Raw genomic sequence first — 71,836 nt, forward strand, 5'->3', positions numbered from 1 at the left:
TTAGGGTGCTTAGTGTCTGGTGGAAGACGAGCGCCTCTGAAGGTGTGTTATTTTAGGCGTTTCTACCATAGCTCCCCTCTATCATGCCCGTGTCCCTCCTCGAGGGCGCACACAACCTCGTCGCCGTGCCGCAAAACCCTAGCCGCCGCATGCCTAGGTTCTTCGGCCACCATGCTACCTCACCTACGCCACCGCGACCTTGCCAGTACGCATGGAGCTTTCCTAGCGTCTCCACCCGCCTGTGTGTGCCACGCTGTTGGGGTCCTTCTCGCCCATATGACATCATGGGACTATGCTTGTTGCCGTCACCGCTGGTCACATTGCTTGAGCCTGTGCATCCACTTTTGCTTCTCTAGCGACTGTGGCTATGCTCCTTGTGCTATGTGCTCACCATTTTGACGCTTCTCTTGGCCGACAACAGTTTCTCCTTGGTGAGCACCTTCCCTGCCCTATAGGTGTTCGATAAAATGCCCCAAAGCCAAATCCTAGCTGTTTTGTGCTCATTCTCTTCTATCTTGTTTCGGCAGTTGACGTGTGGTGCCCCATGACTCCTTTCCTACTGCTTGAAGGCTAGATCATCGCGATTGTCAGGTAGCAAAGCCTCTTAGTTCAGCTTCTTACCTCAATTGCTTTGCTTCTGATAGGGCACACTTATCTCTAGGATATAAATGCTTATATATATTTCTATCTATCCTACATGCAACAGTGTCAGTTGCTTGAGATGGTGGTTAGTGTTCAGTGGTAGTGAACTCAAGGCCAAGCCCACGAGTATGGAACAGAGGCCATGCCTCTTGAGTGTCAGAAGGACAGTGTGACTTGAGTTAGGAGGAGTTTCAGTGATAGCTACAATTTGTCTTGTGGTAGTTGACTCTTGGCAGTTTGACTTACCGTGATTGTTTCAGAGAGAGAGAGAGAGTCTTTTAGTGGTAGTTGATCTTGTAGCTCAGTGGTTCTCTTGATAGTGGCTGCTATGGCGCACTCCTAGTGCACTGGTCCTATAGCCCCTGCTGGTGGGGGTGGGGGCGGTTAGGACCCTTGTCGTCCGCTAGGGGATAAGGGCAAGGCCAAGGTGATCAAGCAGAGCAAGAAGCATAAGAGGAGGCACCAAGAATTCAAGCAGGCACTAGCAGCAATAGTAGCCTATGATAGAGGTGTGAGAGGTGGCAGTAGTGGAGCTTTGCATATTGGACTTTTAGCTATAGAGACTCAGTCTTCAGAGCCTCAGCAGATAGTGCGCCTTAGCTTTGTCGATCGTCTTGTGCACGCACCACTATGCACCTAACACCGAGTCAGTGTTAGTAGGAGCCAGAGCAGCCTGAGGACCTAGAGGAGGATCTACCTCCTATTCCACCTAGATGTCGCTTCAGAGAGTAGGATGAGCAGGGGATTAAGCAGGTGTAGGATGACCCCTACTTGATAGAGCTTTGTATAGCTACAGCTGGATGTGTTCATCATTTTAGGAACGTCCCGCTTGAGGAGTGGTTACCTGAGTAGAGAGAGGAGCTAGCTTCAGAGCCATTCAACATGACTATTCAAGAGTCATTCTAGAGAGCATAGATACTTGAAGGAGTTGGTTTAAGGCCCCCATAGAGTTTTGGACTTGGCATATCTAAGGAGAGCAGTAGGCACTCATGAGATTTCATAGTGCACCACCTACTTGCTAGGACTAGAGGAGCTGATGTGCATATTAGGATTATACATGGATGAGTGGGTCAAAATGTTCTATGCCATAGTTTGGGTTGACCTGAGCCACGAGTTCATTTAGTTCAGGTTTGAGGGTGAGACCCATAGGATCTTCACTAGTGAGATCCATTAGCTATATGGGTTTCTAGATACACCAGTTAGACTGCATAGTTTATGCTATGGTACATCTAACCCTCCTCGATGTCCTCACAATGGGACACAACCACCGGCAGCCCATGTGACCGCTATCTTTTGTCCGTCGTTTGACGAGGGTTCTAGATAGAGTCTGAGGGACATGACTCATCTTGCTAAAGTGCTTGAGACAATGATGAGGAATACCTTGCTACCATGAGTTGGTTTCAAAGAGGCCTTGACACACCTACATCAATGGCTTCTTAAGGTACTAGTCTCACACATAGTATTCGATGTTGTAGACTTCTTGCTTTGTGAGATTGAGGATACAGTGATGGATGGATGCAAAGCTCATTGTCAGCTTCCCTATGCTCACTACCTATCACATATTTTTGAGATTCTGATCCACCATCCTCAGTATGTCATGACTCATGACACTCACGCCAGAGCCTTTGGGACTTATAGTCCAGTTGCCCTTGGGATAGATGAGTGACATAGAGAGATTGAGCCTGTTGAGCAGCTAGGGACAGAGGACCCTTAGGTCAAGTCAGTTAGAGACATTGAGCAGCAGTTTGGTGGAGATTATGATGATGACTTTGACGGTGATGAGGATGAGCCACCAGAGCTAACACGAGCACCTTCGCCTCCTTGACCCCATGACTGTGAGGCTAGTGGTTCCCGCTCTGCTCCGCCTATAGTTCCTCTAGCGATAGACCCTACCTTGGCAGCTCTACTTTAGTAGATGATCACTAAGCAGCAGAGATAGGCCATCAAGATATAGCGGATAGCAGCCAAGCAGCCACGCCATGAGGTAGAGGCCCGTATCGAGTGGGCCAAGCTAGGCCAATAGATGCTTACCTTGTTTGAGAACATCCAGTCTCGGTAGGATTCTTTCTAGGACCGAATGCTTGCTAGTGAGGCACCCACTTTCACTACTTTGACCACATTTTGCAGTAGATGGGTATCTCTCCTCCACTGCCTCCAGTCTAGATAGCAACCGCTGCACCAGTTCAGCAGGTTTCTCTAGCCCTAGCTATATAGTATAGCATACCTCAGGGTCAGAGCTTTCCTTAGGTGTCTCCGATCCACCCTATGACCCTTGACTTCTCCTCTCCAGCAGTTTAGGGTGTACATCCAAGGATTACCAGCATGTCTCAGCCTCTCCCGCTTATAGCTACTCAGACACAATTGGTGATCATGGCAACTACAGTAGCTCAAACTTCTTAGATAGTCTCTGCCACACATAGCTAGTTCATAGGAGAGTCTTCACAGGCAGTGTCATCTACTCTAGCTCCTATGTTACCTACAGCTCCACCTCATACAGGCATCGGCGACACTCTTCCTTCCTCAGTTGCATTGTCTGACCCGCAGCAGCAACAGCCAGTCCCAGAGAGTTAGCCTCCTCCACCTGCTACTTCAGAGGCTCCAGTGACAGTGCTAGTGATAGTTGTAGCTACAATGCCCATCCGTTAGCTAGAGATATAGAGTTTTGACTCAGACATAGACTACGACCAGTTCAAGATTTCACCACGCACCATGGCATCTGGCACTACTGTGACTACCCCCCTCAGGACCCTTAGTTTTTGGTGCTTAACGTCAAAGGGGGAAAGGGAGTGAGTATGTGAGATAGGGGGGAGCTTGTGAGAGGGATTTGATATCTTTGTGTGCTACTCCCATATTTTGTTGCATGCATGTTTACTTTTCCGCTATGCATTGTATTATATGTGTGCTTGCATTTGTGATGACTTGTGAGACATGTTGACTTCATGCTATATTTATATATCTTGTCTTAGTTGTGTTGCTTGTTTACTATGCTTCGGCCATACTCCGATTTTAAACGAGCATTTACTTTCTTGTACTCACGCTTATTTCTTATATATTGAGTACATGTTGTGGACTTGGTATGCATGGACTTGCTCTAACCCTTGTGATCTTATTGCCACAAGTTCATGCAACCCAAGCGATTGAAAACCTCAAATCTCTCTTATGCACATACTTGAGGTTGTGTTGTCATCAATCACCAAAAAGGGGGAGATTGAAACCATCTAGGCCCCTAGTTGGGTTTCAGTGATTAATGACTACACATGATTAGGGTAGAAACTAGCTTGATGAATGAATTGAATCAAAACAAAGATTCATTAGTTGAGCCTCATCTATACCCACAGCAGTTCCGCATGTTGGGTGCGGTAGTGTCGTACCCAACAGAATGAATATGTAAATACAGATGTTGTTCTATTGATGACTCTCTGGTTTGGTTGGATTTGTGCACTAGATGTATTTCTATCTTAAACATGTAGCTACTTTACCTACATGTAGACAACTCCATGTATTTGTTTAGGTCTACTCATTCTGAGATTATCTAGTGGTTTAGGAGAATGGTTGAGAAATAGTCTGAATAGTTGAGAAGAAATGAATCATGGGAGAGGTGAAGCTCTAGGTGCGGCAGTGCCGGACCCTCTGACCAGATTGGTTTAGGGTGCTTTCCTAACCCAAGATTTGAATCCTCTCATCTATCCTGAGTGTTTTACAAGTGTTCTTCTATACCCCTTATGTACAGTTTCTTATTTGGACCTATATTTATTTGCATAGATGGCCTCTAGAGGTGATGATGACCGGAGGGGGAAGAGGAAGATGATGATGACCGGAGGGGGAAGAGGAAGATGACTGAGCCTCAGGATAAGCAGATGCCTCATCGTGGTTGTGGTAGGACCATAGGGGGCAGTAGCAGTGCAGCAGGTAGAGATGTTGCCAGAGATAGGGGAGGAGAGATCAGATGATCTAGGATGAGGAGAACCTGGAGAGGGCTAGCCACACCATTCCTCTAGGTGCTTGCCTAGATACTCTACCTCATCTTGAGGAGTTTGACATGAGCTACATCAGAGAGTATTCTAAGGATGTAGTTATGAGGTGTCCTGTTGACACACGTCCTCATCCCATACTCAATTATGCGGGAAAGCTAAAGATGGTGGAAGAAGCATGGGAAAACAATCCATATAAGCAGCCAAAGGATTTGGGAATTGACTACAGGTTTTGGAATGAGTTTCATTTCAACTTCTATGCATCTGTGAACTTCAACTCTAAGAAATCCAAGGTTGTCAAGATGCAATACGTTGATTGAGAGGAGATGAAGGGAAAGAATGAGCCTGAGTTCAATAAGGTGATCAAGGCTTGTGAGTTGTTTGGCCTCACTGATATTATGAGCTTCATATATAATTGGAATGAAGAAGTGCTAGCCCAGTTCCATGCCACTTTCTTTTATAGCATCTACACTGATGAGATTCACTAGATGACTGAGGAACAACATTATAGAGTTGATTTTGTGACTTTCAGCCGAATCCTTGGTTTTGGAGAGGAGGAGCGGGGTTTCACTTAATTCATGATGATGCTAGAGCTAAGATCTATGATATTGCCTATATGTGGATTAACAAGAGAAGTGTAGATGGGAAGGTCAGTGGCCTAAAGAGCTGTTATTACATTCTAAACAATTTGATCAGGCATACTATCAATCCCAAGGATGGAGCAGCTTTTGATCTTAATGGATATGTGAGGAATGTGCTTGCTAGATTTGCTCCTAGAGGTGATAGGTTTAATGTCCCTCGCTTCATGTGGCATGAGCTGAGGAACGCCATGGAGGATGGAAGAAAGGGGATACCCTATGCCCCCTATCTCATGTTTATAATTGAGAGGGTCACTGCTATAGATTTGAGAAAGATGGTCTTCACACCATCTATAAGATTGAGAAGACCCGAGGAGCAGGTGCTAGCAGGGCAGTGAGATGCTCTCCATCAGTTGTGGACGTGCCTGAGTCATCCCACTCTAGGCCTCGCAAGGAAAAGAAGATGGAGAGGTTTGGGAAGTGGATCAAGGCTATTTTCACCACATGCACCTATGCAGTGAGGACCGCATATCAGGACTGGTTGGAGAACTGTGAAGCCAACCGGGAGGCTAGAGAGCGTGCAGGGCTGCCACCTCTTTCTCTAGTTCATTCACCATCAAGGTTTGATGACCTCCCTAGTCTTTCTGAGACAGATTCAAAGGACGAGGAGGAGGAGGAGCAGGAGCAGCCAGAGCTTGATCCTCACATGAGTTTGAGGTCCACCTTATAGTCCATAAGGAGGAGCACCAGGCATGAGCACCACACTTCGACCACTCATCACCAAGGGAGGGCGGTGGTGTCTTCTTCTTTTTCCGATGACGATGACGACGACGATGATGATGGTGGAGAGGAGGACATTGTAGGTGCTAGTGGAGCTGCTGGTGGGGATGATGTTGATTGGGACACCATCCAAGAGGATGAGGAGTGAGTGTTGGTCTTTTCTTCTTTTCTTCTCTTTTTGGTGCTTTATGCCAAAGGGGGAGAAAATTAGAGGGGTCAACAACTTTTTCGACTCTATGGAGAGGAGGTTGCTGCAGCTAGAGTCATGTTTGTATTCGTTTAGATTAGTCTTCGTTAGGTGAGAGTTTGAGAGTCCATTAGAAACTCTATTTATGTAATAATGCTACTTAAGTACTTTATATATGTGTAGGATATGGACATATATAAATCTATGATGTCGCTTGTGATACAATTATGCTAGAATGTATATCTTTATATGTATCACATGCTGTGTGGTGTCCATTCTGATCTGTGTTGTTACAGCAAGTGCGGCAGTGCTGCACCCAGCTATAACAACAAAATATGTTGTGCATAAACTGTCAATCGCATCATGTTTTACATACCTAACACAGTATGCAGCACCCCACAGGAGCATGGATGTAGGGGAGCCCCATCACTTTTACTAAAATGTTAATCTTGGCTTCTTATGCTAATTTGAGAATTCAATTATCTATTCACACATTTAGGTGGAGGCTCTACACCCATGGCTCAAAAAATCTTAGTATTTATTTTATATCTTTTGTAAGCTCTAATTGGATTGTCATCAATCACCAAAAAGGAGGAGATTAAAAGTGCAATCAAGCCCTAATTGTGGGTTTTGGTGATAATGACCACGCAATTAGAGAACTAATGAGATTTATCGAGATGACAAGCAGGGAATTGATATTTAAGGATGCTACACGAAACGGAGGAGCCCCCAATACAAATGTTGATGGCTTCAAACTCAAAGGAGGTTTAAATTCTTTTATATTTTAAATTTGAGTATAGGAAAAGTCGTACTATAAAGAGGGACACAATGCTTAAGCTAACATGTGCTACCAAGTGCTCAAACATACACATGCAAACTTAGATTCATAGCCAAGATAGCCTAAACTTTACTCTTACCCTTGCTGTCTTGACTGGTGCGGCACTACCACACTTGAAGAGAGGCACTGCGGCAGTGCGGTACTGCCGCGACTTAAGTGGCCGTTGTGGCTGAGGGGGTATTTATACCCATCCTCTTCCTCCCCAATGGCCATCTTCTTCTAGCTGCTCATTCTAGCTCATCCAAAATAGCAAAGGAGCTCTCTCTCTCTCCCTCCATTAGTGACTTTGAGCCCTCAAGCAAATCCATTGATTTTCCCATCAATCCTTGAGAGAAAAGGGTCCAAAACTCGATTAGAGAGCAGCTCCATTGATTCCTCAACTCAAAAGAGCACTTGATTCACGTTTTGGCCAGCGGTTGTGTTTGTTACTCTTGGAGTTTGGCTCCTAGCTAGCTAGAGCATCACCTGTGGAGCTTGCCAACTTGTGTGGTAGCCCTAGAAGGTTTGTAACCATCTCTTGAAGCTAGTAAACTCACCCCTCATCTCAAGAGTTAAGTCTCTTGACTTGAGAATGAGAAAGGGATGGAAAGCCCTAAGCCTTAGTGGCTAACCTCAACAACATGGACGTAGGCAAGCCTTGGTGGCGAGCCAAACCATAGGATAAATCATTGTGTCTCTTGTGCTTGATTTACATTACTTGCATGTCATATTGTTGTTGAGGTGATTTCTAGGGTTTCTAGTCAATCTACTTGTGTGTGGTGTTCCTACTACTTCTAACTCTTGATCTGTGACTATCATACCTGCAGTAAGCTGAGAAATTTCTCCGATCTAAGTTTTCATTCACTGATTTTGAACTATGACTCGAAGTTATCTACAGGTGCGGCAGTGCCGCTGTTCTGGCCCGGTAGTGCCGCATTCTGGCAGTGCCGCCCGTCAAAGAGGCAGTGCCACAGGGTGAAATTGATAAAAGTTTGAGTGTTAGTTTTGACAGGCTTATTCACCCCCCTCTAGGCCAACCAGAGATCCTACAATGGACGACAAGGTTAAGGACGGACTAGTTCTAAGTGTTGTTTGGCGTGGAGAGACACTTAGATTAATTTTAGGACTTTCTTTTTCCTTTGGTCATACTATAAAGGGGGGCATGGATGGGTCGCTTGACCTAGGCATGTCTAGTGAGAAGAATATGGTGCGTATTTGTTAAATCCAGCGCTAGGTAGCTTAGAGGAAGCCCAAGATCATCGGAAGTTGGAAACCGTTTTGAATCAGGAATTGAAACAGAGCACTGCACTACTAGTGGTAGCGAACAGGGTAGTGTGCACCACCCTGGTCACTGCCATCGGGGTGGCGGTGCCATCACCCCTTTTATCTAGAGGTTGGGTATTCTAGGGTGGCACCAGATAGGGCACTGCCCGGTGGTGGTGCCACCACCACTATTTTCCAGGGAGCACCCCCAGGCCATGGTGGCACCGGGCAGGGCATCGTCCAAGGGTGGCGGTGCCACCGCCATTTTTATCCAGAGAGGGGTGTTTCAGGGACTTGGTCACCACCCCTGGGGTGGTGGTACCACCACCATTTTTATCTAGAGAGGGGTGTTTCGGGGACTTGGTCACCGCATCTGGGGTGGCGGTGCCAGCCTAGTAACGGCTAGTTCAAAACTAGATGTTGGGGTGGCACCGGACAGGGGGTGCCGGTGCGCGACCTTGCTGTCCGGTGACCCTGACTTTGCTGAATTAGAGGGTAACGGCTAGTTCCTTGGCTTGGGGCTATTTATACCCCTTCATCCCATGCATTTAGGCTCTCTTGCCCATTTGTTCAGCTATGGAAACCATTTGGAGTGAAAGGGGCAAGAGCCTAGTGGGGTGATTGAGATTTGTTAATCCAAGATTAAGGACCTCATTAGTGTATAGAGAGTAGCAAGTGTGCATCCACTCTTCTCATTAGGCTTGGTTAGGTCAAGTGAGAGTTTGTGCTTTTTACTCTTGGTGATCTCCATCACCTAGACGGCTCGGTGGTGATTGGAAGCTTGGTGATCATCCAGCGGAGCTTGTGGATGACCCAAGTCATGGTGTGAGCAGTTGTGGGTGATTCACCACGATGGAGTGTCGAAGAATCAGCCCGTAGAGAGCACTTGATCCTTGCACGGATCAAGGAAGAGCTACACCCTTGCGTGGGTGCTCCAACAAGGACTAGTGGGGAGTGGCGACTCTCTGATACCTTAGAAAAACATCAACGCGCTCCTCTTTCTCTCTTTACTTTGAGCATTTACTTTTGAGCAATTCAATTCATGTCTTTATATTCTTAGAATTGTCATGCTAGAGTAGGATTAGAACCTAGGGTGCAAAACTTTTGTGTGGTAGATCAATAGAGAACACATTTAGGCACTAGGGGTGAAATGGGCTAAGTGTAGGGCTTAATTATTGCAAGAGATTTTTTATTAGCCCTATTCACCTCCTCTTGGTCATCTTGATCCTTTCACATTGTCCATTTTGCCCAAGCTTCGTGTATGCCCACACCCATAGGGGCGGACCCAATACACAAGGAGCGGGGGCACGTGCCCCCACTCAAATTCTAGGTTTCTAAAAAGTATATCTTCTTCAATGTAGCCATAGAGGTCCATCAGTAATAGACAACCACTCAAATTTGGTGCTAGTTCTGCTCCTGCACACCCAACATGATCTAGTCCGGTTCAACCATGCCAGGTTGAACTAGGTTAGTTTGGCTTAACTAGGACCCTATATCCATTTTGCCTTCATCTCTCTGTTTCTCATCCCCTTCTCCTAGCTCACAGTGGCAGTGACAATTAGGTGGGCGAAATGACAACCATGGTAGTGATCTAGTGGGAGACAGATAGGGCTACCAGAGGCAACTAGAGATATTGAGGCTAGGCTATGGTGTCTAACTCAGGCTCTAGGCCGTCTTCCTCTAGTGGGGTAGCGCGATCTCAAGGAGGGACAAATCTCAAATTCTCAATCCTAGGTGCCTATTCTAGAACACGAGGACCGTAGTTGAGCGGTTGTTGATGATGAAGCCAAGACATTCAAGAACTTCTGCATGAATCATGATTAATTAGATAATTAAATTTAGTTGTTTGGATTTACTATTTTGGGGATTCAAATGCATAATATAGGGTTCCTTGATGTGCACAAATGTGTAGCCCTTCATGTGGTGTAAGGGACCGTGACGCCTAAGAGGGGGGTGAATTAGGCAACTTAAAACTCTAACTCTAAACTATGGCCACTTTTCTATCCTTAGCAAAAACCTATGCAAAAGATAAACTATCTAGATGTGCAACTACGGTTTAGCTAGTGTGTTGCTATCTCTATCGCAAAAAGGAGTTATGCAATCTAGGTTCCAAACCTATCAACTAGCCTATCACTAAGCTAGAAAAGTAAAGCACAAACCAAGATTGCAATGTAAATGCGGAAGCTAAAGAGTAAGGTAGAGATATGCAAACTCTCGTCGATGACTCCGGTATTTTTACCAAGGTATTGAGAAGCGCGCAAGCTTCCCCCTAGTCCTCGTTGGAGCTCCTTGTAAGGAATCCCTCGCAAGGGCCAAGCTCCCGGTCGGGTAACTCCGTAGATAGCTTCGGGCCTTCCCCACACGCAAGTGGGTCTCTGGTGTGCCTTCCGGCAAGCCTCTCCCGGACTGCTCCCCACTGTCTTCACTATCAAGCTTCCGGTCAAACCGCTGCGGGCCTTGTTCCCTTCGGTACATGGTGGCGACCACACCACAAACGCAGTTGGTGTGATGTCATAAGACTACAAGCCTCTCCGATGTACAACAATGGTGTGCGCAAGCACCGAGTGGTAAGAGGTGTGCAAACCTCACTAAACACTAGGCCTAAACCTAGAGCAAGCGCATAAGCAGTGGTCTAATCAACTTAAGCACTTCGCAAAGCATCTACGCTAATCACCTAATTAATCACTAAGCACTATGCAAGTGGAGATCATTAAAATGGTGTATCAACACCCTTGGTATGTTTCCTCAACTCTCCACTCCTCAAATGGCTGGTTGGGGGGTCTATTTATAGCTCCACATGTGAGAACTAGCCGTTGGACCCGAGGCCCAACTTTCTGCTAGTGATCGGACGCTGATGACTTCCCGATTGGACGTGTTTTGTCCTGCCGACTATTGGAGCGCGCGCGTTGATCAGACCCTGGGCCGAGTCCGATCTCACTCGATCGGACGCGACCGGTCACGCTAGCGCTGCTCTGGAGCCTTTCTGACATGATCGGACACTACTTCTTGGTGCGTCTGGTCATCCTACTATCGCATCCGATCATGCTGAGAACATTGCTGTTGATGATGAGTAGTGAAGTCCGTGCGTCCAGTCACTGCCTTGCTCAGTGTCCAGTCGCTGCTGCCGACGCCTGCTGTTGCCGAGCAATTGATCGGATGCGTCCGGTCCTCGTAGGGCCACGTCCAGACACCTCTGCCGAGCTCATTTCTTCGCGATCTTGCATCTGGCTTGGTTTCCATCTTTGTGCTTGGACTTTGCTTGATATCTTGGATCCTCTCTTGTGCTTCTAGGGTCTTGCTTAAGGTGTTGATCATCGGATCATCATGTCGCCTTCGTCCAAGTCACGTTTGCACTCTATTAAACTACAAAACAATTACTTGTAAATTCATTAGTCCAATTTGGTTCTGTTGGTCATCAAATACCAAAATCCAAAGTAAATGGGCCTAGGTCCATTTTCCTTACATGTCGAAGTCGGCAAGCACAAAAGATTCCATGGAAACTGCCACACTAAAGATGTTGACTGCAGCTGATGAACTCAAAGGTGCTACGAAGGAGTATGTGTGCATGTTGACTACTGCAATGGTTGCTTAAAGAGTTGAGTACCCACTACAGCTAAAAAGAAGACAAGCTCATATAGCCCATGCTAACAAGATGATGCGAGGTCCTATTTTTGTACATCAACTAATACATTACAGTTGGTTTGCTTCACCACGCAGTTTTCTGGAACTGGCCATACCAATATGTGCAGCTATCTTGCGTAGAAAGCTTTTACCTAATGCTTTCGTAGGATAGTTATTATGCATCTTATTGCCTCTGCGCACCTTGATTGCCAATAGGTCCTGAAATTTGTTGATCAAGTATGTGCCAATTGCTAATCTTCATTCTTGATTATCAGTCCACTTTGTAGTAACAGTGCATGGATTCAGAAAGGCTAACAGAAAAATTAGGGAGTAGGCCAGGCATTCATGGTTGTATAAGTGGTTTAACAATTTCCGTTTCCTATTTCCATTTCCTGATGAAGAAAATGCAATGCATCTCCTAAATTAAAATATGAGCTATTTGTTCATGCAGCACATAAAAAAATATTTTTTCCTCCAAACTATCCTGGAGCAGACTCCAACTTTGGAGGAACTATGGAATAACAGTCAACTTGAACTGTTCTTTCATGAACAAACAAAGTTACCTATTTTTAACTTAGTTTACCTTTATGTTGAGTTCGATCTTCATGTGTTGATGTGTCTAGATCATCTCCAACATATTACTTATCTTGCCACCCTAGAGTCCACAATTGTCATCCCCTATTATTACTAATATGGTTATACAATATCAGTCAATTTTAATTTTGTTCTCTGTCACGGTTCCTCTATGGTCTGAATGTCTACCCAGAACATGAGATTATTTTACTTCGGGAATATAAAAAATAGTACTGTCTCATTTCTCGAGCTCGGCTTTAGGAGGTACTGAGGCCCTGTTTTGGTTTATTGCGGTTATATATTGATTACATATTAGGAAATTTCATTTTTCAGCCACTAGAAAATAGACACCAAACCTATCACAGGTATCACTTGGTTACCGCCAGTGCTTAAAAGACATTTACCAATTTGCTCACCTATTCATTCTTGAGATAGGTAACATGTGCCAGTACGTGAAGTGCATATTTATGCCAAACTAAGATTCTATTGGAATTTCAGCGTTAGTTGCCTTTGTAGTTCTAGAAATATTTGCTCACCTCTTTGTTCTATTGCATTCATGCCCCATTATGCTTCATGCGTTAGGCAGCCATTTTATTTAGTATATACTCCGTAGTATATTAACGTGGTAAGCTGTCAGCTCAATTTTATATTGTGCAACTTGTCTACACTAAAGGTTTGTCATGATACTCTTCAGAATTTTGCCTCGATGGGCTATTCATGTTTTGCTATGTTTCCTGCTTATATGCCCTTTCTCTATTCATGCAGTTTCCTGCGAGACAATTTAGTCACATATATTTAATTATGGATTCGTGCGTTGGCTGCCTTGTGCATAGACTGAAGCCACAAATTAGTCTCTTTTCCTATTTCCTATTCTGGGCATGCAAGGATGCTTGCAGAATAGTTCTGTAATGGATATCTGTTTGCAGGTTCCTATCTGACATGCAACTAAACTGATAATACAATAGTTCCTTTGCTTCTTTCAATATTTAATTTATTTAGTTATTTTTGAGTTCTGCGTCTGATTTTCATACCATGTTGTATACTGAATTGATCATATATTATTACCATAGGTGGCCATTTCAGGTAAAACAAGTTTTGTTTGTGATCCAGGTAATTGGTTTCTTTTTGGAGGTCCATGCATCTAATTATGCCCCTTTTGGTCTACCGTCACGTGTGGCTATTTTTTGCACACCACACATCTACCAAATGCATCCCAGGTGATTTTATTTCCTTCCAGCCTTGTGATTTAGGTTTCTTTATTTTCTTCAGTTGAAGACTTTTAAACTTCCATATTTATGAACATCACCCTAGGTTAGGCAGAGTCATTATGGTTATACTCTGTTGGAGGCCACCTGCACCATCAATGTTATATTATGATTGCATTACACTGTACAAAGATATCGATTGTCCTATCGTCCTGACTGCATATAATAGTTAAAAAGACTCTTTAAGTGAGATACCCCACTACCCTTGGTCATTGCCACTACTACATATGATGCTTTTGCACTGATATGCCTGGCACTAGCATGAATGACTATGACGCTTAGCATCTGGTTTAGTGTGCTATTCTGTTGACTCTAATATGATTCATGCTATATTCAGTTCAAACTCATTGCCTCATGTTTTTCTCTATATGCATGATGATATCTTTTCCCCTTTTCAGACATGGACACGAGTACCAGTTTATACAACTCATCGCCTCATTAGGTATTAAGGTTCCTGAGTTGATTTTTGTATACATTGTTTGTCCAGTTTGCAAGAAAAAAAAACCCGTAAATTAATCCTTATTAATGCTACTCCTCTGTAATCCTTCATGAATTTTTGCATTTATTTGTTTTGCACTTATTTTAGCTCATGTTTTTATCCTTATTAATTCTGTTCTACGAGGTGGTTTAAAGTTCCCTCTCCAGTTCTGCCCCAAACTTGCAAGAGTATGCATGCAAACTGTAAACAAGTCTGCTGTATAATGTTACCCTCTATGGCTTAGCCTATGTAGTCGTTGTTATCTCCAAATTTGTTTGTATCCTACAAGTCTGCTAACATGATGTGGTTTCTGAGCGACAAAACCTATATAGTTCCTATTATCTCCAAATTTACTTTGCATCCTAAAAGTCTATTAACATGATGTGCTTTATGAACCACAAATGGCACAAATTTTTTTATACACCACCAGTTGCATGATCTATGCTCCCGTCATGTTCCCAGACACCAAACGCGTATGTGTGCGCCGCCCTACGGGCGCAGCGAAGCACGCCACCTGACCTATTAACTTATTATTTGTCATGCACAACTATCAACTTTCTTGAGGACATAGGCCCCGTTCGCTGGTCTGAAACTTGGCTGAAACTAGCTGAAAAATACTGTTCCGGCTGAATTGTTGTGAGAGAAAAACACTGTTTCGGCTGAAAAAAGAAGCCGAACAAGCCATTTTTAAGACAAGCGAACAGGGCCATAATTCTTGGTGGACATTTGAAGAGCCATGCAAATGAATGTGGAGACAATATCATAGAGAACTTCAAGACCTACTTAAGGTCTTAAGCAGATTGTAAATTAGGGAGTGTTTGGTTTGAGCTACTAAACTTTAGTAGCTACTAAACGGTTTAGTCACTTTTAGTAACTCCAGAGTTACTAGTAACTTCAGAGTTACTAGAGAGGACTAAAGCCCTTTTAGTAATTTTTAGTCATAGCGTTTGGTTAAAAAGTTACTAAAGTGACTAAAAGCTACTAAATTTAGGAGCTACTAGACGAACCAAACAGGCCCTTAGATGGTTGAGGCGAGACATAACTTTATTATGGCTTGCTATGCATAAGTGTTTTTCGGATTATATATATTGTCATATACAATTGTGTGAAACTTGTTTCCCTCAAACAAAAAAATTGTGTGAAACTTGAACTATGAAAAATATCGTCGTTTGGTTGTTTTTATGTGCATTTAATGATAATCAAAAGTATCTTTATTAAACAGTATTGTTATTTTATCGTACGATCCGTATGTTTTTATTACAAAAGTTTTACGGTTGCGTATCCAAGGTTCTAGGTTCGTAACCCCTTCTCCCATTCCAAATCTACGTCCAAACGGCACCAGAGCGTCAAGAAACCCAAGGCCCAAATACGGTGCTCTCAAAGGGCACGTACACAGGCCCAGTGAAAATGACAGAAAAGTCCATTTAGTTGTGTTTCCAGAAAAGAAAAAGAAAAAAAAACAAATCAACGAGACAGCTGCGGCTGCGGCGCCTCGTCGGCGGAGCCGCCGTCAGCTGCTTCACAACGGCGGAGGGTAGATGTAGCTCAGTGGAGCCGGAGAGCGTGGTGTACGTGTACCCAGGGGACTGGGTGTACCGCATCCGCATGTCAATGCTGCGGTGTCTTTCTTCCATCAGGAAGAATGGGCTCACCTGGAACTTTTGGTTGCCTCATCGGTGGCCTCGTCACAGGGCGTACACCTTCCTCTCCGTCACCCCCTCGTCGCCCGCGCCTTCTTCGTCTTCGAGCTCGTCCTACTTAACGTTGAGTCCCTCGCTCCCGGTTCCCCAGCCAATCCTCAATAATCCTCATGTTATTTCCTCCCCCGCTTGCTGCAGAGGTTGTTTTCTCGTCTCTTAGAAATTGGGTGGATTCTCACGTGGATTTCCGATTTTGCTTTGCAATATGTTGTTCCCGTATTCGATAAAAGACGTCAGGTTCGATTGCGTGCTCTGGCGCAAGTAGGAAGATCCAGATATGGTTTAATCACTATGTAGAGTCAATATGCTTCGATTAAAACATTAATCCCTTCCTTTTGTCCTGGTGGAATAGAAGAAATAAGTTAATTACATATTTTTATATTGTGTATAAAACTTGGTTGCTTAAGCCCTATTAGAAACAAAGGGCATACAAGCACAAGACAATTGAGAACAGTTCTACCAAAATCAGTAGGAACTTTCTGTGATGCCATTTACTCCATTCTGGTAAGCGGTAACAACCTGGTTGACTGGTTCAGTGGAGCGAATCGGCGTGTTCGCGGGTTGGTTTCTGGGCTGATAAGCACGGCGGGTACTGATTTGTTGTGAGAGGAAAACACTGTTGGCTGACTGATAAACCATGGCTGAAACCACCAAGCGAACAGGCTGATTTAGCTGAAGGTCTGCCATGTTGGTATAAAGTAACTTGGTGCATCGTGAATAGCTTGGGGCATTTTGCACCAAACAAAGTCGAAGTCATACTTCCAAATTGTTATGCAGCCAAGTTTGGAAGCCTTATGTTTGACTAAGGCTAATAAATCTTCTCATCCTTAGTGCAAAAATCAACTTGTATTGATTATTTTAAAAATTGGCTTTAATGGAATGCTATGAATGTTACTGAGCAAAAGTGTTGGGCTACCTTGAAATAAGAAAAGCCAATCTACCATTCAAATACAGAATGCATCCATCAGGCAAAGAAAGCACTATTTGCCAGAAAACAGATTGTAAGAAGCAACTCATTTTCGTGACACCTAGGAACAAATCAGGAGCACTTGCTCCACACACTATTCACACCACGGTGAACAACTAACGCGTGCAGGGCGTCCACATGCCATGCGCATGTGATGTGACTCAACTAAAAGAAACGGAGTCAGGTAAGTGGTAACTAACTAACTGACTACAGATCAATGTGCATGCTTTGGCTAACACATTTCAATAGGGGCGGGGAACTTCAGAGTGTAGTTTAAACTTCAAACTAGATAACAGGGCATCTACGAACTTACTTGAGCACTTCATAATACATTCTTTTGTACTCTAAAATAGTGAGCTGGGCAAACTAACAAAATATATAATACAATCATAACTATGTTTTACATCTTGTCCACACAGTCAAAGATTGCCATCCTCCAAGGCTTACAGAAACCTAGAACTCCAAGCCAAAGCCATATTCCGAAGATAAACCCAGCAGCTACCCAATAGTGTAACCATAATTCGCCAAGATCTTTGTGATATCCCTTCTCATCAAACGATGGTACTGAGCTTGAATCACTTGGACAAGCTATGCTCAAAGGAAAGCCACACAGCCCAGAATTATTAACATAAATAGAAGGGTCATCGAGTGTCTGGAGTTGATTTCCTTCGGGAATCTCACCCGATAGATGGTTGCTGGAGAGATTCAAAGAACTAAGAGACATCAAGTTTACGATGCTTGATGGGATAGTGCCTGTTAGTTGATTCCATGAAAAGTCGAGAGATTCTAGGAACTTCAAGTCACCAATATCTTTTGGAATACTGCCAGATAGATGATTCCTTGGTTTCCGCGATCGGAGGGGCTGAGTTGACGACACTTGCCTCGATGGCTCGAGTGTCGCGCTCAATGAGCTCACTAACGGGTATGTTCGTGTGGAATCTGGATCCATCATTCGCTGACGAGGTCGGCAGAGCCCTCATATGGCATTCCACTACTTCTTAACCCGCCTCCCGACAGATGCCCGAGCCATTTGCTGGGCTCAGGTGGCCCGTTGGCCTCTCCTCGATGGAGATTCTGTGGGTCTAGCTCGAGGTTAGAATCGAACGAGAAAGGTCGAGATGTCCCTGTCCGCTTCTGAACGGGGTTGGGCGAGGCCGCTGGGGCTCATTTCAGTTTTTCTCCCCTGGCTCTGTTTGACACGAGGCGGCCTCGAGCCCTTCGCGGGCCGGCCTTCGAACCCCGGTCAAGCGTCGCTCATATTGAATGAGGCTGCTGCCGCTTCATGACGCGACACGAAGCGTTGAGATGCAAAGATTTGCATATGCAACGTTTGGATGTATGGATTTAGCATATAGTTTAATCGAAATGAAAGCGGGGGTCGGTAACGTTACCTTGGTGGTATGAGCCGTGGGAAGCTCCTACCAGACATGTCCATGCCAGGTTCGGGTCCGACGTTTGCGACGAGGCTGGCGTAACCTGCATAAGTATCGCTATTTTCATTTTCGTCTCTTAGCGGCGATCCAAGCCGCTCGATTGATTTTTAAGCGATCTGTCAGCTTCCCCCCTAAAAGGGGGCTCTACAGGTGGACCCCTCCAAACTCCTTTCGGGAAGGCGGGAGCTAAGGCTAGTAATGTGAGGAACTATGAATGCGATTATGCTGGTGAACAAAAAACACCGTAGCCGTCGGGGCGTAGGGTCTGGTGGTTCGTCTAGTTATATTCATCGTTTTATTCCCACACACCGTGCTTCCGGTTTCTCAAACGTAAGGAGGGGTCGGGCTAAGAAGGTGTTTGAAAAAACAGGCGCCCTTGGCAGCCCCCGAGCGATGTCCGTGCCCCTACCATTGCTGGAGTCGAAGGCTCGGTAAAGAATTTAATACTCAAAGTAAGTAAACATGGGTGCTTATCTTTCAATTTGGTCGTTCGTTCGTTGTTTTGCCTGGGCGCCCGATCGACCCAGGAGGCCCGTTGGGCTCCCCCTGGAGGGAGGTTCTGTCGTTGGGTCGTTCCATGGTCCCGCCTGGGGAAGCGGAGAGTTGCCTGCAGGTGAGCGTGCCCCGATTCTCGCGCCCGAGGCGCATTAGTGGCGGGGCATGCTCGGGTGACGTTCTGACTTACCAGGCGGCGTCCCATTGACTAGAGCGTGTCCCATCGTTTTCGGCGCGTCCCCTCATATTTCTGTCAGCATTGATTTCGCATTTGTATTGAATAGGGGAAGGCAGAGAGTTTTTCGTCCGAACCTTTCGCCTTTCCTTAGCTGCTAAGCGCCCTCTTTAAATAGGGGGGGAAGAGTTCTCATCCCTCCTCCCCGCCAGCCTCTGAGCCACCACCTCTTCTCCTTCCTTTTCATCAAATGCATCGGGTCCTAAGTAAGAGAGGGTAATGCCAAGGAGAGAAGAACTCATAGATCCGCTCGTGAATCTAGAGCACGATGTCGAGCTAGAGGTCATCCAACGTAGATGAGATGGCGCGGTTCGCCTAAGCTGAGGAGGGGTCGCCGCTGCCGAATGAGGAAGGGTGTTGGAGGGTGCTGAGTGTTGTCGATTTTGCCGTCGTTGGTTGCGGCCTTCCTTCAGTGGGAGGCACTTCTTGCCCCGACGCCGTTGTCAGGGTTGCGACCGATGATGATGGCGTAGTCCCTGGGCATCCTGGCAGAGGCGCCATTGTTGGGGTCGCGGCTGATGACGATGGCGTAGTCCCTGGGCGTCCCAGCGGAGGCGCCGTCGTCAGGGTTGCGGCCGATGACGATGGCGTAGTCCCTAGGTGTCCCGGTGGAGGCGCCGTTGTCAGGGTTGCGGCCAATGACGATGGTGTAGTCCCTGGGCGCCCTAGCGGAGGGACACTACAGTTGCCAGCATGGTGCTCGTCGTTGCAGATGACGGCACCTTCGAGGATCCCACAAAGCGATAGGACATCGCCGATGGGGAGCAGTGCGCGACGGCCATAGTAGACAAACTAGGTCATGTACGTGCCTGGACGCCGCCGATGGAGAGTGTGGGGTGTACGACCTTGGATACCCATGGCAGACCACATGGGCTGCACCCCTAGGGGTGGCTTAGCCCACAAGAAGAAGCCTTGCGGGGCACGACTCTGCTCGGCGCCTTCCGCAAGACATCGGGAAGATATCCTGAAGATACTACGAGATCTGTTAGGATATGTATGATCCCAAGATTCCTGTAATCAGTTATTACTTTCTGATTATCTCTCAGATCTAACTGACTTGTAACCCTGCCTCCCGGACTATATAAGGCGGGCAGGGACCCCCTCTAAAATCACGACATATCATATGATAGCTAATACAAACCAACAGACCACATGAGTAGGGTATTACATCATACTGACGGCCTGAACCTGTCTAACTTGTGTGTCTCTGTTGCCTTCTTGTTCTTGATTTCGTGCTCCTCTACCGATCAATCTACCTTCATGGGATACCCCTCGGAGGACTACCGACGATATTCTGTCGATAGTTGGAGCGCCAGGTAGGGGTGTGCGTGTTGTTTCCTTGTCGAACAAGATGACTTTTTCTGCAGGCTCTTCGTCCCTTCCACAGCCCGACCAGATCTTCACGGTTAGATCTATCTCATGGGTCATCAATGCTGACGGAGTCGGAGAGCTCCTCGAGGCGGGGCAGATCGTTTCTGCGTCGGCCACCCCTGCACCTGCAACTGCAGATCCGATCTCGAAGGCAATTCTGAGGTCTCTTTTGGCAACAACTCATCGTCTGCTTCCTCGCTACCAGAGGAGGCCGATCAACAATGACGATCTGATCAAATCCATCGATCGGGTCGGACTGAAGCTCGCCGATTGTCTCTTCGTCGTCGAATCGGCACTGGACACTCTGGTTCAGTGCCGACCACCCTCCGATCTAGATCTATCAGAGGGTGCTCAGGAAACTACAAGGGCTATGGCCCTACCCTTCAGATTCTCCAACACCACCGCCGCTTACCAGCACGCCCTAAGGGGCAAACTCGCCGACCAGATCGCCGTCTAGCTCCCACCGGCTGTCAACACGCTACACTTAGGCCGGAGCCCTGGGGCGCACCTCCAAACCATCCCGGAAGAAACTCTAGGCTCTTAGTCTCAGGGCCCTACGGAGACCCTCGCCGAAACCTTCTCCGATCAATTTCTCCTTCCACCCTTCTGGGGTGGTGCAATCTTCAACGTCAGCATCGACAGCCCTCCCTGGAACGGTGAAACCGAGGAGGAGCGCACTGCTCGGGAGAACCGAAACATCAACCGCGCATAGCGGCGAGAAAACGAGGCAGCCATCGCAAGGGCTGAGGCTGCTCGGAATAATCGGCTTGACTCTCAAGAAAGACCGCTCCCGCTCTACCGTGACCTCGACGAAGAATTTCTCCGCGTCGATGGCCACGACGTCTTCAAGACTCCAAGCGCCAATTTGGCAGTAGCCGCCAACGAGCTCGCTCGTTTCCCTCAAACGCCCGAGCTCACCAAGATCGCCGCCATGCTTAAAGTGGCTCACTGTTAGGTCAATGAGATCCACGAGGATCAGAGACCTACGTGCTCTACGAGCATGATTCACCGATCAGCTACACCGAGGTCCAATCGCTGCCCAAGTCAAAGCCGTTTCATCGACCAATCATTACCTCTCCAAGGGGGACCCGGGGGCATCATGCCAAACACCATCACCAACATGACCAGGAGGTCGAACAGGATGCTAGAATACATCTTAGCAACCTCCGGGATGCACGGCGACGTATCGAGCACCGTCGCTTTGGTCGCCACGAAGATGAAGTACGTCGCCGCCCGGATTACGAAAGGGAGTACGGCAACCCAGATCAGCCCTTGAGCCTATCCCCGACCACAACGCCGCAGATTACAGTGTCGATAATCCAGAGGGTCCTCCAGCTTTCACAAGGGCACTCCAAATGCTTCGATGGCCCTGTGGTTCTAAGATCACCGGGGTCGAGCCCTATGAAGGAAGAATGAACCCAACTCAGTGGCTGCAGGCTTATGCCACTGCCGTTCGTGCCGCGGGAGCAGACACTAGCATTATGGAAAATTATCTCCCCATCATGCTCACGCCACCCGCCATGAGCTAGTTCACTAGCCTTGCGCCAGACTCCATCGGCTCGTGGGAAGAGTTGAAGAAAGTCTTCACCAACAACTATATGGCCACGTGTACTCGACCTGGCACGAAGCATGATCTCAGCCGCATCAACCAGAAGCCATCCGAGCTCCTTCGCAGCTACATCTGGCGTTACTCTGAGATGAGGAACTCTATCCCCAACATCACGGAAGCTGAAGTCATCACCGCCTTTATCCGAGGAGTCCACCATCGTGAGCTTCACTCCAAATTCAACCATAAGCCGCCAACCGGTATCGATGAAATGATAACTATCGCCAACCAGTATGCCGATGTAGAGGAAGCCAAGGTATGCTTCAATGAGGATGCAGGCACTCAGCGACCACCCCACCGATACGATGATCGCCCCGACGACCGACATCACAATGACCGCCACCCCGACGACCATAGCTATCATCGCGATAGTGGTCATGATCGAACAGGAGGACACAGGCCTGGCCAAAGTTGTCGCCGCCGGCCAGAACACATCTTCACCACCGCTAGTCAACCTCGCGCCAAGCGTAACTATGATGAGCAGTATCAAAAGATACTCGACGGCCCATGCCCTCTTCACAAGAACGCCAAACACAAGATGAAGGACTACATTGGTCTAGCCAGGGAGTTCCAGGACAAGAGGCTCGACGACAACGCCAACAATGGAACAGGAGGTCGTCGATTGCCTGGGAACAACAACAATGCCTTTTAGGACCATGATAAGGTGGTCGCCACCATCTTCGGGGGCCTCGCCTCCACTGAGAGTCGAAGGGAACAGAAGCTTGCCACTCGATGAGTGCTCGTCATCGCTTCAGAAGAAACTACCGCCGACCCTAGCTATCGCCTATGGTCCGAGATCCCCATCACCTTCAGTAGGGCCGACCAGTGGGTAGACATACCATATACAGGGCATTTCCCCCTCGTCCTCGACACAACCGTCCAGAAGGTGCTACTTAGAAAAGTCCTTGTTGATGGTGGCAGTGCTTTGAACCTACTCTTCACCGGAGCCCTAAGGGAGTTGGGCCTCGCGATATCAGATCTCACACCCTCGGACTCCTCCTTCTAGGGTGTGGTACCTGGAAGGGCATCCAGGCCACTTGGAGAGATCACCCTGCCAGTACAGTTCGGCATGGCAAGCAACTACCACATCGAGCATATCAACTTCTACGTCGCCGACTTCGACATCGCCTACCATGCCATACTTGGCCAGCCAGCTCTAGCCAAATTCATGACCGTACTGCACTATGTGTATCTGGTGTTGAAGATGCCTTCGCCTGTAGGAGTCCTGGCTCTGCGGGCCAACCTTTCTGTCGCCTACGCCCGTGAGACAGAGAGTCTCACCCTCGCCGAAGCCACCGACCTCTCCATCTAGATGGCTAGCGTGGTCGCCGAAGCCAAGGTAGTACCCACCGATGACATGGAGATTCCAGACCTAGAGCTTCCCCGTGCCTCTGCCAAGTCCAAGGAAATCAAGGAGGTCAGCCTTGGCCTCGATGACACTTCCAAGACCGTGAAGATTGGGGCTCACCTTGACCCCAAATAGGAAAGCGTGCTCATCTCCTTCCTACGTGCCAACGCCGATGTGTTTGCTTGGAAACCTACAGACATGCCGGGGGTACCACGGGAGAAGATCGAGCACTCCTTGAATGTCTCGCCGACCGCCAAACCGATCAAGCAGAAACTTCGTCGATTCGCGCCAGACAAGAAGGAGGCTATTAGGGTAGAAATAAAATGGCTTTTAGCTGTCGGGTTTATAAAAGAAGTGTATCATCCAGATTGGTTAGCAAACCCTATTCTCGTTCAAAAAAGAATAAAGAATGGAGAATGTGCGTTGATTATACTGATCTTAACAAACACTGCCCTAAAGACCCCTTCGGCTTGCCTCAGATAGACGAGGTTGTAGACTCTACCACCGACTACAAACTACTCTCTTTCCTTAACTATTACTCCGGTTATCATCAGATCTCCCTCAAGGAAGAAGACCAGATAAAGACGTCGTTCATTACACCTTTCGGAGCATACTACTACAAAACTATGTCCTTCCGACTCAAGAACGCTGGGGCTACCTATCAAAGGGCCATTCAGATGTGCCTCGACCAGCAAATCGGCCGCAACGTTGAAGCATACATCGATGACGTGGTCGTCAAAACCAAGACAGCCGACAACCTTATCGCCGACCTCAAAGAAACCTTCGCCAATCTGAACAAGTACCGATGGAAGCTGAACCCTTCAAAGTGCATCTTTAGAGTTCCATCTAGTATACTGCTGGGCTACATCATCAGTGCTTGAGGCATCGAGCCTAATCCTGACAAGGTCTCCGACATCACCAATATGAAACAGCCAACATGTGTTAAGGATATACAAAAGCTTATAGGTTGCATGGCTGCTTTAAGCCACTTCATATCATGCCTCGGCGAAAAAGGACTACCTTTCTTTAAGCTCCTCAAGGCCTCCGAGCACTTTTCCTGGTCGAAGGAGGCAGACTCAGCTTTCGAGCAGCTCAAGTTGTTCTTAACAAAGCCACCGATTATAACAGCGCCATGGCTAGATGAGACTCTGCTAATATACATCGCCGCCACTTCTCGCGTCGTGAGCACAACTATTGTCGTCGAACGCGAGGAAGCCGGGCACGCTTACAAGGTGCAACGTCCGGTCTACTTTATCAGTGAAGTACTTAATGAGCCAAAAACTCTTTATCCTCAGGTACAAAAGCTGTTATATGCAATTCTGATTACGTCGCGCAAGCTCTGACATTACTTCGAATACTACAAGATTATCGTGGTCACTGAGTTCCCATTGGGGGGACATTCTTTGCAACAAAGAAGCCAATGGCCATATCATTAAATGGGCTATTGAGCTCGGTACCTATTCCATTGAATTTAGAAGCAGACCTACCATTAAGTCATAGGCGCTCACTGACTTTGTCGCTAAATGGACCGAGATCTAAGAGCCCATCGCCGCTGCTTGCCCCGAACACTAGGTGATGTACTTCGACGGCGCCCTTAACATCAACGGCTACTGCGGGATTATTTGTGGCAAAGCTATGTAGGAGTATTTGTGGCAAAGCTATGTAGGAGTTGTATTATTTGTATCAGCCCCCGAGTGAGGTCTGGCCCCTCATGATTTGCAGGGGTCGGATGTCACTAAAGATCGAGGATTTGTAAAGACAAAAACTGATAAGAAAAAACATGTGTTTATTTAAGGGTAAAAATGATGTAGCTGCTCAATGTTCCAGGTGTTGGTGAAGATCTCACCGTTGACGGTTTTCAACTTGTAGGCGCCTGGGCGGAGTACTTCCGTGATGACGTACGGCCCCTCCTAGGGCAGGGAGAGCTTGTGGCGGTCCTTGTTGCTCTGCACGAGGCAGAGGACAAGGTCCCCGACGTTGAAGGCTCAGTCCCACACCCGTCTGCTGTGGTACCATCGCAACGCCTGTTGGTACTTGGCCGAATGGAGGAGGGCAATGTCGTGGGCTTCATCTAGCTGGTCCATGGCGTCTTGGTGGGATGCCTTGGCCCCCTATTAGTTGTATGCTCTGATTCTTAGTGCCCCATAGTCAAGGTTCGTTGGGAGAACGGCCTTGGAACCATAGACCATGAAGAAAGGTGTGTAGCCAGTGGCCCGGCTAGGGGTTGTCCTTTGGCTCCAAAGCACCGCCGGGAGCTCGGCGAGCCAGCGCACGCCGAACTTGTTCAACTGGTTGAAGATCCTAGGTATAAGGCCTTGCAGGAGCATGTTGTTCGCGCGCTCGACCTGCCCGTTTGTCCAAGGGTGCGCGATGGCTGCCCAATCGATCCGGATGTGTTGTTCATCGTAGAATCGAATGAATTTCCTGCCGGTGAACTACGTGTCGTTGTCTGTGATGATGGAGTTTGGTACTCCAAAGCGATGGATGATGTCAAGGAAGAACAGCACAGCTTGCTTGGATTTGATCGTGGAGATCGGTTAGGCTTTGATCCATTTCATAAACTTGTCTATGGTGACAAGTAGGTGGGTGAAGCCCGCGGGCGCCTTTTTGAGTGGCCCAACCAGGTCGAGCCCCCAGGCCATGAAGGGCCACGTGATGGGGATCATCTGGAGCACCTAGGCTGGGAGGTGAATCTGCCGAGCATAGTACTGACACCCTTCGTAGGTGTGTATAATTTGCTCGGTGTCGGCTACTGCGGTGGGCCAGTAGAAGCCCTATCGGAATGCGTTTCCAACCAAGGTCCTCCGCACGGCATGGTGACCGCAGACCCCGCCATGGATGTCGCTCAGTAGAAGTCTTCCCTGTTCGCTGGGGATGCAGAGCTGTAGGATCCCGGTGTGGCTCCGTTTGTAGAGTTCGCTTTCTATAAGAACGAAGGACTTGGCGCGACGTGCGAGCCGTTGAGCTTCCATCTTGTCCACCGATAGTGTGTCGCAGAGGAGGTAGTTGAGGTAAAGTGTTCTCCAGTCGTTGAGAGGGTCGGGCTCTACTGCTGGATCTTCTTCAAGCTCCATAACCTTAGGGTCGGGCGGAGCAGTCGGTGGATCGGCCCCTAGGGCTGGATCAGATGGGCCATTGTCGGCCCGTTCCGACCCCTCATAGCACACCGAGGGCTTGTGTTGATCACTAGCAAAGACACCCATCGGCACTGGCTCTTGGCTGGATGCTGCTTTCACAAGCGCATCGGCTACTTCATTGAGGCGCCTTGGGATGTGATTGAGTTCGAGGCTGTTGAATCTGTCCTCCAGCCATTGGACTTCTTGGCAGTACACCGCCATCTTGGCATCGTGGTAGCTTGACTACTTCATGACCTAGTTGATGACCAGCTAGGAGTCGCCCCTGATGTCGAGGCGTCGAATGCCCAGCTCGATGGCGATTCATAGGCCATTGATGAGCACTTCGTACTCAGCGATATTGTTTGATGAGGGGAAATGGAGCCAAACCATGTACCTCATGCGGACCCCAAGGGGTGATACGAAGACTAGTCCCGTGTCGGCGCCCTTTTTCATCAGTGATTCGTCAAAGTACATCATCCAGTACTCTTGATCAATGACTGCTGGTGGCATCTGGACCTCGGTCCACTCCGCGATGAAGTCGGCCAGCACCTGGGATTTGATCGCCATTCAGGGGGCATAAGTAATGCCTTGATCCATCAGCTCGAGTGCCCACTTTGCGGTTCTTCCTATGGTGTCCTGGCTATGGATGACCTCACCGAGGGGGAACGACGTCACGACTGTCACAGGGTGTGACTCCAAGTAGTGGCGTAGCTTCCTTTTGGTGATGAGGACGGTGTAGAGGAGTTTCTAGATTTGGGAGTAGCAGGTTTTGGAGTCGGATAATACCTTGCTGATGAAATATACAGGGCGCTGCACCTTGAAGGCATGCCCCTCTTCTTCCCGCTCTACTACTAAGGCGGCGCTGACCACTTGCGTGGTGGCCGCTATGTACAACAGGATAGATTCTCTGTTGCTTGGAGGAACTAGGACTGGGAGTTTTGTTAGAAGTAGCTTGACCATGTCAAGCGCCTCCTGGGCCTCGATGGTCCACTCGAAGCGGTTGGCTTTCTTCAGAATTTGATAAAGGGGGAGTCCTCGTTTGCCGAGGCGTGAAATGAATCGGCTAAGGGCGGTGAGGCATCCTACGATCCGTTGAACCCCCTTTATGTTCTGGATCGGGCCCATCCTTGTGATGGCTGAGATTTTCTCCGGGTTGGCTTCAATGCCACGCTCGGAGACAATGAAGCCGAGCAGCATGCCCCTTGGGACCCCGAAAACACACTTTTCGAGATTGAGTTTGATGCCATTTGCCCGAAGTTTCGCAAAGGTTTGTTCAAGGTCAGCGATAAGGTGGTCAGCCCGTTTGGACTTAACTACGATGTCGTCGGCGTAGGCCTCAACGGTCCACCCGACGAGGTCCCCGAAGTAGTTGAGCATACAGCGCTGGTAAGTTGCCCTAGCATTCTTTAGACCGAACTGCATTGAAATGTAGCAGAACGATCCGAAGGGAGTGATAAAAGACGTCGTGAGCTGGTCGGACTCTTTCATCGTGATCTGGCGGTAGCCAGAGTATGCGTCAAGGAAGCAAAGGGTTTCGCACCCTGAGGTAGAATCGACTATTTGGTCTATGCGTGGCAAAGGAAACGGGTCCTTTGGACATGCCTTGTTGAGGCTTGTGTAGTCGACACACATCCTCCATTTCCTGCTCTTCTTTCGCATAAGAACGGGATTTGCTAACCACTCCGGGTGGTGTACTTCCCTGATGAACCTAGCGGCCAACAGTTTTGCTATCTCTTCACCGATGGCCCTACGCTTTTCCTCATCGAAGCGGCGCAGGCGTTGCTTCACCGGCTTAGAACCTGGGTGGATTTTCAAGGTATGCTCGGTGACCTCCCTCAGGATGCCAGGCAAAGATGTCTTTGTTATCGCGAAGGAAGTCACGAGCGCGCCTTCCTATTCGGAGGAGAGCACGGTACCAATGTGGACCTTTTTGCCCTCAGAGCTACTGGGGTCCACGAGGACCTCCTTGGACCCTTCCACTGATTCAAACGACCCGATTGATTTCTTGGCGTCGGGCGTTTTTTCAGCAACCTCCTCCCTAAGGGTGGTGAGTTCCTTGGAGGTGACAACTGTGGCGGCGTGGCCGCAGCATTCGACTTCGCACTCATAAGCATGCTGGAAGGAGGTGTCGACGGTGATGACCCTGTGGGAACCCAGCATCTTCAGCTTAAGGTATGTATAGTTGGGGACAGCCATGAACTTCGCGTAACACGGTCATCCTAGGATGGCGTAGAAAGTTCCTAGGAACCCCACTACGTCGAAGGTTAGGGTCTCAGTCCTATAATTGGACTAATCCCCAAAAGTGATGGGTAGATCAATCTGCCCTAGTGGCATGGCCTGCTTACCAGGCATGACGCCATGGAAAGGCGATCGGATGGGGTGGAGGTTCGTTCGGTCGACGCCCATCTCATTGAGCGTCTTGGCGTACTTGATGTTGAGGCCGCTGCCTCCATCCATCAGCACTTTTGTGAGTCGCTTTGGGTTGATGATCGGGTCGACAACAAGCGGGTACTTTCCCAGGTGTGGGATGGCATCCGGATGGTCAGTCCTATCGAAGGTTATGGAGGATTCTGACCACCAAAGGAAAGTAGGCATGGCCAGTCCGGTCGTATAGACCTCGCGGCGTGTGATCTTCTGGCGTTGTTTGGAGTCATAAGCCGTTGATCCTCTGAAGATCATGAGGGCGTCGTTCGGAGTCGGGAAGGCGTCGTCCTTCTCCTCGGCGTCGTCCGTAGCAGGGGGCGGATCCTTCCCCTATTCCCCTTTGTTGGAGCTTCTGGACAAGAATTTTTGCATGAGGCCACAATCCTTGTACAGATGCTTGGCTAGGAAAGCATGGTTTGGGCATGGCCCCTCGAGCATTTTCTCAAAGTGGTTCAGAGTGCCCTCCGCGGGCTTCTAGCCACCCTTGCGGTCGGCAGCGGCCATGAGCGAGTTGTCGCACCGTTGCTTCTTATTCTTTCTTTTGGCGGGACGGTTGGAGGTGCCTTCTTCGACGCCCTCATCCCGCCTCGCCTTGCTGTCGAAACGGTCGAAGATGGCTCCAACCGCCTCCTCTCCTGAGGCATGGCTGGTGGCGATGTCTAGGAGTTCCTTGGTGGTCCACGGGCCCCTACACCCTAGCTTGTGAACCAAAGACTCGTAGGTTGTCCTGGATAGGAAGGCTCCTATCACGTCGGCATCGGCGACATTAGGGAGCTCGTTGCACTACCGGGAGAAGCGCCGAATGTACCCACGGAGGGTCTCATCGGCCTTCTAGCAGTAGTTCTTGAGGTCCCATGGGTTTCCATGGTGTTTGTACGTGCCCTGAAAGTTCCCCACAAAGATCTCCCTCAGATCTACCCAACTTTGAATGGCGTTGGACGGTAGGTGCTCCAACCACGCTCATGCCAAATCGGCCAAGAATAGCGGGAGATTGCGAATAATGAAATCATCATCACTCGCACCACCGGCTTGATAGGCAAGCCGATAGTCTTTGAGCCAAAGCCCGGGGTTTGTTTCCCTAGAATATTTAGGGATATTGGTAGGTGGTCGGTACCTTGGTGGGAAAGCAGTGTTGAGGATGTGTCGGCCGAAGGCCTGGCAGGCCGGGGCTCAGGCTCCGGTCCTCGCCGATGTCGTAGCATCCACCGTGTCTAGGATGATAGTCGCGGTGGGCTCCTTCCCTTGCATCTCCATGGGTGTGCCTGTGGGCATCGATGGTGCTGCGCACGTTGTGGTTGTGGCCGAGACGTTGATGTACCAGGACAGCGGTGTGTTGTCTACCGCCTGGCGGTGTCTGGTGAATGGACGCGTCCTTGGTGGGGCGCACCAAGGGCGTGCGCTGGCTGGCATCGGGCTCGCGTCACCAAGACAACGAGCTTTCCGCCTGCTACGTCGCCGTACACTCAAGCAACGTACGAATTTCTCGGTGGGCTCGGTGATCCTCAGATGTCGTGGCCTCTGGAAGGCCGTGCAGTAAGGCCATCGCAGCGGTGATGTTTTGGCTCACCCGAGCGAAGTGAGGGAGGGTCCCATCATTGGTGAGGATCCTCTGGTGTACATTGTGGGCCATGGCATGCGTGCGCCCACCGTTTTCGTGGTGTTCGATCTCGCGATTGATGTCCGCATACTCCCGCACGAGCCCTTGTCCGGCCTCATCGATCTCCAGCTTCCGGGCTCTCAGCTGCTCCATCCTTAAGCAAGATGGGGCTGTTGCCTCCCCTCCGGACTTGCCATCAGGGTTGCTTGTTGGGGTAGCCTCCTCCCTAGAGATGCTTTCGACGCACCCCTCGAGGGTTTGCGCCATGAAGCATTCCCAGGAAGGGTGATGGCTGCCCCTGCTGGAGTCAGAGCTGGAGGATGATCCTGGCTCCTCCATGAGGAGCTTGTGGAGAGTCTCCGTATCATGTTCAATTGCCCCCACAAACTCGCTGTCCGTGGGCGGCTATACCATGCGTAGTGCCAGAAGGTGGCCAGCGGTCGCCGTAGTGCTGCAGAGACCGAATGGAAACACTATCGGGGCGCTCCGCACGTGGCGTTTCGGAGAGAGGGTGATGCAGCGCGGGGTCTCCCTAGATGACTGGGGTCCAAGGGAGACGCTGGGCTAGCCCTTAAGCCTCCGATAGCTGAAGTTGATGGAGGGGAGAGACTGGACGGACGCGTGGGTCAGCGCCAGCTCTCCTCCCAGTGTGACGATGAAATCCAGGTCACTGAAATGCACGTGCACACCTGGGACCCAGCTGATTGCGTGGTTGGCCATCCGAGGCCTGATTTGGAACGTGCAAAGTCCCCTACCTGGCGCGCCAACTGTCGGTGTTTCGAACAAGCACCGGCAAGTAAATTTATATTGATGCGCGTTAGGCCCGGATGGTGCGCTAAAGGACACAAGATTTATACTAGTTTGGGCTGAATGTCCCTACGTCCAGTCTGTTGCTGCTCGTGTTATTAGCACCAAAAATGGTTCGTAGTAGGGGGTACAAACGGTCAAGAGAGGGACTGGTCCCAAGTCTCTGATGGAAAGGTCGAAAGGATGCCAAGAGCCTGGTAGCAGCTTGGCTGTGTGTGATGTGTGTTGTGTTGTCCGTCAAAAGTCGGTCCCTTTATTGGAGGAAGCACATCCCCTTTTATAGATGAAGGGAACGGCTTTACAAATGAGAGGGAAAGGGTGCGTATGCTACTGAGCCTTGTTGTTCACATCTATCAAGCCTTGTTGCCCATTCCCGTGGATACCAGATAATGGTAAGCGCCTACAATACTGTCAATGCCACTGTAGAATGTCAGGATGGCTATAGAGTACTGCTCCGTGCAGGATATGGACTTTGGTATAGTGGTTTTGACTTATGAGCCTTGCCCAGCCTTGCTCCGCACGCCTTCTGGTTCCTATGAATCCCCATCGGAGGGACGCGGGGTCGGAGTCTGAAGTAGCGCTGTGGGCAAGGCCTTTCAATCGGAGAGGACGTCCGGAGGCCGAAGCAAGTGCTCCAATCTAGTGGGCCCGAGGGGCCGTGGGGCGGGCGCTGCTCCCTTAGGACCACAGCGTGGCGATGGCACATCCGTCATTGTGGAGGGTGCGAGTCCTTTCCTAGACCATAGTGGTTGTCGTATGTCTACGTCGGGTTCCGTGTCTGAGGGCTGAAGGCGGCGCCTACAACTCTGTAGGGCAAAGAGCACACGCCCGCAACACTATTCAGGCTCTGCCACGCCTGGAAGGGTCTAAAGCACCTATCTCGTCGTTCCCTGGCAATACTTTTCCTGCCGGAGCGCAGGGTATGGTCCTCGGTGCCGCGATTGACCCGAACGTCTTGTCTTACCCTGTACCTATCATCATGAGGGAGCGGGGAGAGGTTTGTCAGGCGAGATGGAACCAGTCTTCGGACATCAGGCGAGGCGAGGTCCGTCCTCGGACGTTGGGCGAGATGGAGCCTAGCTTTTATCCGTCAGGCGAGACCGAGCCCAGCCCTCGGGGGTCGGGCGAGGCGGAGTCTAGCCCTTAGCCCTCGGGCGAGGCGGAGCTGGCCCACGGGCGTCGGGCGAGGCGGAGTCTAGCCCTTAGCCCTCGGGCGAGGCGGAGCTAGCCCACGGGCGTCGGGCGAGGCGAATTCTAGCCCTTAGCCCTCGGGCGAGGCGGAGCTGGCCCATGGGCGTCGGGCTAGGTGGAACCAAACTCCCGTCATTCGGGCAAGAAACGCAGTGGCGCCCTTATCTGTCCAGGAGTTTTTAACGTTCGATGGTTATTAGTTCCACCTCCTAGGGTACCCCGGTATTATGTCCTCGACAATTAGTTCCACCTCGTTGGGTATCCCAGTATTAGGTCATCAACAGCAGTGTATCCCATCCATGCCATCTCCACTTCTGGTGCACTGCACCCCATCTCCGTTCGCCACTATAAGATGCCCTTGGTCCTTGCTCTTCTTCTTCATCCCCATCCCTCTCGAATTCGAAGCAGAGCTACGAGATCCATTCGTCGTTGTGGAACTAGGTTCGTCTGACAGAGGCGATGGTGTAATCTGAGAAGAAGGGATCTGGTTTTCGAAGAAGTTCAAGTCTACCCTTAGTTAGTTTGGTCTTAGGATTCACGATGTTTGACTTCTCAATCTCCTATTTCTGGATCTGTTGGTCATATGCCATGTTTTGGATAATCATTATCTTGTTGTTTCTCCATTGCCCTCGTCTATCCCGACTACTAGAGTAAGCCTTGGTTGTAGTAGGTTGCTCTTAACCATGTAATTTTAAATCCCGGTGTAATTTAGTGTTCGATATCGTGTAATTTTTCGTGTAATTCCAGATTTACGAAATGTGGTGTAGTTTCGTCTAAGGGGAGTAGATCCTAATTCACTCTTTTTGTAAACCCTCGTGTTAGGAGATGTACTTGTGTTGTAGTTTTTACTCTTTCCACCTATAATATAATCCTAGCCAATGTTGTGCTTTGAATCTAAGTGTGTTAGTTGGTTGAGCCCAATTCCATCAAATACTTCTTTCCACTAACATGTCATTGATTTGCTGGCCTAGAATAGGCACCATGTAATGACAACCAAGCTCTATGTTCGTTCACAACATTGTATTAAAAAAACCATGTTACATTTCATTCCCATATTTTTCCATTTAATGTACCAAAAGACCATTATTTCGTAGCAACACGATGAGAAAATATATTAGACATATGAGCCATATTTTCTAAGATTTTTCTTATACTAAGCACATCATCCATAGCAAAACGCGGGCAGCCGTGGCTAGTAAAAGAGAACGGTGGTCGGCACCATTTCTTTGAGTTTCAGTTGAGAGACTTGAGAGTTGAGACTGCCGCGCAGCTCGCAGATCGTGAAGGGATCAGTTTTGAAATGCCACGGCCCGCGGGCCACGGCCACCTCTCCTACCTGTCATCAGTGGCTTAGATATAAATGCAGCTCCGAATATTTTTTTTCCTTTTCGAATTTCAAGACAATAAAAAAAAAGAAAAGAAAAGAGTTTCTTTTTTTCACGACCCTGCGAAGCATGGTTTTTATTAATAAATAAGCGAGGAAAAAGAAGAAAAGAGTCTATCGTAGACGTATATGTATGTGCCATAACTGATGCAAAATCATCATTGCCAGCTTTAGTTTTCCTTTTGCCAACGGCAAAGGACTCGAGACGACTGATCGAGATGATCCTGTCGTTACCACACTTACTTTTGAAAAAGCAAATGATGCGAGACTTGAACTTACCTAATTGGGTGCTTTGACTTGAATATTTATGCACCCGTAAATATAGAGCCTGTTCGTTTGGAGGAATTCTGGAGGAATTTGGATGGTTTGGAGGAATGCTGGAGGAATTTATGAGAGAAAAATAATGTTTCAGATAAAAAAAAAGCGGATCAAGTCAGGTTTAAGGCACGCGAACAAGACCGTAATACACCTGTATTTTTTTGTGCACAAAAAGAAAACCTTGGAATGCATATGATGTTTATAATTCTTAAAAAGAGTAAAATTTACAAGCGCTCTTCAAAGTTGTCTGGAGCTGTCATTTAGGTCCCTAAATACATCTAGATCCCTAAAGTTCGAAGATACATTTTGGCTCTCTAAAACTGTAACGGGTCTCATCCAGATCTTTACGGGTGTTTACCCGACCCACTATCCTACGTGGTATGGAACTAACAGATGGTGTTCCCGTGTCAATGACAACACTCCACTTTAGAAAAATCATATATTTTTGTAAGAACTTGGATGAAGATAGTTTTTATATGAAAAAAAATGTAGCTCTTGATGAGATCTATAACTATATAGTTTTGAGTTTTTTCATTTGAGATCGTTAAGACCCTAAAAATAATATAAGATTTCAGTAGCATATTAATTGCGTACCAGGACTTGTCACCTTAGAAAAATTATATCTTTGTTGTATCGGATAAAGATACTTTGTATTTAAGAATTGTAGTTGTCAATTAGATCTACTAATTTCTAGTTTTGAATTTTATCATTTGAGATTGTTAAGATGCTCAAAAAAATAATTATAAAGTTTCAACAGTATATTAATCGCACCAGGGCTTTGTCGCCTGAAAAAGTCAGTCTTTCTTATATAGTATCGGATAAAGATACTTTATATACGAAAGTTGTAGCGTTCAATAAAACCTACAACTTTCTAGTGTAGTTTTTATTTAAAGTTGTTTAGATTTTTTTTTTTAATTTTGATATAAAACACGATTAATATGTTGCTAAAACTTTATATTATTCTTTAGAGCCTCTTCACGATCTCAAATGACAAAACTCAAACTAGGAATTTATCAAGATCTATAATTTATATATATAAAGTGTCTTTACCTAACACCATACAACAAAGATATGATTTTTTTTAAGGTGACAAGATCTGGTACACAATTAATATATTGCTGAAACTTAACATTATCTTTGTGAGCATCTTATAACGACCTCAAATGACAAAACTCAAATTAGTGTATCTCTTTTGAGAACTACAATTCATATACAAAGTATTTTTATCTAACATCATATGAGAAAGATATGATTTTTTGAACGACAAACACTGGTACGCGATAAGATATGATTTTTCTACACGACTGGGGTTTTACTTTATAAATAAGAGATTTAGATTCCTTAATCCTTAGTGCCTGATACTCTCAAATTTGTAATTTGCTTATCCTTTTAGACTAACTTCATTAGATATCCTATATCTAATAAAACTTTAAATATAAAAATATATCAGTTTCATCGACTTTTCTATTATATTTTCTTTTTCAGAGTATGCGTGATAAACCATAGCAACTTGGGCTCGGCGAGGTGTGCTTACATAAGGAGCACAATCTTCTATTACATTTTCTTTTCTACGTTTTTGAGAGATCTTCTAAATTTCCTACTAGATAGATATATAATAATAAGATGAGACAGCAATCCTCTCCGTGGGTTTTTTTTTTGAAAACAAAGGTCCCATTTGCTCGGAGAAATTCTGAAAAAATCTAGATGAATCTAGAGAAATTTGTGAGAGAAAATACTGTTTCGGATTAAAAAAAAGCGGCTGGGTTTAAGGGCACGCCAAGGCCAAAGCCCCTCCCCGTCGTTTCCGTAGTCCCTGTCCGCGAGCCGTGCTTACTGGCCTGCTGTCCGCCACCACCGCCGCTGCGCCCCCGTCCGCCCACAATCACGCCGCCATCCGCGACAGAAGGCGTGCCCCAGTCCACCCGCCGCCGCGCCCCCGTACACCCACCACCACACCGCCATCCGCGACAACCAAAGCCGGGCCCGGTGAGATTGACAGAAAAGTCCATCTCGTTGTACCAAGCCGGCAGAGAGCCCCTAGAAAAACATAGTAGGATGCTGCGGCGCCTCGTCGGCGGAGCGGCCGCCGTGCGTTTGCGGACGCCACCGGCGTTCCGTCGGCTGCTTCACAACGGCGGAGGAGGTGGTGGATGTAGCTCGGGGGAGCCGGAGAGCGTGGCGTACCGCATGTCGATGCTGCGGCGCCCCTCTTCCGTCAGGAAGAAGGGGCTCACCTGGAACTCGTGCAGCCTCATCGGTCGCCTCGACGCACCGGTGAGGCCGTTCGACGGTAGCTCCGATGAAGACCCCAGGGCGTACACCTTCCTCTGCGTCACCCCCTCGTCGCCCGCGCCCTCCTCGAGCTCGTCCAACCTCTCCGTTGCCTCCTCGTCGCCCGCGCCCTCCTCGAGCTCGTCCAAGTTAACGTTGAGTCCCTCGCTCCCGGCCCCCCAGCCAATGCTCGTGTTATTTCCTTTCTCGCTTGCTGCAGAGTTTTTTTTTCAATTTCTCCTAGAAATTGGATGCATTCTCATGTCCTTCTTTTCTGTAGTACATATGATGTGGATTTTGCTTCGCAATATGTTGTTCCCCTATTTGCTCCGGCGCAAGTATGGTTTAACCACTATGTAGATTTAATATTCTTCAGTTAAAATATTAATCCCTTCCTTTTGTCCTAGTGAGTAGAAGAAATAAGTTAATGCATATATTTATCTTGTGTAAAACTTGGTGTTTTAAGCCCTATGAGAAACAAAGGGCATACGAGCATAACACAATTGAGCACAGTTCTAACAAAATCAGTAGGAACTTTCTGTTATGCCATTTACTCCATCCTGGTAATAACCCATCTTCCCTGCTTCAGTGGAGCAAACATTTAGCTCAAGGTCTGCCATCTTGGTATAAAGTAATTTGGTGCATCATGAATAGCTTGGGGCATTTCGCACCAAACAAAGTCAAAGTCATACTTCCAAATCGTTACGCATCCAAATTTGGAAGCCTTATGTTTGACTAAGGCTGAATCTTCTCATGCTTAGTGTGCAAGAATCAACTTGGATTGTTCATTTCAAAATTTGGCTTTAATGGAATGCTATGAATGTTGCTGAACAAAAATGGTTTTAGTTTGTTGGGTTGCTAATATGACTATCACAATGAATACACTGAAATAAGAAAAGCCAATCTACCATCCAAATAGAGAATGTATCCATCAAGCAAAGAAAGCACTATTTTCCAGAAAATAGCATAAGTAAACTCATTTTCATGATACCCAGGAACAAATCAGGAGCTGCTCCACAATGTATGCCTGATTTAACAATAGTTTTTTCCTTTTGGTTTTCCTACAACCAGCTAACTACATATGTTCTTGTTCAACTGTTATTATGATTTGGACTGAATGAAAGTTAGGTTGTATAACTATGCTTACAGTATGAAGAACTTAAGCAAGGTTATCCAACAATAGATTTATTTATATGTTCTTGTTCAAGTAACTTTATTGTGGTTTTGGTTAAATGAAACTGAGATTCTATCGTTATGCTTCCGATATAAAAAACTTGAACAGAGTGACACTGCAGTTGAATGGTGAGCTGGCAAATGTTAGCCTAAAGCATCTGAAGCGCAATTACCTTGTTTATGTATCTGGTCGTCTGGGCTCTTATCATAAAGTCAGTCCAAGTGGTGAACGGTATATTTTCTATAAGGTCCGATAGCTGTAACTATGTTTATTATTTTCTTTACCATTCTGAATATATGCTTGTCTCTTAAAAAGCAACTGTACAATTAGTGGCTCCGTAAGTCCGTAGTAGTACCACCTACCCATGTGTTGTGTCAGTAGATCTTGTGTCTTGTAAATTGTAATATACGTCTAACTGATGCACCCTTTGATGGTGAGATGTGGACATGTGATCATATATACATCTAGTACTGATGCAACCTTTGATCAGACGTGGGCTTGTGTTCATATAAATTCCTACCTTTGGTATATAAATTCATCTATTCAATGTCTTAATACCGCAATGTTGTAGACAGTGTGTTTTTTTCCAATCGGATATTAGTGAACATAAATATGTGCACGATATTTACTTATTCAATTTTGCTTTGTGATAGTATTAGTTTTGTTAATTTTTTTCAGTGCACTATCGCTTTCATACATTTTTAATTGGGAACCCATCATGTTACAGATTTATGTCAGTGAACTGAATTATGTTCTTGATCAAAATAAGCCTCAGAATGACGCAGACTCAACAAGTCCACCATCAATGCCATCTGTCACCCGTAAGTTTTGCCCATTTACTTGTACAATTTTGCAATTGTAGCTATTCGTCTCTTATTATCCCCCTTTGTTTACATTGTCAGCTCAAATGCAAAAAGAGAATGAGTGTACAGGCCGGCTTCGCTTGTGGCAGGTCTTCTTTGCCAACCCTTATGAATGGTGGGACAACCGACAATCCAAACCATGGCCCACCTACCCTGATTTGAAGCACAAGGACACTCGTGAGAAAATATGGCTTCGTCCAGACGACCCTCCCTGGGTACGAAAGCAGCTTGAATTACATGACCTGGAAGTAGCAGAGAATGGTCACAGGGGTAACAGTCGACTGTTAAAAAGTAAAAATTGGAAAGCCCAAGATTTTGACTACTCTGATGATGTACAGCATTGTGCGGAAGCATGAATAGGACACATGACATTGTCTGCCGAGAATGAAGAATTCACCTGGCCATTTGGGTGGGTGGGTGGGGATGCGCTTTTTCTTTGTCCAGTGATCTTACTCAATTGTATAGATGGTATGCTTGGTAGGATGTGAATATGTTTTGACTTTGCTAATTATTGGGACTGCAAGGTTATTGTGTACTTTGTAATTTTATTTATGCGTATGGCAAGGTGCAGATGTGAGGGGACATCGACATTTTAGCGAGGCCCTATCAATTAAAATGTCTCAGAGTTTGGTAAGCGATATTGTCAACTCACAAAAGGCATGTATGTATTCTTAGAATTGCTTTCAATTTTTCCTCTCATGAGTGTTTTGCAGCACTAGCGTGTTTGGTTTGCGTCGCCGTACGATCCGGAATGATCCGATCCAAAAACCAAAGCTAGCCGTGCCGTTTGGTCTGCCTCATCAAACGGATCCATTCGTCACCGACACCGACTAATCCATGCGCAAGTCATTTCCTGTGACCATCCGGCTCCTCAGAAACCATTTCCTGTGATCATCCGGCTCCTCAGAAATCAGCGGACGACCATATTCTTCGTGTGTCCGATCCTAGCCAAGCTGAACCCACGAGAGATCAACTCATTCCGCATGATATGGTTCCTTGAACCAAACACGCTCATCCAGTCGTGCAGGAAACAAGACATCCTGGGTGGGATAACATCCTGTGCGAGATCTGTGATCAGCAGGTTTTAGCATTTCAGGATGAAACTTAAGTCAGAACCCCTGACCTATTCTGAGCTCCTGGGAACTGTTCTTCCATGCCAATTATCTTTGATCAGCAATCTGTTCTCAGTATTTCCCCTTTTTCACGAAGGAGCCCAAGAACTTTACAATGCAAGAATAGTAAAGTAAAAATTGACACATACACTGACGCAGCAGTGCAGACCTTTTTCATGGCAACTTGATTTTGTTGCAGGCCTGCAAAGTCATGAACTACCATCTACCAGTGCAGTTCCACTGCTTCAGCGTCCAGCAACTTAGCGTAAGGTAAGGCTGCTCAGCCAACCATGTTTATAATGGTGGACCTCCATTGGAAGAAATGCCTACCTACCAAACATGATAACTTGATAAGAGAAAAACAGTACAAGTGCCCTTCGTAAACGTATAACTTCCTATAAATGGTGTGGCCTTTGGATTCCTCATATTAGAATAGTATCATTGGATTTATATCATGAAAAAAATGCAACTTGTAATTTAACAAATTTTTTTACTATTATTACCATATATAGAGAGTATTCGTTTAACCTGTCCACTGGAGACCTGTCAATGTCGAAGACATCAGACTTACTAACAGAGTATAAAAGAATGTCTTCTTTTGGACTCACTTTATAATTGTATGAAGTACATTCTACTTACACAGCAAAAGGAAAAAAAACCTGCTGGTATTATCTGTAGAGCCAATGGAAGATTAAAGCAATAATTGTATCAGCATGAACAAAATGGTATGATCATAGGTTGTAATATGTTTGCTGGGTCTCTGTATTGTCTGAGGATTGCTGGTTCTCTTTGTCAAAATGGCGAGTGAACACCTAGAAAAACGGTGAATGAACGCCTAGAGGATTGCCGGATCTTTATATCTCTTGAAAAGATCCTCAATGCCGTCAAGAACTTCTTGTGGTAGAGGCCGTGGAGTGCTGGTAAAAGCGTCAATGTTCTCCTTCAACTGGTCCATGGTGGTTGCTCCAATGATGGAGCTAGCAGTGAATGGACGGTCACGCACAAAGCCAAGGGCAAGCTGGACTGGAGTTAGCCCATGCTTCTTGGCAAGCTTTACATATTCTAATGTTGCTTCCTGCCATAAAAAAATAATCAAAGTAAAGTAGAATGCATACGAACACAACAGTTAGGGCAAAAACAAATTTGTTATAGTATATATCATACTTTAGCCAAAGAAGCATTGTAGCGTGCCATGTATCCAGGGAAGAGATTTAGCCTACTCTTTGAGATGTCAGTGTTAACATCAAGATACTTCCCAGTGAGAACCCCACCAGCCAATGGGGAGTAGGCAAGCAGTCCAACATTGCAGTTATTTGGGTGGCAAACTTCAACAAGATCAACTGTGATGAAACAAAATATGGTTAAAAGTCAGTTGTTGGTTGCACTCGGTATAGACAAGAGAGGCTGCAAATCACATTATACGAAAAGCATGAAGCAAAAAATATGTTACCAAACAAATCACTACCCAATAGAACAAAATCTATATTTCCTCTTTTCAGCAACACCTCATAATAAGAAGAAAAATGACACTACCCCAGCTAGTTTATACTCCAGTTTCTATTAAATACATTGTCACCCATTAGCACAAACCTTCATTTCCATTTTTAGCAACACCTTGTATGGAGAAACTAGAAAATCTCATGAAACATATTAGCAAGAAAAGATGTATATCGGCAATTTAATATTTGTTTGTTAAGAGGAAACTGGCCTTTCTAATTCTATGAGAAATCAAAGGGAATTCTCAAAATATTGGTACAATTTCAGAAATGAGGGCATTACTAAGAGAGTTCCTATGAATGAAATGGATGGACTAAATCAATGTTTTCACCTTCAAAGCGGCATCTCACAAGTAGACTATAACTGTTCTGGATGCTCACGATCTTTGGAAGGCCTTGAGTCTTTGCAGCACGTACAAACTCCATTACTCCATATGAGGTCTCATTCGAAACACCGATATAGCGAACCTAAAGTAGAGATAACATTAGACAATGATTAACAACTTGATATTCTTGTTGATTGTCTTCTGAATGAGCTGTCAGCACTGAGACAAAAGTTTTAACTACTCGATGTGCCTCTACTTTCACAAGAGTTGCATGCTGACAAGCTACTTTTTTTCTGTAAAAAAATACTTACATGGCTGTTACCTGATGCATATTATGTAACATTTTAAAACAGATAGTACAAGCACATGTTGTAACTTGTAAACTGCATCCACATCAAGATCAGATATGTAACTATCAGAGATTCAATTCAGGGGAGAGGGGGAGAGGGCTTGGCTGGACAAGGGCCCCAGCCGAGTAGCGAGCAGGGGGCACCCATGGTGGTCAGGTGGAGGCTGCTGATGCAATGGTAGAGGGGGAGGCCCTGTAAAGTGTAAACCAAAGGCAGAGGGGAAAATTCCCTCACGCTGCTTGACCATTCATTGATAACTCCCTCCATATATTAGAGGGGAAAGACCTGACCCTCAACTCCTAATAGATTGATTCTTATGAATAGAATCCAATATTCCAATCTGATTGCAACTCGAAAAGTAAACCTAAACCTATGAGGCTATGACAGCTGGGCGATTCTTTAAATCCATTATTTCCTTAACCTGCCACTTTGGATTTTCCTTTCTTATGTTGGTAGGTCCTGCCGACCATGATAGCAACTGTGCAATGTTATATGTTTTCCCATGAAAAATGTTTATGTGTTACTATTTTGCTCATATAAGAATACTAATAATAGAAATCTCACCTTTCCTTCATCAATTAGCTCCTGGAAAGCCTTCAATTGTTCCTCAAAAGGGATGCTTGGCCTCCATTTGGTTGGATTATAACTAAATTCACCAAATAGTGCCACATATCTATCTGGCCTGGACACATGAAGAAAAACTTTGGAACCAGAAATGTTTATTTGATTCAGTTCAATTGCAAATAGATATATATAAATCTAACAGAAAAAGCTCCGATCCAAAAAGTTTACATGGGCAGTTAAAGAACTCACAGAACTGCACTCAAAGAAAGCTGGTGCACAAGGCAAAAGAAACAACTACTTCAAACTGAACTGAAATAGTGAAATTTACTTGGTTAAGTCTCCCATATGTTGTAACCTATATTTTACAAGGAACACAGATGGAACTCCAAGAAGAGTTCAGTTAATATATCCATTCATATTTTCTCCCTATTAATCAGTGATATAAGAACCTGCTGAACCTTATATGAAGCATATAATAGAAAAGGCATATTGACTTTCCCGATCAATACATTCACCAGTTTCCTTAAAAAATTGATATAATTCTGTACAAGAAAAAAAAAATCCATACTGATGTTTAATGGAATGTTTACATGTATGTTGGCAAAATACTAAAAACAGAAAAGTGAACCTAAATATTGTTTTTGGAAGGCATACAGCCATACAGGTGAATCAAGCTAACACTGACCAGTGTATCTGAAGCAAATCAATGTAATCTGTAGACAAGCGTTTAAGGCTCTTTTCAACACTTTCTTTGATATTGGCAGCATCAACACGCACCACTTCTGCGTTGTCACGAAGAAATGCAGACCTCTCAGAATAACCAGCAACTTTGGTGGCCAAAATTATCTAAAATGCAAAGAAAAAAAAAAGGCAAGACCCATCTTACAGTCAGACATTAAACATGACATAGTGGGAAACTTAGGGATTGTGCATTAAAAGGACTGATAGGTGTTATTACTTATTAGTAAAAGCTATACTTCTAAACTTTAAACACTGGCATCAATTTGAGGGATGAAAGCAAGCATATTGTGTAAGAATCATTGCTCGTGCAGAAATAAAGATTTACAATCATGTGGATTAGTAATAAGAAGTTTATAGTAGAAAACATGTTTTGCTCAGCTGCCCTGTGGGGGCTTTGGAAACTGAGAAATTGTCTATGCTTTCAGAGTACAAAGTGGAAGAGTGGTCAGGTGCTGTTACTGAAGGTAACAACTATGATCCAGAGTTGGTCTCTCCTTTGCCCCAAGGAGAAACAGGGGGGAGTTCTTTGCTCGGCTGGACAGGCTGAAAGGCATCTCGTCAAGACCCCTCCGGATTACCTACTAAACCAAGTGAGTAACAAGTGGGAAAGGCTCCTCTTTCAGTCGGCTCACAATTGGAGATGCTCATCGTTTCCTGAAGAAGTTGGGTACCTGTTGGCGGATGTTGCAAATCTGGAGCAGGCAGTCCGAGAGAAGAAATGGCTTAATCTGTCAATGTTTGGCGATGCTTGGAAGATGTAATTTGAGTGGTGGTGTTTGCTGAGTGTTCTGTCAGGATAGAGGTGTTTCTGCTTGCCTGGATGATGTAGTGTTTGCAGTTTGGAGTTGCTGTATCGACTGCTTAAACCGTTCTTGGTCTTTTTTAATATTAAGGCCGGGGCTATGCCCTCAAACTCTAAAAAAAGATTGAACAATCCAAAATATATTGTAACATCCATTTAGGTTACCTTGTCTCGTGGCTTTGATTGCATCCACCTGCCAATATAAAGATCAGTTCTCCCTTGAGTTTCCTTGTTGACTGGGACTGGGTACTAGGCCAAAAGAAAAAAAAATGGAAAAGTATATCCCATCACTTAACTTGAAAACAGAGAGAGGGATAATTAGTAGAAGTAAGGAAGGAATCTATACTGACAATTTCCGCTGAGTCTAGGATATTGATGCCTTGATCGAAAGAATAAGCAATAATATCATGTGCTTCCTTCTCTGTGTTTTGCTCGCCAAAAGTCATCTGGAAAGAAAAGGATTTACCTTGAGATGAAGAAAGCATTATTTGCAGCAAGAGGGTTTCAAGTTTCATAATCATACATACCGTCCCAAGAGTGACCTCACTGATAAGCAGGTCAGAATCTCCCAGTTTCTGGTACTGCAGCTGTGTTTGTGCCACTGCCCTGACTTGGCAGCGAACGCGCCTCTTGTGCAATCTTTGAGAATGACGAGCATGGAGCGCTGATAAGGTGCCGCCGTGCGATGGAGGGGAGGTTATGGCGAACGATGGCATGGCCATTTGTTGCATACTGATGAAATTCCTGCTTGCACCACATCCCACCATAAGTAAATTTTGCGTCACAAATTCAGTATGCCTCCAGAAACTAGAATCCTAAAGAACGTTCCCCAAGGAAGCCTAGCCACTACATCTAACATCGTATATGTATTTAAATAAACAAATTATTTCCAGTAGTTAAATTTGGCAATGCTGACAACATTAGAAGTAGGCATAAACATACAACTAAATGCGAGTGTTGAACCCTGCCTCCTGCCCCCAACTATGGCAGCCAATACCCAGTGGAGGATTCGTACCATATTTGCCACCATAATTGGACCCAAAACAAAACTCGGGACGAATTGCAGAACGAACAAGAAAAAAACATTGGGGGCCTTGTTTAGATGCCATCCAAATTCTAAGTTTTTTCGCTCTCTCTCCGTCACATCAATTTTTAGCCACTTGCACGGAGTATTCAATGTAGATAAAAAAAAAACTAATTACATAGTTTAGTTGAAAATCACGAGATGAATCTTTTGAACCTAGTTGTTCCACGATTGGACAATATTTGCTAAATACGACGAAAGTGGTACTATTCATCGTGTTCAAAAAAAAAAAAAAATTTGCAAAGTGAACAAGGCCTGGATTGAGTCGATTGACGCCTATCTTTTCATCAGAAATATAAAAACCCAAGAGAAGAGAGGAAGGGGAAGAGTAGAATAGTACCCGTTTCACGGCCTCCCGCCGAACCCAATCGGCGAACAGGAGAAGCGCGGCTAGCGGGCTCAAGAACGGAGGAATTGCTGGAGTAGAGGGAGGCGAGTGGAGGAGGCGCCGGCCGCGGCGATGACCTTTTCGAAGCCGACGAGGCGGATGAGGTGGCCATCCCGCCGCCACGGGGCACGCACGGCACGTCGCTGATGGGTGGCCCATATGCAAACAGCCCTACACTGGTGGGTGCCGAAACGGCGGCCAGTCAAGGCCCATCCCATCACCTGTTGCTTCTCCGTCGAGTCCCATCCCATTAAAACATATAGAAAAAGTCCACTTTCCCTCCCCCAACTTTTAACAAAGTCTATTTTTCGTCCCTCAACTAGAAAATCAGACACAGACGATTTCTCATCTATTCAAATCCATACACATGACCTCCAATTTTTGTAGTGAGCCCATGCTGATTGAATCACCCCAAAGCTAAATTGAAGACAACTCGGCTCATCTCATCCCCTACCCAGCGCAGCCACACGCATCTGAGCAGCGGTCTTCCTCATCACCGACGCCTTCTCACAGCCATCTTTCCACGCCGAGCCGCGACGCCCTTAGGCTCCTCGTTGGTACTCCCCCCATTGCCCATGGCCTCTAACACATCTCGTATTCTCCTGCCGCAGCCAGTATCGGCGACAGCCATTGCTAGGAGAAAGTGGCCTGCCGCTAATCTGGTGCTCGTACTGCGGCATGGGGAGGATACTCAGCTTATCTCAAAAACAGATGAGCACCCAAATGAAAGATTCTCAAGTTTTGCATACATAATTGTCATACATGGCATAGTTATTCAAGTTTGGCATACGGCCTAGCACACAAACACATCACAGCTTATCACTTTTCCATGGAGGAATCATCATGAGTGGACCTGTTCCAAATCTCTTTGGAGTAGGCTTAGACTTTGTCGTTTCTTGAGCTGACACATGAGCAGATACAGTGTGGCAGAACCGCCTAATCTAATGTCTTTCAGAAGTACTTGTCTTCCATTAGACACTATGTACTCAAGAGAGGACACTAAATTACGTAGTTCCGTCGAGCACACCCCAAGGGAGAACCCAAAAATCCACATTTTTCCATCACAATAAAAAATGAGAGAAACTCCGCCTATGGTGGGGCGCCTTTGGTGTCCCAGCATAGCAGGTCCCAAGCCTTGGTAAAGGAGGAGGGTTGTGTTAGGCGTGGCGAGCCAATGTAAAAACTTAGCCACTTAAATGGAGATAAAACCCGAAAGAAAATCGTTGGGGTGTAACCCTCTTAGCGACGCGCCATATCGGAACCTGGGTATGGTGTTAAATGGGCAAGGGCCGGATCGTCACCCCCGTGACGCGCCGTGTCGTGATCTAGGCATGGTGTCAAGTAACCAAGGATCGGATCGTCGCTTCCTTAGTGGCGTGCTACATCGGCGCCCGGGTGTAGTGAAAATAAGCAAGGGTCTTCGCATCAGAGTCGACGGGTGCGAAGGGTAAGGAAGCTAGTCGAACCAACTAGGATCCATTTAGGTAGTTGGAATGTAGGGTCACTTACAGGTAAGTTAAGAGAATTAGTTGATACCGCGACTAGGAGGCGTGTAAATATATTATGCGTTCAAGAGACTAAATAGAAGGGTCAGAAGGCGAAGGAGGTGGACAATACAGGTTTCAAGCTTTGGTATACAGGGACAGTCGCGAATAGAAATGGAGTAGGAGTTTTGATTGATAAGAGCATCAAGAATGGTGTGGTGGGAGTGAGAAGGCAAGGAGATAGGATTATCTTAGTCAAGCTTATCGTTGGTGATATGGTCTTGAACGTAATTAGTGCGTATGCCCCTCAAGTAGGCCTCGACGAGAGTGCTAAGAGACAGTTCTGGGAAGACTTAGATGGCTTGGTTAGAGCTATACCCAGTAGTAAGAAGCTTTTTATAGGAGGAGATCTTAATGGGCATGTAGATACTACAAGCGTAGGTTTCAAGGCAATTCATGGAGGTTTTGGGTATGGTAGTAGGAATCAAGAGGGGGAGGAAGCTCTAGACTTCGCGGTAGCTTTTGACCTGATGATAGCCAACACTTTCTTTAGAAAGAGAGAATCTCATCTAGTGACCTTCAGTAGCGGACAACACTGTAGTCAGATTGACTTTGTCCTCGTAAGAAGAAAGGACAAACGAGCATGCTTGGATTGCAAGGTGATACCAGGGGAGTGTGTTGTTTCTCAACATAAGCTTTTGGTGGCAGATTTTCGTTTTCAGATGCGTGCCCGTAGGGATAAACAAGCTAAGATTGAAAGAACAAAGTGGTGGAAACTGAAAGGGGAGACGTCAGAGGTATTTAGGGAAAGGGTTATCAAAGGGGGCTCTTGGAAGGAAGAAGACGACATAAACAATATGTGGGACAAGATGGCAACCAACATTCGGAAGGTAGCCTCAGAGGTGTGTGGAGTAACCAAAGGAATGGGACGTGAGGCTAAAGATACTTGGTGGTGGAACAAGGAAGTCCAAAGGGCTATTAAGGAGAAGAAAGAATGCTATAGACGCTTGTACCATGACAGGAGTGTGAACAATATAGAGAAGTATAAGGTGGCAAAGAAGACTGCAAAGCGAGCTGTAAGTGTGGCAAAGGGTAGAGCGTACGAGGATCTTTACCAATATTTGAGTACGAAGGAAGGAGAGAAGGATATTTATAGGATGGCTAGGGTTCGTGAGAGAAAGACACGGGACTTCAACCAAGTTAAGTGCATTAAGGATGAAAGGGAGCATCTCTTGGTAAAGGAGGATGAGATCCGACATCGATGGCAAGAGTATTTTGACAAATTGTTCAATGGTGAGAATATGGACACAACCTTTCAGTTGGATGACTCTTTTGATAACACCAATAGGCGCTTTGTGTGGAGAATCCAAGAATCTGATATCAGAGAGGCATTGAAAAGGATGAAAGGAGGTAAGGCGATGGGACCAGATGGTATCCCAATCGAGGTGTGGAGATGCCTCGGGGACATAGCTGTAGTATGGTTAACCAAGCTGTTCAACCATATTTTTCGATCGAACAAGATGCCTGATGAGTGGAGGAGAAGTATATTGGTACCAATCTACAAGAATAAAGGGGATATTCAAAGTTGTACAAATTACCGAGGAATTAAGTTGATGAGCCATACTATGAAGCTATGGGAGAGAGTTATCGAGCATCGCTTGAGAGCAATAACGCGGGTCTCTATGAACCAATTTGGTTTCATGCCCGGAAGGTCAACCATGGAAGCCATTTTCTTAATAAGACAAGTTATGGAGCGGTATAGGGAGAAGAAGAAGGACCTACACATGGTTTTTATTGACTTGGAGAAGGCTTATGATAAAATACCAAGGAATGTTATGTGGTGGGCGTTGGACAAACATAAAGTCCCAACGAAGTACGTCGGGCTCATTAAGGACATGTACAGCAATGTTGTGACTAGAGTTCGAACAAGTGATGAAGACACGGATGACTTCCCGATTAGGATAGGACTACATCAAGGGTCAGCTTTGAGCCCTTATTTGTTTGCTTTAGTGATGGATGAGGTCACAAGGGACATACAAGGGGACATCCCTTGGTGTATGCTTTTCGCGGACGATGTAGTGCTAGTTGATGAAAGCCGGACAGAAGTGAATCAGAAACTGGAGTTATTATGGGAGACTTTGGAGTCCAAAGGTTTTAGACTTAGTAGAACTAAAACTGAGTATATGAGATGTGACTTCGGCACTATTACTCGGGAGGAGGAAGATGTTAGTTTGGAAGGTCAAGTAGTGCCTAGGAAGGATACCTTTCGATATTTAGGATCAATGCTACAGAGGGACAGGGATATTGATGAAGATGTTAGCCATAGAATCAAAGCAGTGTGGATGAAGTGGCGGCAAGCGTCTAGTGTCCTATGTGACAAAAGGGTACCATAGAAGCTAAAAGGCAAGTTTTATAGGACAGTGATTAGACCTGCTATGTTGTATGGTGCAGAATGTTGGCCTACGAAAAGATGACATATTCAACAGCTAAGTGTCGCGGAAATACGTATGTTGCGTTGGATTTGCGGTCATACAATAAGGGATCGAGTTCAGAACGATGATATACGTGAGAGATTAGGGGTAGCGCCAATTAAAGAAAAGCTTGTCCAACACCGGTTGAGATGGTTTGGACATGTGCAACGGAGACCTCCAGATGCACCGGTGCGTAGTGGAATCCTAAGTCAGGATAGTAACATGAAGAGAGGCAGAGGAAGACCGAAGTTGACTTGGGTAGAGGCAATAAAAGAAGACTTGAAAGGATGGAACATACCCAAAGACTTAGCCTTAGATAGGAGTGCTTGGAAGATAGCTATTCACGTGCCTAAACCTTGATTGCTTCTGTTGGGTTTCAACTCTAGCCTACCCCAACTTGTTTGGGACTTAAAGGCTTTATTGTTGTTGTTGTTGTTGTTGTTGTTGATAAAAAATGAGAGAATAAAGCTTACAACATTCTTAAGCCATTTCGTACATCACTTTTAATACAACATCAGAGTTATGAACAATTTGATTTAACAACGGAATATAAACATATGATCAGAATTACAGCAAAAATAAATATCTATTCATGGCATGATAAAGCATTTATATATAAGTTATGGCAACAGATTATAAAACTTCTATTTATAAAAACCTTTGATGAGAGTTATAAGTAAAAACTATGACCGCAACATAAAGAAATTCCCTCTGAGCCCACCACGAGAAATCCACACACAAGAGTCAGCTCTAGCATCCGCCTGTCACCTACAACAGGAGAGAAATGAAACCCTGAGTACTCAATTGTATTCAGCAAGACTTACCCGATAGAAGAAAATAAATGACTCTAAAGGGTATGCATGGCTATCTGGCTTGTATGTTTATTGCACCTATAGGAGGCATTACTAAGCGTGCGTCCTTATATTCAATTTTATTAGTGTTTACACCAAAATTTGAAAGGATTCTCGTAGAGACTTAAAAGCTCCTAAGATCATGTCATCAAGGAAGCAATTGCATGCAGATCAGAATTAGCTGATTCGAATGCAGCACCGGAATCGGCTTTCTTCAGGCAACGCTGATAGATAATGACAAAGGCTACGATCGGCGCTAGGACAAAATATGATGGACTCTACAAAAGGGAAAAGATTAGGGTCTAAGTTATCTTAAATTAGAAATATTTTCTTTTATGTCGAAAAATTGTAACGAATCATGCTCAAGTAGGATTCGTGTTTAGACTCCAGGTATAAATACCAAACCCCGGCTATTGTAAAGGACAACAATCAATCCAATATATAAGTCATTTACTTTTTTGGCTCCGGCCACCCCTTAGGAGTAGGAGTAGAGTAGATTTTGGTGAATTCTTCAGCAAGAACGGCTGCATCGATCTAGTCGATCTCCACTGCTTGGTGTAAGTACCGTCATGGCTTATACCTCTGTTTGTACGACTGCATCGATCCGGTCGACCTCCACTGTGACTCTGGTATAAGTTAGTTAACGATACTTGCCTAGTTCAAGTATGGCTACATCGATCCGGTCGACCCCACTGCATGAACTAGATCAAGGTCAAGTTATCGGCTCTACCTTAGAATGGCAGTCTTTGGTAGATTCATTAAGTTACCGATATTACTTATTACTTTCATTATTTATCTAAATTACAATAATATCTCTCTGCCTAATTGGGATTGATCTAGATCGGCCTTATATCCTATTTAGCCCATCGTTTGTTAATCTAGAACTGATCTAATCTATACATTAAACGATGAGTTACGTTTTATCAGTTGTTTTACATCAATCTTGATCGTGCATAGTGTACGATTAAAGCATGTTGCGTCGAGTAGATTTATTGGCTAGCGAAAACCGTTCCATGGCCCATTATCATGACCTATATGATTCTGCCTCACACCCCACTATTAGCACCGTGGAGTGAGGATCGTTATTCGGTAGGTCTATTCCGGATAAGGTATGATTTTAACTATGCGCTATGTCTGAATCGGTTGTTTTAGTCGATATCGAGTGCTTTCACGAGCAGTTCGCATCACAAGACCGTTGAAGTAAAGATAGGTTGAAAGATGTGTTAGCCCCATGATCTTATTATTGTATTACAGCCAGCATGATTCTGCCTCATGCCCCACTAATACTAGTAATGAGTTAGGGTCGTTGAGTCTATTGTTATTTCTACGGCCTGTATGATTCTGCCTCATGCCCCATTGGTCATAGCGATAGATGAGATCGAACATGTTTATTAGATTTATCTTTATTAAATAGTTAAATAGTGTTGAATTGTTTCTTTATATAAAAGGGGTTCGGTTGCTTGTAATCATTGGCTTAGCATAAACCAATCATTGTTGACATCTTATTGCCATTGATTAATATGTGCTCAGATAACGATATTTATCTTGAATGATAACTGATTCTTCTTATACAACCCAATGAGCTTTAACCGATTTATTCTTATAAATATGCTAGAATCGACTGTTTAGTCGATCTCCTTTCATATCGGCTCTCAAAGCCGCACATTCGGGATCTGGCAACACTGGCAAGTTCCGCCCTTAATTTCTGATAAATTTTCTCTCCTTGTCAATTATAGGTTCAAATTAACTGGCGTGTCTCGGGAGGAGTGCGTAGGATCGACCATCCCTGTGCTGAAGCTAGGCGGATCTACAGCTCCATCGAGCAGACCCTTTCGACTTGCTGCGTGTGTCCTTGGCACGGGACGAAAATTCTGTATCGACACACGTTTCTGGCACGCCCGATGGGACCCCACAATCATCATGGTGGTTCACAACAACAGCGACATTGTTATGCTGTATTATGAAGATCTACCTGATGGGGATAAGGGTATCATCAGCAAAGCTACAGAAGAGTTTTAGAATAAATGTTTGTTGTCCTACACCAAAACATGTGACAACACAATTGTTTAGAAATTTCCACTGCCAAGAGTTCTACTATATGGGCAAACAGATACAACTAAAGATGAAGACATGTGTTTCTTTAAGAAAGTTATAGACAAATATGTTCGTGATACCATATCAAGCCATAACAAAGCTTTCATGGACATATTCCACAACGCCATGAGAGAGGCGATTCATGAATTTTCAGTTGGTCAAGGCGGGCCGACTTATTACAACATTCTAGATCCGTTAACCCAAGGGACTAATCAAGTTGGTACCAGCCATCAAGAAGCAGCACCAGCTGGTAATGGTGATGTCTAGATAGTTTAGGGTTCTTCTGAACAGGCTCAAGGAACAACTACAAATCAGATACAGTACAATCCTGGACCGTCAGTACAGCATGTGCAATAGCCGATGGGGCAAAGTCAGAACTAGGTGATCAATTTTGGCACATCAGGCCACATACCGTTGTCGGCTCAAAAAATAGCACCATCAATTCAAAGGATCCGTAGAGATATAGATCCTTATGTCTACAATCAGAGACTTCAAGCAGCAAACCAGCAAAAGGCCTAGCAGATTGAGATTCCACAAGGGCATCACTATGGCATGGATTATAACACCCTTCACATGATGCCAAATCTAGGATACCAAGACATATAGGATTTCAATCCACAGATGGGTCAGCAGGTGCAGATAAATCCAAATCTAAAAGCTGATGAATTGCTGCTAAGGGTGACCGAGATGATGAAAAATTAGTTCGGTCTAAAGTCAAAAGGACTAACCTTTTTGTACAAACGCCCATATTCAGAATGGTATGATTTGGTTGCTCTTCCCACAAATTGTAGGCTCCTAGAGTTTGCTAAGTTTACTAGCCAAGACAGTATAAGCACGATAGAATATACCAGTCGGTATCTTACACAATTAGATAAAGCATCAGTTGAGGATACCCATCGAGTTCGTTTTTTCTCCTTGTCCTTATCAGGGTCAGCCTTCACTTGGTTTTCATCATTATCAGTCAATTCCATTACCAATTGGGCTGACCTAGAGAAGAAATTTCATACATATTTTTACACTAGGACTAGAGAAAAGAAGATTACTGATCTGACAACTATAAGACAAAAGACTAATGAATCGAGCACTAAATTTCTTCAGAGGTTCCGAGAAACTAGGAACTTATGCTTCTCCTTAAACTTGGCCGATGATCAACTAGCTGCTTTAGCTATTCAAGGAATGCTACCAATGTGGAAAGAAAAGCTGCTGGGACAAGAATTTGACAACTTAGGTCAATTGGCTCAATGAGTAGCAGTGCTCAATAGCCAATTCCAGAGTATGCGCAAAGATACCCGGTTCCAAAAGAGTACCACAGTAGCCGAAGCTTATAATCCATACTCAGTCGATGATGGCTATGAAGATGAAGAATAAGAGGTTGTTGTAGCTGAATGGAATTGGGGCAAGAAGATAGTAATGGTACCAAATCCTTGGAGAAAAGGAGTTGAGGAGAGCTATGACTTTGATGTCACCAAATCAGACAAGCTCTTCGATTTCTTACTTGAGAAAGGGTAGATCAAGTTGCCTGATGGTCATGTCATGTTGCCCCCTGATCAATTAAAGAATAAGAAATTCTACAAGTTCCATAATGCTACTTCTCATTCCACCAACGAATGCAGAATTTTTTGGCAGCATATTTAGAGGGCTATTCAGCAGGGGAGGCTCAAATTTGATACACCTCAAAAACTAAAAGTTGACGATAATCCTTTTCTAGGAGATCTAAACATGGTTGATGCTATGCTATTCAAAGGAAAAACTAAGGTCCTAACATCAACCAAATCAAAAGAAGCTAGAACAGTCGATCCTAAGATGCAAATATCGGCTAATGGGTACAGAGAGATTAGAAGACGTCGTGCTGAGCAAAAGAGCCGATACGAGCAGAGGGAGACATCAAAAGCAGAGACGACAAAGCCACAGGTTACATCTTGGATTCTGTTGAATAAGTGGCAGCGGCACAAAGAAAAGAATTATCAGCGTTGGTTAAAGGATCAAGCATACCAGCATCAACTAAAAGAAGAGAGGTATGAAAGAAAACAAGCCGAATTACATTGGAATTGTCCTTTCTTCAGATATTACTGGAATGAAGGTTTGAAGTTGCCTACCAGATATGATTATCTAGAATGTAGCAATCAATATCGAGAGTATAGGCAGTCTCAAACCAGCCACCGGTCTATCCATGCTCAAGATGCATATCATCATAATAACATGGATCGGTGCTTAAAAAATAAAAGTGTTCATGATCGGCTTGGAAAAAGAGTTGTTGACTAGGACTAGGCTGATCATGAAGAGAAAGGCAATGAAAGAAAATTGTTTGGCAAGAGGGTCAATGGTGTTAAGGAGGTTTAACAAGGAGCTAGAAGAGAAGGGTGCAATGCCTAAGGAATAAAGAGATGGAACAGGCTCAGGCATCCGGTAAACCTTAAGTATGGCGTACCAAGCAGACAGCTGATAGAAAACAACCATTGGCTAATATCTAAATGGCTTTTCTGTTGCCATCAGAATTCAGAGCTCTGGCTGATCAAGAAGTGTATTCAGATTTTGATGAATCGGAGTATGAGGAGATAGTTGCCAAGCTAACGGTTGTATTGCAAGCAATATTTGACAAACCAGTCAAACATCGGCACTTAAAAGCATTATATATGAAAGGTCTTGTTGATGGGAAGCCGATGAACAAAATGTTGGTGGACGGAGGTGCTTCTGTCAATCTTATGCCCTACACTACTTTTCATAAACTTGGCAAAGGACTAGAAGATCTGATGGAGACTGACATGATGCTTAAAGACTTTGGAGGTAATACGTGTAAGACCCGGGGGCAATAAACATCGAACTAACAATCGGAAGCAAGACTCTGCTCACAACATTCTTCATTATCGATGGAAAAGGGTTGTACAGTTTACTCCTTGATCGTGATTGGATTCATGCGAACTGTTGTATACCATCAACCATGCATCAATGTTTAATTCGATGGCATGGAGATGATGTCGAGCTGGTTCATGCTGATGAGTCCTTAAGCATCGCAACAGCCGATCTAGTCTTTTGGGAACTAGAAGACTTCAAATGTTTTTCTAGCAAGTCATGGGAAGAAGGCTTCATTAAGATCAGCAATGAAAGCCAACAGTCGATGCAAGCGATCGGCTCTAAGAGTTTGTTTTAGTAGAAAAGTCACGGCTTCACGTCGGCCATTGGATTAAAGGAAAAATAAGCATTGAGACTTGGAGATGGATTTAGGCTGATGTATGTGAATGTTGAGTCAAAGTGTAAGCACGATTTAGAGTTAATGGATTTCGTAAAGAAGTTCTGTTTTGCTTAATAGGATGTTTGGCCTGGGTTGATTAATCATTTGACCTTTGATATGAAAAGTTCTGTGGGGTGTTATCCTAACATTTGATTAACACTTGATAGCCGATTCGCTCTCAGCTCTAATAGTCAGTACCAGGAGGGTATCGCCTCTAGTTCAAAAAAAATGAAAATCTTCAAAGACAATGAAAGCTGATATGATATGTATCGCCTATAGAGCAAAAATAAAAAGCAAAAAAAACAGTCATACACAAGGGCATTGCAATGAGGCACATACAAGAAATAATAGGAGTCTTTGTTCATCAGATTACCCTAAGTATAGACTAGTCAAAGACCTTATTCACCACATCCTGAGTGGATGTGATGTCTACTTTGGCCTCCACTGCCATGATGAATTCTTCAAGCAGATCCTCATGCTCCTTAGGGCTGTCGCCCATTGGGAAACCAGACTCCATGGCATGGAGCTCGTACCCAGTTTGGACTTGTGCCGCGGTCAGCACCACTGCCGCACCATGACGAACGCAGTGGAGGGCGATCTCCTGAACATGGACCAAGACATCTTGGAGACAAACATCGATAGGGGAACCCCACGCATTGACGGTGTTTGTGGCTGCATTCGCCGTTAGTTGGAGAGACTCTAACTGCACCGTCAGGGCTGACAGTCACAGGAACAAAAGATTACCAAGATAAAGATAATAGAAATTAGAATGAGGCATTCTTGGAATTTATCTTACCCACCACCATGGCGTCAGACTTAGCCAGCCATGCTCAGACAACGCTGGCCACCTCCTCAGTCGCGTGAAGGGTGGCCTGAGAAACCCTGAGGTGAATCTCTAGTTGGCCATTCTCCCAAGTTGCCTCGGAATAACGATTCTGAGCCATCCTCCACTCATGAAGGTACCATCGGGTGTTGTCGCCATTGTAGGAATTGAAAGAACTCGATGATGAAGCCAGCATGAAAGATGCAGCATCAGTGGGTTTGCCAATCCTGGGGAAAGGATGAAGGCTATCATTCACAACGAACCTAAAGGCGAGTCAGAACAGGTCACCATCATGAACAAAGGTTGCCAATCTCACCTCATACGTTAGAGACGCTGGTTCATCGGCATGTCTCCTCTGGGATTTCCTCCACCACGCGCTTGCCTCAGTTGTCTTCACCAGCCATGAGGGATGATTAGATCTACGAAAGGGAGAAGGAAAACCACTATAGGGTTTTAATAGGTGGAGAAGAGCAAAGGAATAGTTGTGAGTGGAGATGTGTTCGAGGTTGAAGCCACCAGCTGGTATTTAAAGACCCGAAGCAAAGAGGCGGACGCCCCGAGATGCACAAAAGGCAACCACGATTAATGGAAGATGAAGCGCCACTTCACTAATGCCGATGGGAATATGGCGTTGAGCAACTGAAGGTAGGAAATCGAAGGGTTCTCTTAAAAAGCCATGTTTTTAGACTTAATTGGATTAGAAGTCTGGGATCGGCTGTATCAAATTGGCTCTTTAGCCAAAAAAAAGAAGCGTAATTAAATAACGGAGAGTATGATCGATTCTACACAAGATACGTGTTGACATGTAGATTTCAAGTCTAGAATGTCATGGGTTGCTCTCAAAATTTCTAAGCCGAATAACATCAGCTCCCACGATCTGTTTGACTTCTTCAGCTGATCTAGGGATGCTCACGGAGATGTACTTATGACGGTCAATGACAATGAGACTCCAGAGAAAGCTGGGGATGGATTACCCTCGATGGCCAAAAGCGAGATAGCCAGTATGGTTGCCTAATCAGGAGAAACCTTATCAGATCAAACGTTGTGTGCCTGGTAATATTTACATTTTTGGAAACACTGAGAGGGGAAGAGGAATTCGGTAGAGCAATCAAATGGGAAATATTTAAAGGAATAGTACCCTAACATTTGGAGTAATACTTGACAACCAATTTGCTCAGCTATCAGTTCTAATAACCGATACCAGAAAGGTATTGCTTCTAGTGCAAAGATAAACCTAGAAGGGTAAAAGCCAATACGATACGTGTCGCTTGTAGGAGTGAGGCAAACATGGACAAAGTGGTGCATGAAGTAAAAGGAAAATCATTGGAGATGATGGAATTGTTTGCTTGATGCCACTTATTACAAGCTATAGACTAGAAAACACTTTGTTCACTATATCATCGGCCTGGGAGGTCAGGACTACAGAGTTGGCGGTGTTGGAGAAATCCTCGACCAGGCACTCATAATCTCTAGGGTATCCAGTGGCTGGAGCTCCATGGGGAAGAAGCCGAAGATCATGGCTGGAGTGAACTTATGCAGCAGCCAGCGCCATGAGGAACGCCATGAAGAGCAACTTCTCTTACGCGATTTGGGATGTCATACAAACGAACTACCAGAATGGTGCCCCTGGCATTGACGAATCCCGCCGCATGGTCCGCAGCTAAATGAAGGCTTTCTAGCTGAGCGGATAGATCTAAAGGATTTAAGGAAGAGGTGATCAGGGTATTGGAGGCAAAAGTTAAGAAGAAACAGAAAATTATGGTAAATGTCTTACCAGCGATTCTGGCTTTAGCCTTAGCCAGCCTCTCCCGCATCGGGTTAGCCTTAGGGGGTGATCGGCCCTGAACTATGGCCAGAGCTGACTCCACAATAGCGAGGCAATCGATAAGTTTCTCGTCGATCCAGTCAATGGAAGCGATCAAGTCATCATTATCTCTTGGCCTCCTCAGATAGAGGGGAAGCTGGTGACAAATTGGTGCTGAGGATGACCCTAAAGACTGAGCAAAGTTAGCCCTCTGCTCTGAAACGATAGGAGCATCACGAGGTGCACCCTCTTGATGATGGATGTGCTGGCATGATGATGCAGATCCATCAAGAGCCTCCTTAGCAGATCTATTGTTGTTCTCCATGATCTTAAACCTATGGAAAAAGCAGAAACTATACTAAGGATGCAGGAGGTTTGAGACAAAGCGGGTAGTTTTTCGATCTAGAGACATGGCCCGTATATATAGCCCGGGAAGGCAAGAAGATAGACTTCGTCGGGGTGTAAAACTTAAATTAGGAATGAAAATGGATCGACACTCTAGAAATTCAGGGGACAGATAACGAAGAAATAACAAATTTGGACTTATTACTTCCCTAAATTATAAAATATTGTGGGGCGGATACGAAGAATTTATATTTGACCAGAGACCAACCCACCAAGACTTCTTTGGATTGAAGGGAGTCTAGATCCCCACAAGGCTGAAGGTCATTGTGAACCGAGTCACATCGGCCTGTTGATAAAATTGTGGTAGAAAAAGGGGAAAGGCCACCCAACAGATGCCCAGCTGATTCTCAGTGGCTGGGAAACTGTGGGAAAGAAGCCTGTGGCTTTCCCATTGAGCATTTGGTGGAACGAACAAGGGAAAGGTGTCCACACATTTTAGCCCTTATAAACACTAGAATAGCTCTATGAGCATGGTGAGAAGACACAGGTGATATCATAAGACTTCTTCAAGCTGCAGTAGTTGATCCTCTTGCTCGACAAGATGCTAGAATAAGCGACATAATCACCCTATGCACAAGGATTCTTCTAACCACTCAAGATCTTCATAGTAAAAGAATGGACCATGGAGGGTCCGATGGAGCTAGAAGCACTCGAGGGAGCAGATGGAAGAAAAACATGGCTAGATTGTTGAGTTGCTCTCACCAGGGTCGGATAAATATTTTATAGCCGGCCCAGAAAGATGGATCCAAGTGCCCGTGAAGCAGTGATGCTCTTGTAAAAGTTTTGAGGCATAGGCTCATGAGCTACGGACGGCGACAAATAGTAGACCCTAAATCAAGATTCTCTGCCCGTGACTGTGGATGAATAAGGGATATAGACATGATAATTTTGGAATAAAATTACTTTTATCCTAAAATTGGGGGGGCCATGTGTTTACACCAAAATTTGGAAGGAGTCTCGTAGAGACTTAAAAGCTTCTAAGATCATATCATCAAGGAAGCAATTGCATGTAGATCAGAATTAATTGATTCGAATACAGCATCGGAATCGACTATCTTTAGGCAGCGCTGGCAGATAATGACAAAGGCTACGAAAACATGATGGACTCTACAAAAAGGAAAAGATTAGGGTCCAAGTTATCTTAAATTAGGAATATTTTCATTTATGCCAGAAAATTGTAACGAATCGTGCTTGAGTAGGATTCATGTTTAGACTCCGGGTATAAATACCAAACCCCGACTATTGTAAAGGACAATAATCAATCTAATATACAAGTCATTTACTTTTTTAGCTCTGGCCACCCCTGAGGAGTAGGAGTAGGAGTAGAGTAGATCTCGGTGAGTTCTTCAGCAAGTACGGCTACATCTATCCGGTCGACTTCCACTGCTTGTTGTAAGTACTGTCATGGCTTATACCTTTGTTCGTATGGCTGCATCGATTAGGTCGACCTCCACTGCGACTCTGGTATAAGTTAGTTATCGATTATTGCCTAGTTCAAGTATGGCTGCATCGATCCAGTTGACCCCCACTATATGAACTAAATCAAGGTCAAGTTATCGGCTCTACCTTAGAATTACAGTCTTTGGTAGATTCATTAAGTTACCGATATTGCTTATTGCTTTCATTATTTATCTAAATTACAACAATATCTCTCTGCCCGATTGGGATTGATCTAGATCAGCCTTATATCCTATTTAGCCCATCGTTTGTTAATCTAGAACTGATCTAATCTGTATATTAAACGATGAGTTATGTTTTATCGGCTGTTTTACATCAATCTTGATCATGCATAGCGTGCGGTTAAAGCATATTGCGTCTTGAGTAGATTTATTGGCTAGCAAAAACCATTCTATGGCCCGTTATCACGGCCTGTGTGATTCTGCCTTACACCCCACTGTTAGCACCATAGAGTGGGGATCATTATTCGGTAGGTTTATTCTGGATAAGGCATGATTTTAACTATGTGCTATGCCTGAATCAGTTGTTTTAGCCGATATCGAGTGCTTTCACGAGCAATTCGCATCACGAGACCATTGAAGTAAAGATAGGTTGAAAGATGTGTTAGCCCCATGATCTTATTATTATATTATGACCTACATGATTCTGCCTCATGCCCCACTGGTCATAGCGATAGATGAGATCTAACATGTTTATTAGATTTATCTTTATTAAACGGTTAAATGGTGTTGAATTGTTTCTTTATATAAAAGGGGTTCGGTTGTTTGTAATCATTGGCTCAGCATAAACCAATCATTGTTGACATCTTATTGCCATTGATTAATATCTGCTCAAATAATGACAGTTATTTTGAATGATAATCGATTATTCTTATACAACCCAATGAGCTTTAACCGATTTATTCTCATGAATATGCTGGAATCAACTGTTTAGTCGATCTCCTTTCATATTGGCTCTCAGAGACGCATGTTTGGGACTGTCTGGCAACACCGACAAGTTCTGCCCTTAATTACTGATAAGCTTTCTCTCCTTGTCAATTACAGGGTCAAATTGACTGGTATGTCTCGGGAGGAGTACGCAGGATTGACCATCTCTGTGCTGAAGCTAGGTGGATCTATAGCTCCATCGAGTAGACCCTTCCGACTTGCTGCGTGTGTCCTCGGCACGAACAAAAATTCTATGTCAACAATTAGCAGTCATCATTAGTTCATTAAGTATCCATTCTAGGTAAGCACCTATGCTACTTTCAAGTAGGTGGTAAGCAATCAGAATCATTTTATCCTTTCTAAGTTTTAGTTCTTACTACGGTGCTAGATTGTAGACAAGCCATACCGGATTGCCCGACGATTCATAAATCAATGTGCCCAGCTGGGTACCCAAAACACATGCCCCGCTTATGCCCTAGGCACAAACAGGACCAACCCACCACTCTACTGTCGAGCGGTCTAGGTCCTCGTCCAAACTTGGACTCCAAGCCCCCATACCAGAGTCCCAGACTCAGAGTGGTGCTTAGACCTCCACCATCCCCGCCTACAATCAGTCAGTCCGAAAAGAGCTGGAACCCACGACAAGAGAGCAACGAGCCTTCCCTGCTCCCATAAACAATTATGTGCTTAGGATAATAAGTCTATGACCTGCCTAGAACCCAATGCAACGGCCAATTCTTAACGAACATAGGCGGAACAAGTGCAATCCGAGCCTCGCTCGAATGCCAAACCAAGTCCAGATCCAAAGTACCATTCCACCCAGTCTCCAATTATTATTCATATATATTTTCTAGGTGATAATAATATAATAGCAATAATAATATCTTTCCTATCTCTTGCGAATGACAGGCAATCACTCAACTTCTACCGGAGTCCTATAGCATAGCAATCTACACAATCCTGTCATACTAGTAAGACTCATAGGATAAGGATATATATATATATATATATATGCAAGTGGTTTCATTCAACTCCTTAAACTTAATGCACAAACATAAATTAAAGTGCAGAATAATAGGTGTTATGCACCGGGGCTTGCCTGGGTAATATATAACCAAAAGTTAGTATTTCATCTTGGCGACACGATCTCCCAAAGTACCATCTCACCAAAAGTTATGCATCGGGGCTTAAACTTAATGCACAAGCATAAATTAAAGTGCAGAATAATAAGGGTTATGCATCGGGGCTTGCCTAGGTAACATATAGAGACTTTTCCCTGTGTGCCCTTATAAAAGATCGTAATCCCCTGTGTGCCCCTGAAAAAATTCAGCGGTCTTCAGCGCCACTACTCCAACTTTTTCGTGTCATCCATGCCACTTCCGTCAGTTTGGGCTCTAACGCCGTTAAACTGCAGGTGTGAAAAGACGAAAATGCCCTTAAGTTCAAATATGTTATTAATTTTTTTTGAGCATCTTAACGACTTCAAATGAAAAAACTCAAAACTAGAAAGTTGTAGATCTCGTCGAGATCTATAATTTTCATATAAATTTTTTTTCATTTAATTTCGCAAAAAAAAATATGATTTGATATGATTAATATATCTTAGAAAAATCATATTATTTTTTTTGCGAAATTAAATGAAAAAAAAAATTTATATGAAAATTATAGATCTCGACGAGATCTACAACTTTCTAGTTTTGAGTTTTTTCATTTGAAGTCGTTAAGATGCTCAAAAAAATTTAATAACATATTTGAACTTAAGGGCATTTTCATCTTTTCACACCTGCAGGTTAACGGCGTTAGAGCCCAAACTGACGGAAGTGGCATGGATGACACGAAAAAGTTGGAGTAGTGGCGCTGAAGACCGCTGAATTTTTTCAGGGGCACACAGGGGATTACGATCTTTTATAAGGGCACACAGAGAAAAGTCTCTAACATATAACCAAAAGTTAGTATTTCATCTTGGCGACACGATCTCCCAAAGTACCATTTCACCAGCAACTCCCGATGACTCCGCGATCCATCGATGTCCCTATTATGGTATGCAATGCGATGCAGAGATGATGCAACAGTTAATTAACAAGGCAACAACAACTCTTAAAACAGAGTATATACTATGAACTAACAAGCTAGCTCTAATGACTAACGTACAAATACATGTATCAACATTGTCAAGAAAGGTGTTATTTTCCAATGAGTGTTTTAGTTATACAAACCCAAGTTGTTTCTTTATTCTATTCTATCGATTTAATATTTAATCGAAATAGGCAATCAATATCTATCTAGCAAAATGCTTATTCTGGAGCTACAAAAATTACAGATGGCACATAATAATACTATGGAGCTACTATAAAATTTTCAGAGTCGACGCTATCATCATTTTCTCACAAAAATTCCCACATGTTCATATTTTAACAATATTAAACATTTTAAAATAATTAGAGTAACCCTAGAAACATTTTAAAACTAGATGAACAAAAATATACTAACAGACAGATCATGATTTTATGAACTCCATGAAATTTATTCCATGATTTTTGGACTCCTAAATAATTTTATATTTAAATAACAAAATCAGCTCAGAATTTATTTAAGGAAATCTTCACTAATTTATTAGAAAAAGAAAAGAGCACCGCATCCCATTTGACCCACAGCAAGTGCGGCCTCAGCACGGCCCATGACCGGTGAGCTAGCCTAGCAACGTGGCCCAGGCAGGGGAGCCCGCACATGCACCCGTGCTTTAGCAAAATAGCCCCTAGCCTACTTGGATATTACACCATGGCTCGGTTTTCCTATTGCACATGAGACAACTTCGCACCGAGCACCCTATAAAATGTTGCCTTCGCAATGGGCGGGTCCCTAACGTGCTTGAGCGCATCGGTGTGACACCGGCTGGCACCACACAGTCATGCCAGCCTATAGGAGGCCAAGACAGCACACCCACCGAGCCGACCGGAACCCACAGACAAATGCACAAGGATAGGCGGAGGAGAAAACCCAAGCGACATTTGTAACGGCCTTAGTCTCGACGACGGTGGATCCTCACGGTGGCGCATGTATCCCAGCGAGCCTATGCACCCTCGGAAGGATGGGGGTGGCCAACAAGCATCGGTGGCTCACCAAGGTACATGCCGTGGTGACGGCAGAAGCGGGGAAACGCTGGTAAGAGCTAGCTCCATGTGCCCGCCCCATGCGGTGGCGCTCTGAGCGCAGCACCGCCGTGCCGGTCCTCACTAGCACCGTTCCTAGTCAAGCTGAGATGAGCAGCAGCAAGGGGAAATGAAGGCAAGCTCAAATGATCAACCAATTGAACCCCCTACTGAGAGGGTAGGGCCTTACCCCCAACGGCCAATTCGGTGGCGCCATGACCAGCGGTGAGCAAAAACACCAAATTGCCTATGAGTAGTAACCAGCTAGACCTAAGGGGAACTGGGCGTCTAGTTGACTACTGCTACCACTCACTGGTGCAAGGAATTGGATGGAGAAGCCTTGAGCTAAGCAAATTTGGAGGGCGGAACGGCGGAGCTCTAGCTGTGGTTATGCCATGGAACGTGCACCTATGCAAGAGCGAGCAGAGCATCACATTGCCACTTTACCCAGGCCACGACCAGTCATGGCAGTAATGGCATGCTGAGGCATGATGTCGTAGGTGGGACAAAGGGTGGAGCAACCGCCACGATGACAGGGCGAGGACGCTGTGCCACCTTAGCAAGGCACGGCTGGCGAGTGAAGCAGTTGCACATGGGGTGTCGCGGCCTTGTGTGCACAACATGCATGGCAACAACAGACGACGACACATGAGGGTGTGGCAGGGTAGGCAGTAGAGGCGCAACACCGTAGAGCGGCAACAGAGGCGCAGCGCGGCAAAGTGGCAGCAGCTGGGCAAGGGGAAGCAACAGCCAGCGGCCCGCGGTAGGCACAGTGACCAGCCGCAGCCAGGCTAGGTCAGCATCGGCCGGCCAGCGCGGGCGAGCTTGGCACGGCAACGCCAAGACCGCGCATGGTGACCACGCCCACAGGCCAAATAGCCTGAGGCCGAGCTCGTGCACGAATTTTAAAGCGCGTGTGAAAACTCATCTAACTCATTTCGGGTTCAACCATCTAAACCACACTTAAGAAGCTGCATTGGACTATCAACCAAAGCTAAAACATGACACTACTCATTAATTAGATTTCATGAAATAAATTCATGAACTTGGTGTTGTCAAACTATTTCTAACTTGAAAATTTTCTAACTCTTTGAGCTGGGTTCAAATTGAAGTTCCATTTCTAGGCCATTGGAAACACTAGATAACAGTATTATTTTGCTAAAACAAAAGTTGCATTGTCATCTACAAAATTTATACTTCACACTTTATTTAGGTGCCACACACACATTCTATAATATTTTTGCTCAATAAAAAATATTTTTCAACCCTACTTAATAATTACATAAACCATTATTTCATCGACACAACTGGAAACTAGGTTTTTTCTGTTTTCATTCCTTTTTATACTAATTTTTAAACTAACAAACATCACATCAACACTTGAAACAAGAGTACTAACACACTCACGACGTTCTTACCTTGCTAAAGGCATAATTTTTCTACTCTTCTTGTTAGGTTTTCATTAGCGCATTTAAGTAAACTAACTCACTATATTTATATATCTATCTCTCAGGCCATAATCTTAATGCTTAGAGAGCTCATAACACCAGAGGTGTTACATGCAATCCCACTAGTTAGTTGTACATGCACATTGCAATTAATATTGGAATTCGGCACACTTGCTTGTAGGTTCATTGTAGCTGACCCAGAAGAAATTGTTGATACCCTGGCATGTGCACTTGATTTGATGGTTTTTTGTGAGTTTGTTGCCTTTGCCTACATTAGTCATATGAAGCTAGTTTCAATTTTGAATACAAGATGCATAAGTTCAAAAATTGAGATGGTCTTTTGAGATGTAGGTAAACATACATTTTTCCTACTTTGTGTACTAGATACACCATCTGTGGAATTCCTTTTCCTAGAGCTTATGCTGCTCTATTGTGTATTAGAGAGCACAACAATAGCATTTGGGTTACCTAGTCCATGTGGGATACATCCTATACCTAAATGAGATCCTACTAGCTATGAGTTACCTATTCCCTCTGAGTTCATGGTTGCGTGTGTGTTGCCTGTTGGTTTTGAGCTACCTCTTGCCTGTGAAGTTCATGCTCTACTTCTCTTCTCACATGTTGACCTATTGTGTCCAGGCATGTGGCATTTGCTGCATCTAATAGCTGTACCAGTTTTTGGCATTTTAGTGGCCTTTCTCCTTTCTGTTGCCTCCCTTCTCCTCTCAGTCTTTGGTCTGCCAGGCATCTTCTGCTGCCTCCCTTCTTCTCTCAGTCTTTGGTCTTTGCCCTACACCTCCTAACTCATCAACAAACTCTGCATCACTACTATCTGCATTTGGAGTACAGTTGCCATCATCCTCACCTTCCTACCTAGTTTGGGGCCCAGATGTAACACCCTCATATATCACATCATCTAAGCTTGATGCCTCACCCCTCTTCAACTTCTTCTTGAAATCCTTAAATTTTCTACATATCTGGGCTACTTCACTATCATCACCTGAACTACATGAGTCTCCAGGCATGTACTCACTGTCGGTGTCAGACTTCTCATCTCCATTTGGCTCACTTGCTCTCCCTATCTCTCTAGGACTACTATAAAATTGTCTAACATGGGCAACTTGCTTGTCTACTTCTTTACTTTCACTTTTCCTTACAACCAAAGGTGGTAGATCCTCATCTATGTCATCATCCTCTGAATTATTTTTCATCTCTTCCTCATAGCCACTGCCTTCATCTGTTGCATCCTACTCACGTACAGGAACTATCTCATGCTTTTCAACATACATGTCTGCAACACCACCTTCACCGATGCAATTAGACATGTACTGGCACACCTGGTCATCAACCAAAGCTCTTAGTCCTGTCCTCATATCTCTCCCAAGAAATAGCCAATGCAACATTATACCTTCTTTGACATCACAATGGTCACAGAGATGACCAAGAACTTCACAGAGTGACAACTTATCTCGGTCAACATAAGACATAGCTTGAGTACTTCCAACATAAAACAGATCATTGCTATTCCTCAAAAACTCCCCATTAAAATGAAACCGCACAGGGAGGACGTAAAAAATTCTATTGCCAACCACTTGAAGCCTACATGCAAAACATACACGCTATGAGGTACTACTTATAAAATATGTTCAATAGATAACAATATTATTAAATTAAATACCAACACTAAAGTGATATTTAATTCAAAAAGCAAAGTTCATGAAATTAACACAGTCATAGAGAGCGCCGAGCACAATCACGGAGAGAGCCGAGCTTGGCGTCGTAGATTTTGACACCGAGCTTGGTGCCGTGGTTATTGACGTCAAGCCCTGTCTTACGTATGGGCCCTCTCTTCCTTTCTCTCTTCCTCTCACTCTATCGTTCCTATGCTAGGGCACTGCCAGCGCTGCCGCACCTCCGTGCCCGCGCCCACGTCGGCCACTGCGCCCGCGTCGGCCACGACGCAAGACGTGCACGTTCCTTACACAGGTAGAGGAGGCTTAGGTTCGTCTAGCCAAGCACCTACAGGGTCCATAGACATTGCGTACGAGGACAAGGATGAGGACGACAACAAGGTGGACTAGAGGCACGAGGAGCTTGGCCCGTCTTAGCTCTAGGACGCTCTCTCGACTCAGCCTACACAGCCTTCAGACACTAGGCGACATCATCCACATGACCCTTACACTCTAGGCACCGACGCTCTTGGTCACAAGGGTAAGGGTAAGACTAGGAGACAGTGAGGGTTTATCGTAGATGTTATTATGTAGTATTATAGACTTTGTGGACTTTTATTATGAAATATTGTGGACTGTATGGACTATTATTATCGAATATGAACTACTATGAACTATAATTATGGACTGTGTGGACTATTAATATGCTCATGTATATGGTTTTAGATGAATGTGTTATATTTGTATGTTTGTACATATTGTATTGAGGTTAAATATTCATCTCATATTTGTGTATGGATGGCATCAAAAAATAGAGCAATATGATGAATTTTTTTGCCTAAAGTACGTACTCCCTCTGTTCCTTAATATAAGCCATATAGTTTTTAGCACCAATATTAACGCACGGCTTGGGGAAGGATGTGAGACCGAGGAAAAAAAGGAAAATCATACCATCTTCTCTCTCCCAATCAGATTGCTTTCTAAATCTAAGGGATTGGTTGGGATATGCGCTATGTACGATGGGAAGGTTTCCAAACTAATCGGCGTGGGAGCTGATACGTACCTATATTTTGGAATTTTCTTTAGAAATCTATATGGCTTATATTAAGGAATGGAGGGAGTATTAATCAGAGGCATCAATTTTTCTGGTTCAAAATTGTGATTGATGTCTGAAATCAAATAGGCTTTTTAGTCATAGAATCTAGGGAAAATAGCCTTTATAGCGATTTACCATGTCATCGTTGAATAGACTTTTTAGTGTCCTTTGAAATAGTGATTGAAGTCTAAAATTGAATAGTCTTTTTAGTCATGGAATGTAGGCACTCCAGTGTATTACGATGTAGGCTTTTCAGTGATTTTGAGCAGACTTTCTAGGAGCATTTACAGTACAATACAACGGCTAGCAAACCCGCCTCCGCCTATATATATGCGTTCTAGGATGCATTGCTAACCAAAAGATAAACCAAACTAGTATTCAGTTTCGTTGGAGTAGGAATGTCTGGAGGATCATCTAGAGGAAAGGGTTTTGGGAGTGGGAGAGGAAAGGTGGGGACGAAGGGAACTCCCATTGTGTGGGAGAGGCCTCTTGGGCCTGATTTCTTTGAGAAACCAGTGTATCAGTTTCCCTCCGAGAGCAAGAGTGATTTTACTAAATAGTGCCCTCTCAGAGGATACAATAATAGGAAGGAAGATTGACCAAAATACATGCATGGTGAGGACTGCTTAGTGCAGATATTTACCGAGGGGATCGATAGAGGTCGTCGCTTCTTCAAATGCGCATGGGCATGGGTAATTGCTATTACATTTCGTTTGTTAAATATGTTTCTTGAATACCCTTACAACTCATAGGACATATTTATTATAGTCTTCCGAGTCTGAAGAAAACTATGGGTTCACTAGGTGGGTCCATCCTCGACCAATTTATCCGCATTAGCAGTACATCTACTACCTGCAGGACCAAATCTTCAATCTACAAAGGGAAGTTAGCAGCGGGTACAAGGAAGACGAAGACGACGACAACAACAATGATGCAAGTTCATAGGAGGTACTCTGCAATGATCCATATTGCACCTGCTGAAAGCTCTAGTTTGGTTTTGGTGAATTGACAAAGCCATAAGTGCTAACCTAGTTTATCAAAGTGATTATAAGATAGATAGCACATTCCAAGTCGTGAAGTAAATAAAGATCATGACATGATGATGGTGATGCCATGGTGATGATCAAGTGCTTGGACTTGAAAAGAAGAAAGAGAAAAATAAAATGCTCATGGCAAAGGTATAGTGGTAGGAGCCATTTTGTTTCGGTGATCAAGACACTTAGCGAGTGTAATCACATTTAGGTTTGATAGCTATACTATTAAAAGGGGTGAAACTCGTATCGAAATGCGGTATCAAAGTGCCACTAGATGCTCTAACTCATTGCATATGTATTTAGGATCTAGTGGAGTGCTAACACCCTTGAAAATAACAGCCCGACGGTGCCACCGGTGCCTTGTACAGAAAAGACAGAGTTTCACAGAGTGTACCGAACGCTGGTATCTACTGGACCAGAGCGTCCAGTTAGTGGAAGCAGTAAAGACGCTAGCATTGGTCTTCGACCGGACGCTGGGTCACTTTGTGACCGGACGCTGGATGATTGTGTTCGGTCCCGCTGATGTAGCAACGCACAGAGAAGACGGTGAGTGACCGGACGCTGAGCGAGCCTGGTCAGGCATGATCGGACGCGTCTGGTCATAAATTTTCACCTCTGGAAGCTTGCTAGAAGTGACCAGACGCAGGGGTCCTACGTCTGGTCGTGATCAACCAAACGCGTCCGATTACGAGTGGAACCTTACTGGAAACGACCGGATGTTGGCGTTTGTGCGTCCGGTCACTTCGAGCAGCGCATCTGGTCACAACTTAAGTGCACTGGTGACCGTTGAGATCAGATGATCAGCATTTGAAGCAGGGGCCATGTGGTGTGCATTGCACGACCGGACGTTAGGGTCCTGCTTCCGATCGATCTGACCGGAGCGTCTGGTCGCCCCGAGCAATGCTCAGTGAAAGGGTACAACAACTCTATTTTATAGGGGCTTCTATTTAAGCCCTATTGCTGGCTCTAGCTCACCCTCTTGACCATTTGCATTGACATAGCAAGCTTGTGAGGTCAGCCAAAGCCCTGCACTCATCTCCATCATAAATTCATCATCTTTGTGAGATTAGGAGTGAATCCAAGTATATTGCTTGAGTGTTTGCATCTAGAGGCACTTGGTGTTCGTGTTTTGCTGCGGGATTCGTTTGTTACTCTTGATGGTTGCCACCACCTAGACAGCTTTGAGCAGCGAGGATCGTCGAGGGGAGGTTGTTGATTGTCTTTGACTTCGATCATGGTGATTATGAGGGGTTCTTGACCTTTCCCCGACGGAGAGCCAAAAGGTACTCTAGTGAATTGCTCGTGGCTTGTGTGATCCTCATCTTATATTGGTTATGCGGCACTCTATTGAGGGTTTGGTGTGTGATGTCAATTAGCGTGTGAACCTCCAAGTGAGTGAATCGCCAAAATGAGGACTAGCTTGCCGGCAAGTAAGTGAACATCAGTAAAAAAATCATTGTGTTATTATTTGACTCTGAGGTGATTGATTTTCATTGGTATTGATTCTTATGATTGATTGGTTCATTCCTTAACTTGACGGTATAACCATCTTACTCTATCTCTTTATATTACCGTAAACTAGTTGTCGACCTCTTTAGTGTAGCTAGTCGTGAGAGCTTGTTAATTTAGTTAGTGTGGCTCTTTAGTTAGTCTTTGAGAGCACACTAACTTAGTGTAGTGACATAGCCATTATGTGGATAGAGACTATAGAGACTAGAATTGTGGTAGGCGGCTTGTAATTTTAGTAAGCTAGCGCAACACTTGCTTTGCCTCATAATTGTCTAACCGGTTTGCTAAGTGTTGTTGTAGAATTTTTTAATAGGCTATTCATCCTCCCTCTAGCCATTAGGATCTTTCACCTACCCTAATCACAAGAACAAGGAGCCTTCGTTGTCAGCCCCATCACCACCACCAACAACAATAGAAGACTACTATGGAGAAGGTGCAACACAATTTGCTATATGGCCACACTATTAGGACGATCCTATCTTATTCACATAACACATCCATGTGTTTGTTGTTTAGTTTAATTACCTAAGGCATGTTAGGTTTAGTCAAAAAAATTATTTACCCTTATTTGGTACATGTTCTCATATGCTATTTCTTGGGCTTGTTGTTCGCTTCAATTACCTAAGGCATATTAGATTTAGTTCAGGACCTCTGTACCTTAGTTTGGTACATGTTCTTACATGGTATTTCATGTGTTTTGTGTGTTGAATTATATAATTCCCTACTTCGTTAGGTTTTGTTTGTAGCACATGATCATATTTCACTATATACGTAATATTAAACTGAATATTATGACCACAAATAATGAAACAACTACATAATGAAAAGTCCAATACAATGACATATTAAACAACACAATAATATTAGAAATATGTGCCGACAAACTAAATAACACAGTACATGACCTAAACATGCCCATACTTTACATTATATGATAACATAATGAAAAGCCCAATAGTAGACAACATTGTTCATGAATAAACCATAGAACTAGCAAGTAATGAAGACAACTGAGTACAACGAGGTTACTTTTTCTTCCACAGGGCA

At 45.0% G+C, this 71,836-nt stretch overlaps 2 protein-coding genes across 2 annotated transcripts; one reads left to right on the forward strand and one right to left on the reverse strand.

Annotated features, from left to right (window-relative positions):
• Positions 1-36,114: 36,114 nt before the first annotated feature.
• LOC136538639 (protein OSB1, mitochondrial-like) lies at positions 36,115-38,836 on the forward strand. The gene is made up of 4 exons (XM_066530604.1): positions 36,115-36,593; positions 37,721-37,859; positions 38,340-38,433; positions 38,515-38,836. Exons 1-4 carry the CDS (start codon positions 36,223-36,225, stop codon positions 38,829-38,831), a joined length of 921 nt encoding a protein of 306 aa, XP_066386701.1. The 5' UTR covers positions 36,115-36,222; the 3' UTR covers positions 38,832-38,836.
• A 1,327-nt stretch (positions 38,837-40,163) lies between these two features.
• Positions 40,164-45,500, reverse strand: LOC136538640 (uncharacterized). Its single transcript, XM_066530605.1, has 9 exons — positions 45,291-45,500; positions 44,394-44,610; positions 44,217-44,312; positions 44,032-44,115; positions 43,009-43,169; positions 42,324-42,441; positions 41,416-41,551; positions 40,752-40,927; positions 40,164-40,662 (listed from the first exon to the last, which is right to left on the reverse strand). Exons 2-9 carry the CDS (start codon positions 44,595-44,597, stop codon positions 40,423-40,425), a joined length of 1,215 nt encoding a protein of 404 aa, XP_066386702.1. The 5' UTR covers positions 44,598-44,610; positions 45,291-45,500; the 3' UTR covers positions 40,164-40,422.
• Positions 45,501-71,836: the final 26,336 nt, after the last annotated feature.

Source organism: Miscanthus floridulus, chromosome 2, assembly GCF_019320115.1.
Source record: "Miscanthus floridulus cultivar M001 chromosome 2, ASM1932011v1, whole genome shotgun sequence".
NCBI lineage: Eukaryota > Viridiplantae > Streptophyta > Magnoliopsida > Poales > Poaceae > Miscanthus > Miscanthus floridulus.

Excerpts from the sequence above, each read along its gene's own strand:
- LOC136538639 (XM_066530604.1), top strand. The coding sequence starts at position 36,223 with ATGCTGCGGCGCCTCGTCGGCGGAGCGGCCGCCGTGCGTTTGCGGACG. Across the intron at positions 37,860-38,339 it reads AACGGTATATTTTCTATAAG|ATTTATGTCAGTGAACTGAA; the intron begins GTCCGATAGCTG and ends ATCATGTTACAG. Across the intron at positions 38,434-38,514 it reads ATCAATGCCATCTGTCACCC|CTCAAATGCAAAAAGAGAAT; the intron begins GTAAGTTTTGCC and ends TTACATTGTCAG.
- LOC136538640 (XM_066530605.1), bottom strand. The coding sequence starts at position 44,597 with ATGCAACAAATGGCCATGCCATCGTTCGCCATAACCTCCCCTCCATCG. Across the intron at positions 42,442-43,008 it reads GATTTGCTTCAGATACACTG|GCCAGATAGATATGTGGCAC; the intron begins GTCAGTGTTAGC and ends TCATGTGTCCAG. Across the intron at positions 40,928-41,415 it reads TGTGAGATGCCGCTTTGAAG|TTGATCTTGTTGAAGTTTGC; the intron begins GTGAAAACATTG and ends GTTTCATCACAG.